At 41.8% G+C, this 60,948-nt stretch overlaps 1 protein-coding gene across 1 annotated transcript; it reads left to right on the top strand.

The window, feature by feature from the left end:
• Positions 1 to 5,786: 5,786 nt before the first annotated feature.
• Bambi (BMP and activin membrane bound inhibitor) lies at positions 5,787 to 12,468 on the top strand. Its single transcript, XM_090319099.1, has 3 exons — positions 5,787 to 5,870; positions 8,857 to 9,144; positions 10,084 to 12,468. Exons 1-3 carry the CDS (start codon positions 5,795 to 5,797, stop codon positions 10,500 to 10,502), a joined length of 783 nt encoding a protein of 260 aa, XP_090175225.1. The 5' UTR covers positions 5,787 to 5,794; the 3' UTR covers positions 10,503 to 12,468.
• The last annotated feature ends 48,480 nt before the right edge of the window (positions 12,469 to 60,948 follow it).

The following is a 60,948-nucleotide window of genomic DNA, read 5'->3' as shown; positions in this document are numbered from 1 at the left end:
GAGCTGATGGTCCTGCTGAAAGGCAGTGGAACCTTCTTGTTCCAGATTCCAGCTAGAAATCGATACCAATTTGTCTTGGCTGATTCTTAGATTATCACTAATCCTGGGAACAAACCTTTGCTGGCAAGCCTCAAGGCTGCCTTTTGAGCGATACCATCCATTGTCAATGTGCCTGGACTAGAGACTGGATTGGGGAGGTGGTGATGTTTGCACTTCAAATCTTCAGCTCCAGGGAGGAGAAAATTCTGAAGATCACCTGGCAAGGCTTAAAGCCATTATAGATGTATTCAGATAATTAAATGGAAGTTTGAATAAACTAAAGAAAACTCACTTACGGCTGGATATCTATTGCTCACATTGATAATCTCTGCTACTGAGGAGGCTGAGATCTGACAATTACAGTTCAAAGCCAGCCAGGAAATTCTATGAGACTTATCTCCAATTAACCACTAAAAATCTTGAAGTGGAACCATGGGTCAAGTGGTAGAGCACTAATCTTGAGCAGAAAAAGCTGAGGGACAGCGCCCAGGTGCTGAGTTCAAGTCCCAGAGTCAGTGTACCATGCATGCATGCATGCATGCATGCATACGTGTGGACGGGCATGCAGAAAACTCACATCTTTATAGAATTTCACAGTTAACTCCATCCTAAATTCAAGCGTCAATATTGGAAAAATAAATAAATAAATGAAGGAAAAAAATTAAAGTAGTAAACAGAGCATGCATACAAACTGAATTTACATGCATGCTCTATCACTGAATGTGTTTTTACAAGCAAAATAATTGGTCTCCCTGTGCCTCAGTTTCCTGTCCTGTGTGTATGAAGGCGTTGTTTGTGGATGCATAGGGGTGTCAGTCAGTAGTGGAACTTGAATTCAAGGCATGTTCTGGGTGCTGTGATTTGCTTGTTTGCCACAGCTCTAAGTTTCATGTTTTTTTTTTTTTCCTTGTTAATTGGACATAAGAGTCTCAGATTTTTCTCTCTGAGGTGGCTTGAGCCTTTATCCTCAGATCTTAGCTTCCTGAGTAGCTAGGATTACACATGTGAGCCCCTAGTGCCCAGCTAGCTTTAATTCTTTATCTATGGAATTGTATCATTTCCATTCAAAAGACACTTGTTGACATTAATCCATTCAGAGTAGATTGATCCAGGACTAGGACCACAATGTAAACAGCATCAGAAGGAATAGAATCATAGTTGCCCCCCGCCCCCACTCTCCTCCCCTTTCTTTTTGCTTGTCTTGGGGTTTGAATTCTGGGTTTTGGTGCTATCCCTGAGCTTTTGTGCTCAAGGCTAGCGCTCTACCACTTGAACTAGGGTTGCACTTCTGATATTTTATTGGACATAAAAGTCCCACAGACTTTCCTGCCCAGACTGGCTTCCAACCACAATTTCAACTTCCTAAAGAGCTAGGATTACAGGTGTGAGCCAGAAGCACTGGGCTCCTCTTTCTTTTTGTATTTCTTTTTCTATAGACAATACTTTGTGAATGGAAACTGACCAGTGAATGAAACAAAAGGTGGAACGAGAACAGGAGCAGCCTGTCCCGTGACACTATAGATGTCCTCTTGCTTTAAGGAGTTTATCATCTCTGCTGAGTCCATAAAAAAGGGAAAGTTAAAAAATGTTCACCCAGTGCTGCTGCTTCAGGAAACTTTGATTTTCCTGTGATTTCAGAAGGAACAGTGTGGGTGGGGCTGAGAAGACAGACCTGTTTTGGCCTTTTAGCTGTAAAGTTGATGTCACTTACACTAATGACACTCTGACAAGCAATGCTATTTGTTCATAACCATCCCATAAATGTAAATTATACTTGTGGAAAAAGCTTGGGGCTTATTCACCTCCAAATGCTACAACTCCTCTCTCTCTCATCAACTAAAAAGAACACACAAGACCCTAATCTGTTCAAGGTAACGCACAAGGTCAAAATGGCCTTGGAGACTGGACAGTCTTTATTCTGGAAGATGCCTTTTGTCTTTAATTGGCTATATCAAGTTTATTTTAGATGATAACAAATACTCAAGTGATAAAAACTCTTGTATGCCAATTTGGAGAAACAATTTTAATTGCACTCAGTCATCTTTTCCTTCATGAGGAAGCTCGCTTTGTGTAGAGATGAGCTGCCCATATCTCCTTACCTGAACTGTTTGACTCACAACCTTGTGGGCAGTAGCTATGTTTCATATCAGTCAGGACCCTATCCCAGTTGAACAGAACATAAAAGCTACTCAGGAGGCTGAGATCCAAGGATCACAGGTGGAAGCCAGACTGGACAAGTCAAGAGAGACTCATCTCTAATTAAGCACCAAAATCCAGAAATGGCATTGTGGTCCAAGTGGAAGAGTGCTAGCTTTGAGCACAAAAACTCAGGAACAAAATATAGGCTCTAACACCAAAAAAAGAAAAGAAAAAATTCCTTTCATGAGAAAATAAAGAATAAATTGCCCACTTAGTGATTGATTTTATTACCTGATTTAAAATATAGAAGGAAATTACATTTGACTATACTCTCTCTTCCCTCTAATTTTCAACCAACACATAGAAAAGTAGTCATTGAATTATGCCCAGAACACAAGCAGTTTTCTTTGAGTCTTAAAACATAATTAAAATTGTCCCTTATTCTCCTGACTATCGATATGGCTTTCTTATGGACACATTATCCTGAAACCAATTTTGATTTTCCACATTGATACAAATCCCCACTCACTTAGTTCAAAAGTCCATGTCTACTCTGAAACCATTAAAGTACAGACTTGTTTCACTGAAACCTAATTTCCAGTCCTTTAAAAAGCTGTCCATACATAACAGTAATAATACTTTTTAAAAAACAAAAGGAGTTAAAAAAATCAATGCCTGAAGAATGGATGTTGTTTTTAAGCCAACGTATATGGAATGACGAAAGTAAATATAAGTTCAGTGAAACACAAGTGTCTCCGTTTGGACACTTTGGCTTACAGGTTAAAGAACCCTAGTGAAAGAGGAATGGACTGAGATTGCACTGAGTTAACCTTAAGGTCAAGAATTGGAGACAAGTGACTACAGATCCATTTGCATTTCAACCTTTGCTCTCTGCACATCCTCATTTTCTTTCTTTGGGGACAGATGAACTGTGGCTGTCCCAGGTTCTCTCCATTTGAGTTTCTGTCTGGGAAATGGTTTCTGGAGATTGGAGAGCCTTTCTGTCCAAACAGAATCTAAGTGGCTCCCTGAAGTCATATGAGGAGCTAGGTCAAAGGGCAGAGTCTCCTAGTCTGGCTGGTAATGCTCCCTTCAGGTAGGGAATTTTAACTGGATTTGTTATTTCTCAACTTTCATCCCCTAGACTCTTGAACAGTAACCAAGTATTTATCTGTATCAAATGTAAATATGATTATTTCCTGGAACCTCTTAAGTCTATTCTTACTCCCTATTTTATGCTCCAACCTCAAAGAATTATTCACCTGTAAACTATCCCCTATTTACCATCCTTAATTTCATGCCTATTTCTTCCTTTTTATTCTTTAGACCCGAGCCTCTATCATTGCTTCTGGTGGACTCGTCTGGATTTCTTTACTATCCTTAGCCTGCACTATGAAGTCAAGCACATATTTTCTGGATGCATCATGACTTCATGTGCATAGTTTTGTGAGGCCTTCTTACTCGAGTTTCTGAATTATAGCTTAGGTTCTGCCATCATTCCAGGCAAACTGGTGAGAACTCCAAAGTAGTTATGATCTTTCACTAGGGAAGACTTTCTTTCTTTCTTTTTTTCCTGTATTCTAAATTTAGTAGCTTTCAATTTTCTGGCTAGCTAATAATTGACTATTTAAAGTTAAAACAGTGTGTCATTACCTTACATTGTCTAGTCTGCAGTGGTTTAGGATTGTTCACTTGCTTGAAAGTTCTGATCCATTTTCTTCCTCAGGACTGTTTTAAGTCTCTTATAGGAGAAATGGGGGGGGGCTGTTTAGTTTGGGGTCCTCTTAAAACCCCTGTGGCCCTGGGCCCCTGTCTTCCTTCACGTTCAATTTAGATGCAGCAAAGTCAGTGAGTGGTCAGAGTCCCCATTATAAAACTCTTTCCGTTTCAGCCTTTACACATTATTTTTCAAAGACAATTCCATTAACTTTCTTGCAGCTCTCCAGGGTGCAGGAGGATTGAGAGGCATATTTTCTTTTTTCTCTTTTCAGGTCTTCTCTCCCCACCCCACCTCACCCCACCAAGCTGGGTGGAATCCCCAGGCCACTGCATTCACTGTGCAAGCTGGGGTCCTGCCAAGCCAGCCACCTGTCCTCCCCCTCCCCCCCCCGCCCCATCCCGGTCCTTATTCTTAGTTAAATTAAACTTCCGAAGTCCAGCCCCGAAGGAGATGACTTGATTTCTCTCACCTCGACTTAAGTCTGCGAAACAAATGCTGGCTAACCCTAGAAGGGGATTTTGCAAATGGATGACTTGGAGTTAATTTCCTCTTTGAGGAGAGGATGGCACGGCCTCTGATCTTGAGAGGTCTGAAGCTTCATTTCCTCTCTCAATAAACAAACCGAACCCCCCTCGCCCCCGCCCTCCCCCCCCCCCCGGCCCCGCCGCATCCCTGACTCCGTCCCGGCGCTGCGCGAGCGCCGCGGGCCGGCATCGATCTGGGCCCCGGCCGGCGCGTGCGCCCGGGCGGCTCGGGGTTGGTTGACTGCGCGCCGGCCTCGGCCGGGGTCGTCTCCCTGGCGCCGGGCGCCTTCGGGTTCGCTCGTTTTCTTGAAGTGTCTCCAGCCGGCTCCGGGTCCCCGGTCAGCCCGGGAAAACCTCGCGGCTCCGAATCAACAGTCTGTCTGGGCTTTATTGATCTAGGGCGGCCGGCTGGAGGCTGATGGGCCCGGGTGTGTGTGGGGGGGAGCTAGCAGATCCCCGCCCCAGATCAGGCGCCCCCCCTCCCCGGGCTCCCCACCCAGCCTCCGCCACGCGCGGCTGGGCAGACCTGTGCACACCGCTCTGGGACGTCGCCACTTGTCCCAATGGGGGGGGGGTGTCGAGGCCACGTGCCGGGGTGGGGGGATGCCAGGGAGGGCACGTGCGTCCCTGGCACGTTTGGGGTGGAACAAAAGCAAAGCCACGTGCTGGGGGTGGGGAAGGAGGCTGGCGCCCCTGGCTGAGCTGGCAGGGTCTGGACCGGTGGCTGAACCAGAAGCTGGACTCCCGAAGGTCAAGCACGCCAGAGGGCGCGCGGGAGACGGCTGCGGCCCGGCCCGCCGTCCCGGACTCCGGCGCCGCTCAAAGCCGCTGGGCAGTTCCCGTCCCACCCACCCCCGCCCTGGAGCCAGCGTCTGGGCACGCCCCCAAGTGGTGCGGTGATTGACAAGGGCCACTGGGCCAATCAGACAGAGCGCCTACGCTGAAGGGGCGTGGCCCTGGGAGGGACGGCGCCCGGCAGGCTCCCCGCGCCCGGCGCTATTTACAGCGCGGAGCCGGGGTGGCCGCGTTGGGCGCGGGTTGCTGGTGCTCGCAGCGCGCTAGCTCTGGGTGCTCTCCGCGCACTCCTGTCTGCTCCGCCGAGCGGCGGGACCTGGGACGGGCCCGCGGGGGAAGCCCGCTCGGGACTGCAGCAGCACCGGGGAGCCAGCGTGCATCCGTGGCCGCCGGGGACAGATCCAGAAGCTCTCCGGGGCGCGATCGCCGCCGTGTTCCATGCTCTGACCCTCGTCCCGCCCCTGACGGCGTCCGCCAGCCGGGCAGGACCCATGCGCGGCGCGCTCCGGGGGTCGTAGGCTGCAGCGGCGCCGCGGCTCCGGGGGCCGGCGGGGGCGCCGCGGCCGAGGAGAGGTCAATGGATCGCCACTCCAGCTACATCTTCATCTGGCTGCAGCTCGAACTCTGCGCCATGGCGGTGCTGCTTACCAAAGGTAGGTGCAGGGCGCGCGTGGGGCTCGGGGCTGCTGCCCGCGGAGCTCCTAGAGCCGGCTGCCGAGGCTTTGTTAGCGGCGGGGCCAAGTTCCCTCCGACGCCCGAGTCGCGGCGGGGACCTCGGGGCTGTCCCCCGGAGCGCCGCGGGGCCTGGAGACGATCAGTCGGCGCGTCGGGTCGCGGCTCCTGGAAGTTGGCCGACCCCGCAGCGGGGCGGGGGGGGCGGGGGCTGGCCCGGCGCCGCCGAGCTCCCTGGCCCGCGGCGAGATGTCAAGCCGGAGACAAGGACGGCCCCGCGCCCGGGAGTCCGCTCCTGAGTGTGGCGGGTGCCCGTGGGTGTTTCCGACTGTGTCTAAGGTGGGCTGGAGTCCGTGCTTCTGAACGTCTGTCTGTCTGTCTCTGCTTGTCTGCAAACGGCCTGAGTGTTTCTGATCGCGCGCTACCTTGGCTGGTTTCTGAGTGCGAGGTGGCCCGAGTGCGCGCGTGTTTTCCAGGAGTGTGCACTGTTGCTCTGCAGTGGATCAGAGAAGTAGGTGCTGTCTGTGCCCCCTTTTCCACCCTTATTTTTTTACAAACTACACTAAAGAAAAAGAAAGCCCACGAGGGTCAGTTTCTTTACCAAGATTCATCTTACAAATGTCTTTTGTCTTCCAGACCCCAAGTTTCCCTCCCACTTCTGTATTTTATTTTATTTTTTTTTAGGTAGGAAGCATTATTTAGCCTTTGCACCCCATACTTTTCTCTGATTGCCATGTAGCAGGCATGAGGTTAAAGGATAAGCTAACCCAGCAAGGATGAGGTGCTACAGTATTTATTTATTTTGGAAGGAAGGGTGTAATTAACCCTAAATAACAGCCCTTGCAGCCTGGAAAGGGGAGCCTCCTGGCTCTATCAAAGGCGGGCAGATCTGGGAGGGACGGGCTGACATCAAGTCACAGATACCGAAACTATGTGCCTGATAATGGTATAATTAAGGATCAGGGATTTCTGCCCGCTGCAGACTTCAAAAGCTCAAGAAGCCAGCAGTCTTTTCTGTAGCCACCTTGACTGAAGCAGACATTTTTGTTTAATCACTATGTACAGTAACTAGAAAGAGAGCACACAGAAGAGCATTGTTCCTTGTTTCAAAATACCAGTCCCCTCCTGGCCTTTTGCATGCCACAAGAAGAAACTTTATGAAACGACAGAAATATAGTTTTTAATACAGTAATAACAAAAGTCCATTCTCCTTGCTGAAAAAAACCGGCTCTAGTTTTCTTTTAAGGCTTAGAACTTTCAGTTACTGTCAGCATCTTATTAAACTGTTCTAGGTTGTTGAAAGAATGTTGTATTTTAAATAGGCTCTCATAAACATTGAATCAGGATTTTTCTTGTGTTCCGGTTTCCTATTCTATACCATGTAAGAGGCGAAGGGACTAAAATGGGACTTTTAACCTGTTGTATTTCTACTTTAAATCTGTATATGAAATGGGTCAGGTTAGGGATATTTAGTCATCATCTCAGATTAGTGCAGTTTTTACTTGGCAGAGAATAAATTGAGCTTGGAAAGAGGCAGAGAAAACAGGATCACCCTCGGGGTAAGGTTCTGGAAAACCAGGACACTGGAGAAGAGACTGTGTTCCAGGACAGATGCCACCTTTGGACTGTTGGGTGGCTGTCTGAGATCTTTGTGAAGTTGGCTGGATTTTCTTTGAGCTGAAGCCTTGGCAGCCTGGGTGAAAACTGAACCCACTGTGTGGTAGCCTGGAATTTGGATAGATAATTAAATGAGACACCTTACTCGGGCATTCACCAAGGAAGGGGAAGAGTGAACCTGGGGTTGGAGATCCTGAGATCTACATTCATTCCCGTTGGAGTTTAATTTCACAGTGAAAGGTGTCCTGGCAGATCTTCAGGTGGGGCGGGGGAGGGACCTGGGAATAGATGTGCAGTGCAGTAGCTGGAGATTGGAGCTGGGAGCTCAGGCACTGTGACCCGAGGTCCCATCCTCTGCTTTGAGTGTCACAGTAAAGGATCAGCCATTGCTTTCAAACCCAGAATTATTTACTCAACATTCAAGCCTGAAATCTCGAATTGTGCTGATGTTAACAGTCTTTGTAACTCACCAAATCAGTTTTATAAAGGAAACTTTCTTTTTAATTGCTTCCTGTAGAAAAATTTGAGGTTTCCTTTAGGATTTTTCATTCAACCAGCAGAGGATTTTCAGTTTCAGTGGTTCCCCCTTTTAGATCACATGTTAAATTACATGTAAAACTGAGGAGGAGGAGTTAGTCTGGCAGTTTTACATTCTCCACCTTCCCCCCCTCCTTTTTATGACTTTCCATTTGGGCTGAAAGAAATTGACTTTGGCAAGCCAACCACTAATTGTAAACTGCCTAGTTCCTGTTTTACAATATACTGACTAAAAGCTCCTCGGCATGAAAAGATCTTTATAGGCAAAGTTTGCCTTTTCTTGAGAGGTTGCAAATAGCTGCCCGGTTTCATAGTTTTAAAACCCCTGACCTGAGCAATTTCTAGATTGTTGTGTTTCTAGTTAATAACTTTATAAGGTGTTAGTTCAAGCTCTTAAATCTTGGCTCAGTCCTTCGGGATAGTAAACAATTCAGTAGTTCCGATCAAATATTTATACTGACAAAACCCAAAAGCCCAGCAGTTTTATATTGTATGGTTATCATAGGATTAAATGATTAAACTGAATAAATACACGATTTACCTTCTGGTAGGAGAAATGACAGTGATGGCTCTTCCTTCCCAAATCCAAAGTATTTTGAATTATTCTTTACTCATCAGCAGTGTGCTGTTGAGATTCATACATTCCTGGAATTGTATGTAAAATCATTGAAATTTAAGCAATGATTGTTTTCAGGAGGTTTGCCAGTTTTCTATGGGTAGCTACTATAAGCCTTGAACTTACCCAAGATTAAGTGTCTTCGAATTAGGGGACTTTGTGATTTCTTTATCTCATGTGTTCCTTTTCTTTTTCAGGAGAAATTCGATGCTACTGCGATGCTGCACACTGCGTGGCTACTGGCTACATGTGTAAATCGGAGCTCAGTGCCTGCTTCTCTAGACTGCTTGATCCACAGAACACAAACTCCCCACTCACCCATGGCTGTCTGGACTCCCTTGCAAGCACCACAGACATCTGCCAAGCCAAACTGGCCCACAACCACTCAGGCAACACCATACCCACGTTGGAATGCTGTCACGAAGACATGTGCAATTACAGAGGCCTACACGACGTTCTTTCTCCTCCCAAGGGTGAAGCCTCAGGTAGGTGGAAACCTAAACACCCCTGCCCTCCCAGGCCTGCCTAATAGACCTGTGACTTTGTGTGTCTGCTATTGATTTTGTTGTTAATGTAATTAGAGACAGCAGAGAGAGACATGGCTAGCTTGCAAAGATGCATCTCTATTGAGTGGCTTTTATGTCTGCCTGAGCATTAGATGTCTGTCTGCATAATAGGTTTTGCCTGTTTTTTCAACATTTTGAATACATTAAGATAACCATTAAGTCTTAGTAATGACAGCTTCTAAATAAGCATGTGTGTGAGCTTCTTTGGATCATTTTACAGCTATCTTTATATTTTCCCAATATTATTGATTGACTTACAAGGAGCTTTAAAAAAATGGATTTTATTTTTTCTTTTTCTTATTTTGTGCTGGTATTGGGGCTTGAATTCAGAACCTGTGCTGTTGCTTAGCTTTTTCCATTCAGGGCTAGCAAGCACTTTTCTCACTTGACCTATAGTTCAAGCAGAAAAGTCCCTGGGAGACTGTTATTTCCAATTAACCGCTCAAAAACTGGAACTGGCACTGTGGCTAAAGGGGTAGAACACTAGCCTTAAGCACAAAGAGGCTAAGGGACAGCGCCCAGACCCGAATTCAAGTCCCACAACCACCACCGCCACCAATAAAAAATATTTAAAAATTGAGCTAGGTGCTACTGGCTCAGGAAACTGAGATCTGAGGATTGTGTTTCAAAGCCATCCTGGGCAGGAAAATCCAATAAACGATTCAGAAGGGCCAGAAGTGGCTCAAGTGGTAGAGCACTTGCCTTGAGCAAAAGAAGCTCAGGGATGGTGCCCAGGCCCAGAGTTTAAACTCGAGAACCAACAAAAAAAATCGGAACAAATAGATGGTTGATTAGGACTGTCTCTAGCAAGGTGAAAGCCACCTAAGAGTTTTGATCATTTTCTTTGTGTTTCTTTAGGCCAAGGAAACAGATACCAGCATGATCGCAGCAGAAACCTGATCACCAAAGTTCAGGAACTGACTTCCTCTAAAGAACTGTGGTTCAGGGCGGCCGTCATAGCAGTTCCTATCGCTGGTGGGCTGATTTTAGTGCTGCTTATCATGCTGGCCCTGAGAATGCTCCGAAGCGAAAATAAGAGGCTACAGGACCAGCGGCAACAGATGCTCTCTCGTTTGCACTACAGCCTCCACGGACACCATTCCAAAAAGGGACAGGTGGCGAAGTTAGACTTGGAGTGCATGGTGCCTGTCAGCGGACAGGAGAATTGCTGTCTGACCTGTGATAAAATGAGACAAACAGAGCTCAGTCAGGATAAGATCCTTTCCTTGGTTCACTGGGGCATGTACAGTGGTCACGGCAAGCTGGAATTCGTATGACGGGAGTCTTAACCTCTACTGAACTTCTTTCTTGAAGGTCTTTTGAGTTCTGCTGGACAGGAGCACTTTATCTGGAGTCCAGTAAACTCATGGAATGAATCGCCTTGGGTGAGGCAAAATGACCTCCGCAAACAGCATCTTGGATATTTTCTTCTGAAGGATTATTTGCACAGACTTGAATACAGTCAGATGTATTATTTGCTTTAACATTATTAAAAGGGGGGGGCAAAGAGAAGACTATGTACACACTTTGCCAGGGTTATTTACATCTAAAGGAGCTGGAATCGAGTATTCTAAATAAACTCAGTGTGCTCTATGGAAGCTCCTACTTCTTGATTTATTATTGTAAAGATTTTAAAATATATTATTTTTTTTCCTTGCCTGAAATTTTAGTGGTGTCTTTCATAAATTAAAAACGAAAAACCACATCGGTGTGAGGAGGGGTGCACAGTTCAGGGTTAGAGCATTTGCCTCCCCTGAGAGAGAGGCTCTTAAGTGGGACCATAGAAAAGGAATGAAGTCAAAACAAGAAAGTAAGGGAAAATGTACAAGAGCACACATTAATGTAAAGGAAATTTCAGGGTCAGTGGTTGCTCACACTTTCAGCTATAGGATTTAGACTTGATTGGTATTTGGTTGCTTAGTTGTTTATTTGAGAGGAGGTACTGGGATTTGAACTCAGGGTTTCCTACCTTTAGATTAGGCAGACACTCTTACCTCTTTAAGCCTGCCCGTGCAGTTATTATTCAAATAGAGTCTCAGCTTCCTACAGAGCTGGGATGGCAAGTGTTTGCCACGCCCAGCTTTTCACTGGTTGATACCGTATTTCATGGACTATTTTTATTTTTTCAATTTAACCTAGGCTGGCCTCATCTCAGGTCCTCCCAACTTCAGCTTCTGTGGTAGGCGTGAGGATAGGTTCAAACCACACTGCCCAGATTGGTTTTAAGGTTTATGAAAGTGAGAGTAAGATCTTGTTTATTTTCTCACAATGTGTAGCTTTTTGTTTTTTGTTTTTGGTGTTAGTTTTGGAGCCTGAATTTGGAGCTTAGGCACTGTCTCTGAGCTGCTTTTTGCTCAAGGCTAGGGCTCTACCATTTAAGCCACAGTACCACTTCCCAGCCTTTTCTGAATAGTGTCTTTACAGATAAGAGCCTTGTGGATTTTCCTGCCATATCTGGCTTTGAACTATGATCCTCAGATCTCAACCTCCTAAGTAGTTACAATTAAGTTATGAGCCACCAGCACCCCACACATGTATACCGTTCTTACAACATTGCTTAAGTATGGGCAAACATTTTGCAATACCATTTTGAGGGATAATTCTGATTTTTAGCTTTCATCTAAGAACTTTTTCTTATGCCAGTTCTGGGGCATGAACTTGGCCTTGGCCAAGTTCTTGGGCTTTTGTGCACAAGGCTAGTGTTCTACCACTTTGAGCCATAACACCATTTCTGGCTTTTTGGGTAGTTAACTGGAGATACGAATCTCGTGGACTTTCTTACCCAGGCTAGCTTTGAACCGATCCGCAGATCATAGCCTCCTGAATAGCTAGGATTAAAGTTGGGAGCTAGCTTAACTCAGTTGCTCTCTACTGTCCTTTAAACAAGTCAGTGCTTATTGTTAGCCTGTGTTTTTTTTTTGTTTTAAATCAACTGAAATACTTTTGTCTCTCAAGTCAGCCAAACACTTATAATTGCTGCTAGTTTTCAAATTTACAACAAATTTTTGCACATTTTTCTCCATCCTTAAAAGATTTTCAATAGTGAACATCGTGTATCAACAGTACACTTTTTGAATAACTGGTGCTACTAGATTCCTTTCCTAAAATGGTCCTATTTATTTGTACTGGGAATTGAGCTGAAGGCCAGTTTTCTATCTCTTGAGCCATTGATTTTTTTTTTTCTAATTTTCAAGATAGGCTCTATGCTTGGGCATCGGGTTACGATCCTTATGCTTGTACTTTCCCGTGTTGCTGAGGATATCAGACTCACCTATACCCAGCCATTTGTGGAAATTTTCTACACCTGCTACCACTGAACTGTGTTCTTCCATCTCCACTTGCTAAGTAGCTAGGATTACAGGCTTGAGTCATCATCCCCAGGTAAAATAACCCTTTATTAATATAATCAAAGGAGTGTAGACTTTAGCTGTGCAAGTAACATTCTTGTCTATCTATATGACTCAGTTTGATATGGCAAAGTTTAAAACTACCATAGTTGTGAACTTTACCCTAAAAGAATCATGATTTTAAATGTGATAATAAATTAGTTTTAAATGTACAAATAATATACCGTGGACTATTAATTTTTTTGTGGAACTGAGAAACAAACTTAGGGCTTCGCCTTTGCCTTTCACTGAGCTAATTCTCTAACCCCTGGATAGCTTCCCCCCCCCACCCCCCAGTTTTCTTGCATATTTGAAAATATTGCTTGAAAACAGCCTGCATATTTGTATTAGTATTAGAAAACAGGTTTTGGAATTCTTTTACTAGAATATTTTTATGGTAAGTATAACTGAATAAGACTTGTAAATTGAGTATTTAGATTTTCTTTTTTTCACAGTCCTGTGGATTGAATCGAGGGCATTAAGCAAATGTTCTGCCACTTGAACCTTTGCAACCAGCTCCATTCCTAGACGGTTGAAAGTTAATAGACAGAAAACACAATTAAATGACAGTGGATGTGTGGCACTTTTGTGATTGGCAGCTTTCCTCATTTTTATCAAAGGGTACTAAATTTTATATACATCAACTAAACTTGCCCTTCACCAGACCAGAGTACCAGAGTAAGCACAGCTACATCCTCAGCCTTCAAATGTTAATTTTGGGGGTGGAGGGTCAAAAGTTTGAACTTGATCATTGAAACATGGCTAGAGAAATTACTAATCAAAATTGGCAGGTGGTAGCCATGTACCGGTGGCTTACAACTGTAATCCTAGCTACTCAGGGAGTTGATATTTGATAATGATGCTTCAGAATCAACCTAGGCAGGAAAGTCTGTAAGACTCCAATTAAGCAACCCCAAAAGCTGCAAGTGATAGAGCTCTAGCAGGGACAGCACCCAGGCCCTGACACAAAAAATAAAGGAAATTAAAAAATTGGAGGTGACATCTGACCACTCACTGCATCTTGATCAGACAGTAGTCATTTTATTGTATTCAATAACAGTACAGGATTGTAACAGTATTTTGCAATGCCAGTGGCTTTGTGCAGTGTAGAGAGAAAGAAGATGGTTGAAACAAAACTCTAGCTGTGTACTCCAGGCTAGTTTTTAAGGTGGTCCTAACTCCCCTTCTGGAATGCTGGAACTATAGGCTTGCACTACCACCCTCCACTAAAGCCAATCACTCTTCAGTAGACATCCTTCCTGTGACCTGTGTGTTGTCACTTATTTTCTTCCTCTGTTCACCTCATTTCTTACAAGTACTAGTTAACTAGGAAATTGGCAATTCCTTAGGACATAAAACAATAAAGGATTTAAAGCAATATCCTCATTTAAAACACTTTGTAATCACAAACCCCATCCTGGGGGGAAGCCTTGGGTCCAGGCTGGGGTAAAAGTGAATGGGGAGTGTCCTTGTGGTACTCTGCTTTGGTGTGGCTCTTGTTCTTTCCACGTGCTATCTCAGGCTTCTTGCCTTTACTTATATGGGGCCTACTTAATTAGATTGAATTTGAACTACCCTTCTAGACCAGGCATTCTCTCTTCCTGTGGATATGTGTCATTTTTTTTTTTTTAATAATCACATTTGTCTTCACCCCCAGCCAGATTCATATTCAACTTGGTGTGTGTTTGTGTATGAGGGGGTGGGTGGGTGCCGGTACTAGAGCTTGAACTCAGGGCCTGATACTGTCCCTGAGCTTTTGTGTTCAAGGTTAGGCCTCTACTACTGAATCATAGCCCTACTTCTGGCATTTTGTGGTTCATTACAGAGTCTTACACCCTTCGTTCCTAGGCTGGCTTTGAACGTGGTCCTTAGGTCTCAGGCTGCTGTGTAGCTAAGATTACAGGCATGAGCCACTGGAGCCAGCCAACTTGGCCTTTTGATGAAAATATTACAGGTTCCCAATGCTGAATTTTCTATTCAGAACTGCTTTTGACTAAAACTTGACGAGCCTAGCCAGGAGAGCATAGAAGTGGTATAGCAGAAGTCAGAATGACCTGCCTGATGGAGCGATGACTATTCATTTGTTTTGTTTTTGTTTTGAGGTGTCTATTCAAGGCCTAGCTAACCAGATGCAGCCCTAGTTTGATACTAACATAGAACTTCCCTCAAAAAACAGTAATTATTTTCTATGTAGAAATTTGCTCAAACCAGAGATACAGGATTACAGTTTCCAAGCTGTATCTCTTATCAGTTCACTCCTTTGGGGGGAAAAAAATGTTTTGATCCTTGCCTGCTTTGGTCTTTTATGTTATTCTGCATGTAGCCCTTCCATTATTTTGAATGGCTCAGAGGCTTCCTAAAAATTGACTGGTAAGTCTCTTAATTTCTGTTGAACTGATTTTATTAAAAACACTACACCATAGGGGGGTTTGCCCTTCTAAAATGCCAAACATGTCTGCTTTAGAAAATCACAAAGCTTTCCTCAAGCACTGGTAAATCTGGTTTCAATATAGGCTGATCATAGGCTAAAAGCTTGAAAGCAGTGGCATCGAGTATCAAGACTTACTGGCCTTTAGGGGAAGGACAGCTTTTATTCCTTATAAGCTCTTCTCTACCTCTTAACTTAAATGACTTTAAACCTCAGGCAAGCTTATCGAAGTACTTTGAAAGCTCAGTTTGGTTGCCTGTAAAATGGGATCAATAACAAAACTTTATAGAATGGTTGTAGAAAGAGAGCAAAAGATTCTGGGATTGTTTCTCACTCTAGGAAAATAGACAAAAAAAAAAGATGTAACTATTCCTGTTATTAAAAAAAAGAAGCTCAGAGCAGGCAGTTTGACTTAGTGGTAGAGTGCTTGCTTAGCATACATGAAGACCTGGGTTCGATTCCTCAGTACTACATACATAGAAAAAACCAGAAGTGGTGCTGAGGCTCAAGAGGTAGAGCTTTAGTCTTGAGACAAGTCCAAGGACAGTGCTCAGGCCCTGAGTTCAAGCCCTAAGACTGGAAAAAATAGAAGAAAAAGAAGTTCAGATTAGGGGATGTAGCTCTGGTAGAGAATTTGTCGGGAAAGTGCAACACTGGATTTCATCCCAGCAAAATACATATACACACACACACACGATGTTTCTTTATAAAAGCAAAGTGGGTAAAAAGAAATCAATGTTAATAAATTCTTTAATAATAATAATTAAAAAAAAGCAAAGTGGGGTGGAGGGACGCAGAAGCGTAGCCTAATGGTAAAGTGCTCACCTAGCATGCACAAAGTCCTGGGTTCGATTCCTAAGTACCACATATGCAGAAAAAGTGAGAAGCAGCCCTGTGGCTCAAGTGGCAGAACATTAGTCTTGAGCAAAAAGTGTCTAAGGACAGTGCCCAGGCTCTGAGTTCAAGCCCCAGGGCTCACTCCAGTAATCCTAGCTAATTAAGAGGCTGAGTTATTGGAATTGGAAGCCGGCCAGGACAGAAACGACTTGAAAAACTTTGATCTCTTAACTAACCAGCAGAAATTCAGAAGAGAAGGTATGGCTCAAATATACAGCACCAGCCTCGAATAAAAAAAACCCCTAAAGGATAGCACCTTACCGTGAACTCAAGCCCAAGTACTAATGCAACGAAACAACTGTCTTGAATGAATTAGATAGTCCTGAATAGTGTTCTTAACTTTTGTCCATTATTTATAATTCAAGTTGTTTTTATATGAACTTTTAAACACTTCAAGTCTGAATATTTGAGATTTTTCAGGCCCTGGGTCACCCAAGGACTGGATTTGGCATTTTTCTTTTTTTTTTTTTGCCAGTCCTGGGCTTGAGCTCAGGGCCTGAGCACTGTTCTTGGACTTTCTCAAGGCTAGAACTCTACCACTTGAGCCTCAGCACCACTTCCGGCTTTTTTTTGTATGTATGTGGTACCAAGGAATCGAACCCGGGTCTTCGTGCATGCTAGGCAAGCACTTTAACCACTAGGCCAAACTCCCGGCCCAGGATTTGGCATTTTTCTAATACCTGTTTTCCTTTTACTGTATCTGTACATGCTTTTATTATTTATTTTTTGCTCTCTGTGTGTGTGTGTGTGTGTGTGTGTGTGTGTGTGTGTGTGCGTTTTCACCTGGGGCTTGAACTCAGGGCCTGGATACTGTCCCTGAGCTGTTTTTGCTCAAGGCTAGCATTCTACCACTTGAGCCGCAGAGCCATTTTCAGATTTTTTTTGTGGGGCGGTGCAGTTAATTGGAGATAAAGAGTCTCGTGGACTTTCCTGCCCAGGCTAGCTTTGAACCTTAGATCTTAGTCTCCTGAGTAGCCAGGATTACAGGCATGAGTCACTGGTGTCTCACATGCTTTTCTAATGTCTGCTCAATATGTTGTTTGGTGTTTTTTGTCTTTTGGAATAATCTGGATGGACGGTGGGTGCTAAGAATATTTCCATCTTCTGCAACTTCAGTTAGGGGACAACATTAGTTGTAGATGGCTGTGTCTCCTGGGTATGTTCTGTAACAAATGCTGCCATTAGCGAAGTGCTTCGCTGGGTTCTCCCAACAAAAGACAGACTTTCTACAACTAGCTTTTGGAACTTGGTGAAATACTTGTTTTTTCTTTGGTACGAGAACGGGTAAATGAAGACTCATTTCCTTTTTCTGGGTGCAGTTAATGTAGACTGTTCCTTCTAGAGGTCACATCTCTCTGTGTGTCAGGAAACCCTCCTCTTGATACCAACTCACGTGTTTCCTTCTATCCATTCATTCTCAAAGTTCCCTTTAGCCAGAGGCTGGTGGCTCCCTCTAATAATAATGATGATAAGGAGGCTGAGATCTGAGGGTTGTGGTTCAAAGCCTCAGAGCAGAAAAGTCCTTGAGACTCTTATTTCTAGTTATCAAAAAAAGCTGCAAGAGAAGATGTGGTAAGGCTTGTGTGAAAAACCTAAGCTAAGCACTAAGCAAGAGCATAAAGCCAGGAGTTCAAATCCTGATATAGGCATACATGAGGCACACGTGTGTGCAGGCACACACACACACACAATCTCACGACCTGTGCCTCTCATGGGAGATCATTGATGTGAAAATTTGAGATTAAATCTCTTTGCAATTTGTCCATCTCCTTATTTGGGGTCCACTTTACACTCTCCCCATATCTCCTCTGATCTGCTATCACTGCCCACACTAGCATGGTGGAGAAACTCGCTCTTGTCACTCTCTGTAGACTTGTTCATTTTATAAAAGTGATAAGTATAACCAACTTCACTAAGCGGTCTCAGGTTACTTTGGTAATTGAGCTGCAAGACTTTCCGGGAAGATTCCTGCTACTTAGTTGCCTGGCTAGGAGTCCTCTAGAGCTTGTTCAAATGGTGTCTTGAAGATTAAAGTTACACTCTACTTAAGTAAAGCCCACGGAGAACTAGATATTGTAAACTTGGTGTGAGTCATGTTCATCTCACAAGTTTTGCCATCCCAGAATAGAATAATTTTATACTAACTAGTTTCCTTCTTTCCCTCCCTCCTTTCTTTTGTGCTGGTCCTGGGTCTTGAACTCAGGACCAGAGCACTGCCGGTTAGGTTTTTCTGCTCCAGGCCACTAGTCTACAGCTTCATTTCTGGCTCTTCTTTTTGCTGGTTAATTAGAGATAAAAGTCTTGGGACTTCTCTTTCTGGGTTGGCTTTGAATCTGTGCTGCTCAGATCTCAGCCTCCCGAGCTGCTAGGATTATAGCTATGGGCCTGGCTCATGTAAGTTTTTAATATAGTGCAGATGCGGCTGTTGTAAAGCATTTGATTTAGACCTCTGAAGGTAAAGTGAGTTGTGATGAATTAATAGACTCAGAGGCTGTCGTGTAAAATCGACTCTGGAAAGATCTCTCCTTTCAAACCTTAATGGAACCCAAATTGCTTTAGCAGTTAAGTTGAGAGAACTACAAAAAGCTCTTTATCCGTGGTTGCTTCCTCTTGGAATTTCCCTAGGGAACTTAGAACAGTGGAAAACCTCACCTCTAAAAGTACTCTCTGACTTTTTTTTTAAGTGGTACATGTTCATTTGGAAGCGTGGTTTTTTTTTTTTTGGGGGGGGGGTGTTGGTACTTAAGTGAGTGGATGTGGTTTTCATAACCATAGGCTTTCATTCATAGTTGCTTTGATAAATCAGGTATTTCTTACCTGGATTTAAGGATTAGACTGAACTCTGAGCTGAGGGAGTGATGATTTCCAGTGTAACCTGTGGATCAGTAAATAAAATCTTTCCTTTTTGTTTCTCCTGCTTAACCTATTTTTTTTTTTTTTTTTTTTTTTACAAATTATAAGTTTTGTATGGCAAGTAGTTCTGTGGTAAATAGAAGTGTTCTTCTAGCATACTCAGGTCTGGGTTTGATCCTGAGCACTGCAAAACACAAGTACTTGTGTGGTAATCCTGAAGGAATCTGCTAGGGAAGGAAGTCAAGCTAGAGGAAAAATTCGAATCAGTTTGGGGTAGTTAAATGAGTTCATATAAGGATATGTATCCTCATCTAGAAATGTCTAAATAACGTCTATTAAATGAAGAATTACATTTTCCATTGAGTTTCGGTATTTTGAGTTGTTATGTGTATGTGTGTGTGCGTGTGCGCCTGCTCTGGGACTTGAACTTAGGGCCTGAGTGCTTTTTGCCTGAGCTTCTTTTGCTCAAAACTAGCATTCTACCACTCAAACCATAGCTTCCCTTCAGCTTATTTTGTTTTTTTATTGAAGATAAGAGTCTCAGGGACTTTTTGAACATTGTTTTTTTGTTGTTGTTGTTTTATTTTTTAAATGTTTTGTCAGTGGTGGGTCTTGAACTCTGGGCCTGGACGCTGCCCCTGAACTCTTCAGTTCAAGACTGGTGCTCTACCACTTAGAGCCGCAGTGACCCTTCTGTCTCAGGGACTTTTTGACCCTGTCTGGCTTTGGACAGAGTTCCTCAAACCTCAGCCTCCTGGGTAGTTATGATTATAGGTGTCAGCCACTAGTATTTTTATTCATTTATTTTTATTATTTTTTGCTTGTCCTGGGTCTTGAACTCAGGGGCACAGAGCTGTCTCTAAGCTTTCTTTGCTCAAGGATAGTGTTCTACCACAGCCTGTTCCCCTCCCTGCCCCCAGTATTTTTTTTTTTTTTTTAGCCATTTAAGTTTTTAACAAAGCGTTTTTTCTAAGGAGATAAGAAAACAGGCAAGGAAAGTTTTTTGGTCAAATGGTAAGACTCTAGAGCAGACAACCTGATTTTCTACTTCACCCCCCTGAGCTTAAGGCCTTCAGGCTCCATTGAGTCAACATTAACACATTCTCTGTTCCTCTCCTGGAGATAAATCTGTGCCCCAGGGCTATGGTAAAATCTAGGACTCTAGGGAAAGTTATTTTCCTTTTAGTACTCCCAAAAGGAGAGGCCAGAAGATGAGTGAGAAACCTGCTATGCAGAGAGACCTTGCCTCAAAAATAATACCCAAACAAACGAAGAAATAACATAATATCAGAGTCTCCACTAAAAGATTATCTTCAGAATTCAAATAGTTTCGCAATTCAGTCTTCTGAATGTGTCTTCACATTATCATGTCATTAAAGTAGCTTTTTTTTTTTTTTTTTTTTGCCACTTCTGGTGCTTGAACTCTGGCCTGGGCACTGTCCCTGAGCTTTCTTTTGTTCAAAGCTAGCACTCTTCCACTTGAGTCACAGCTCCACTCTGGCCTTTTCTGTTAATGTGGTACTGAAGAATGCAACACATGGCTTCATGCATGCTATGCAAATACTCTACCACTAAGCCACATTCCCAGACGAAAGTTCTTTTTCAATAGATAACTTTACTCAAAGGGTAATCAATTTTTCTTTCTTTCTCCCTTCTCCTCCCTCTCTCTCTCTGTCTCTCTGTCTGTCTCTTTCTCTCTCTCTCTGTCTCTCTCTCTGTCTGTCTGTCTCTCTCTCTCTCTCTCTCTCTCTCTCTCTCTCTCTCTCTCTCTCTCTCTCTCTCTCTCCCTCCCCCCCCCCCTCTTTCTTTTCTTTGTCAGGTTGCAGGCTGTTATCATCTAGCCCAAGGTGGCCCTGAACTCCCAATCTACTAACTTCAACCTGTGAAAGCTGAAGCTTTGGATGTGCTCTTATCATGCCTGACTCAGTCAAAGGTAAATTTTCCAGAAAAAAATATACATAAGTGGTGTGGGAGGGGGGAGATAAGGGGTAGGGAGTGAACATTCATGGCTCTCATGCTTTTACATTGTTTCTAGCTTGTCACATTACTCTATACATTTAAAATGCTATAAACACTTATTTCCATGTTTTCTATGTGCCTTGACTCAAACCAATGCCAACCTGCTTCCATTAGTATTAATATGAATAAATAGCCAGATACTAGTGGCTCACAGCTGTAATCCTCACTATTCAGAAGGCTGAGATCTGAAGATCACTGTTCAAAGCCAGCCTGGGCAGGAAAATCTATAAAACTCTTCTCTCTAATTAATCAACAAAATGCAGGGAGGGCAGCTGTCACTCAAATGGTGGAGCATTAGCCTGGAGCAAAAATCTCACAGATAGAATGCCCAGGCTCTGAGTTTATAGCCAGGATTAATACCAAAGGAAAGAAAGAAGGAAGAAAGAAAGAGTAAGAGAAAAAGAGAAAGAAAGCAAGGGAAGGTAGAAAAGAAAAGAAAAAGAAATACATAAATAAAGTAAATAGAATGTGCATATCTTGGCTGGATGTAGGCATACGGTTCTCCAGGTTAAAGCCTTAATCTCCCCTGGGATGGGGTTAACCACTTTCATGGGGGTGGGGGTGGGGTGCAGGAGGCTCTCTCCTGAAGACTGTCCACTGCCTGGCTCATTTCCCAATCCTGACACTTGGCTGTGAAGTAGGTTGCAAGGGGGGTAAATCTCTCCCTTCTCCAGACTGGAAAGTGACAAACACAAGGGTTGAGTCATAAAACCCAACATCCTACTCCTGATTGACTTACAAAAGGGGATTTTTTTGTTGGTATTTGTATGTAAAGTGGGGTGAGTTCACTTCTGGGTTGCTTTGAAACCCTCAATGAGTTGTTGATCCCAGCCAGAGCAAACCAGACCTCTTTTTCCCAGGCAGGAGATTTATGGAGCTGTTATTCTCGGCTCTCTGCAAGGAGAGGGTCAGCCATGACCACTGGACTCACTCTGCCGAGCTTGCTGATCTGTTGGCCTACCTATGGGATCTGTAACTCCTCTAAGAGCTTCCGGCCTGGAGTAGAGCCCCACTGCAGTAAACAGCTGAAGACAGAAAAAAACAAAAACCCCCACGAAAGTCCTCTCTTCACCTGTCACATTAAAACTCCAGTGTGGATTTAAAGACGAATGGGTCATTTTGTTTATCCCTATTCTGGGAAAAGGCATCTCCCTCCTAGGCTCGATTAAGTAAGACCTGCCAGGAATACTACTTTAGGAGTGTGTGCTTGCTTTAGTCAAAAGCATTTTGTTTGTTTGTTTTTCTGGTAAGAGGTTTTGAACTCATGCTCTCATCCTTGCTTGACTAACTTGCATGGCTGGTGTCTTCCCACTTGGCTTTTTGTTGGTTATTTTGGAGGTGGAGGGTCTGTTGTTGTTGTAGGACTTGAACTCAGCTCAAGCACTGTCCTTGAGCTCTTTTGCTCTTTACCACTTTGAGCCACAGTGCCACCTCTGGTTTTTGAGTTGGAGATGGTCCCACAGGGACTTTTCTGCCAGGGTAGGCTTCGAACTGAGATCCTCATATCTGAGCTAGTTTTATAAGCATGAGCCACTGGTCCATAATCAAAAGTATTTTTTTTAAGTGCCCCTTTGAAGGGTTAATATTGTCCCAAAAGAAATATACTCATTACCTGGCTCATATAACTATAAACCCTTTGTACTATTACCTTTATAATAACGAAACTAAAATTATATCCCTTCTATATTTGTGTATTTTGAACAATACTAACACATATGATTTTTTTGTCTGAGGGACTTGATTTTAAAATTAGGGGTGACTTTGTTATTACTGGGAGCCATAGTTTGGGCTATTTAATGTCTCTGTGTTCTATCCCAGTACAACCAGGAAAAGAAGGAGAAGAAGAGGAAGAAGAAGAAGAAGAGGAGGAGGAGGAGGAGGAGGAGGAGGGGGAGGAGGAGGAAGAGGAGGAGGAGGAGGAGGAAGAAGAAGAGGCGTTTCTAACAGACCCCATCCTCACCTCATAGCACTGCTATGTACGACTCCCTTATAAACTTTCCCCATCCTTAGGAAAAACACCCAAGTGGTAGGGAACAAGTCATTACCTCGAGTTACAGATAGAAAAGCTAGACTTCAGAGTCAAATAGCTGGTCACCAGTGGCTCATATTCTAGCTACTCAGGTTGCTAGGATCTGAAAATCTTGATTTAAAATAAGCCTGCAAGACTCTTAGCCAATTAACTCCAATTAACCAGAAAAAACCAGAACTGAAGATGTGGCTCAAGTGGTAGAGCACCTTTATGAGAAGAAAAGCCAAATGAGAGTATAAGATTATGCATTCAGAGGCTGGGAGCCCCTAGTGGTAGACTGCTTGCCCAGCATGCAGAAAGACCAGGGTTTGATTCCTTGGTACCACATACATAGAAAAAGCCAGAAGTGGTGCTGTGACTTAAGTTGAGAAAGTCCAAGGACAGTGCTCAGGCCCCGAGTTCAAGCCCCAGGACTGGCAAAAAAAAAAAAAAAAAAAAAAGACTATGCATTCAAGTCCAGGTATCAGCACATACACAGAAGAAAAGATCAAATGGTACTTAAACTTTTTTTTAAGTGTGACTGTCTTTAATTTACTAAATCTAAATGTTCATGTTTATATTTTACTCAAAAGAGCTGAAGAGGGCTGGGAGTTTGGCCTAGTGGTAGAGTGCTTACGTTGCATGCACGAAGACCCGGGTTCAATTCCTTGGTACTACATACATAGAAAGAAGCTGGAAGTGGTGCTGAGGCTCAAGTGGTAGAGCTCTAGCCTTGAGAAAGCCCAAGCCAGTGTTCAGGCCGTGAGCTGAAACCCAGGACTGGCAAAAAAAAAAAAAAAAAAGAAAGAAAAAAAAAATAAAATAAAAAAAGAGCTGAAGAATACTTCCTTTTAATGTAAAAATGTGGAAATCAGCCAGGTACCAGTGGCTTATGCCCATAACCCTAGCTACTCAGGAGATTGAGGTCTGAGGATAGTTCAAACCCAGTCGAGACAGGAAAGTTCATGATGCTCTTATATCCAATAAACTACTCACAAAAAGCCAAAAATAGAACTGTGGCTCAAGTGGTAGAGTGCTAGCCTTGAGAAAGCTCAAAAACAGTGCTCAGGCCCTGAGTTCAAGCCTCAGGACTGGAAAAAAAATCTGTCCTTAAGGTGGCCTGGGCATTGTGGCTGAAATGGTTGCCTGGGGTAGGTAGCTGGAGCTCAGGAAGGCTGGGGGCTGGAATTGGCCATCTGAGGAGCTGAGCACTTTATCCCTGGCCCCAGTTCCACAGGCTGGGAAAAGGCTTTCTGAACTCTCTCATCCTATTCTAGGGTAAAGCATAACCAATCTCAGTCTAAGTTAAGGTTGGGGCAGCAGTTTGTGTAATAATGACATGATTCAAACCTTAAGGGGAAAAGAAGAAAGAAGAAATAAGGTCACATAGTACATTGAGAACAACAGTCATAAAGATAAACCTTTTTTTTTTTTTTTTGCCAGTCCTGGGCTTGAGCTCAGGGCTTAAGCACTGTCCTTGGACTTTCTCAAGGCTAGAGCTCTACCACGTGAGACTCAGCACCACTTCTGGCTTTTTTCTATGTATGTGGTACCCAGGAATCGAACCCGGGTCTTCGTGCATGCTAGGCAAGCACTCTACCACTAGGCCAAATTCACAGCCCCGATAAACCTCTTTTTTAAAAATTATTTTCTGGTACTGTCAGGCATTTATCCCTCCTTCCCCCAGGATGGCTTCAACAGTGATCTTCCTTCCACTGTGTAGCTAGGATAATTGGTATATTCACCTGCGCTGAACTTGTTGCTTAAGATGAAATCTCGCTAACTTTTTGCCTGGGTTGGGCTGTAGCCTCACTCTTCCTAATCGTTCTTGTGCTGAGATTGCAGATATGAGATACTGTACCCAGCCTGAGGGCCAAGACCTGGAAGGAAATTTGAGACACTGGTTACTTCTTCTTCCTTCCAAAGAGAATTATTTCCTGGGTGCCACAGAATGAGCAAGTTGCTTTACCAGCACTACCTCCCCTCTCCTCTCCCCCCACCATCCACCTCCTCTGCTTCTTCTCCACAGGCCTAAAGCCATAGATTCCTTCCTGGACTAAAAACAGAAGTGAAAAGAATCTTTCTCTCTCTCTCTTTTTTAAAGTCTAGTATTTCAGGCATGCGTTACAGTCACAGAGAATGATGGGGCTACATGGTTTTCTCCCAGCACAAGTTTGCGTTGTAAGGATTTAACATTGCCAGGCAGTCCTTTGAGTCCCTTGAGAAAGGAGTTGTTATTAAATGTCTACTTTACTATAAAGATAAGCATTTCCTCCTGTGTTCCCACATTTTTATGTCTTCTATACTTTTAGTTCTCACTGGTGTTTTCATATAGGTTTTGAATCACGTCTTCTTTCTCTAATAAGTATAATTAAACCAAGAAAGCCAGCTTGAGGAAGATGGAAAATGGTGAACACACAGTTAGACCTTGAGGCCATCTTTGCTTTCATCCAGCAGAGCACTAACCACTGGAATAGGACTGGTAATTGAATTTACATTTACAATAAACCTCAGACTCAGTATTTGGACTCCAGTGTGGAGAGGGAGAAGACAAGAAAGGCCAAACCCTATAATTAACAAAAGTGGTGGCAGCATTATTGAGGGCAAAGCTGATTTTTCTTAGTCTCTGTTGAATAAAAATGGAAGAAAACAAAACATAAAGACAAAAAAAACCCCTAAAGTAAATAAAAAATAAAGCTTAGAACAATTCAGCTTAAAATGGCTTTAGCTTTTCTTTCATACTTTATTACTGAAAATAAACAGTATATAATAATAAAGTTTTCTTGTTTTTGAACACTTTTTTACAATTAGCTGAAATATTAAGTTTTGTAGTTTAGGGATTAGAGAAATGGCTCAATTGGTAGAGGACCAGTGGAACAAGAAGGAGACTTTGGGTTTGAACCCTAGTACTGGAAAAACAATCAAACAAACAAACCAATAAATACTGGATCTTGTACCAGTTAGGAAAAGTGTTTTAAAAGTTTATGTTACCTAATGGCTTATGTCTAAATGCAAATTTGTTTGTTTGAAGATTAAACCCAGGGTTTAAAATTTTTTTATTAAAAAAGTTTTTAATAAAAAATTTATGGTAATGTATAAAGCGGTTACATTTACATTCTCCAGATAGTAGGTGCCTTATGTCTCACACATTGATACTCTTTCTCATGTTTTTTCCCCTTATTCCTCCCCTAACCCCCTCCCAATCATCTTGTTTTCCCTCTTCCTTTTCCTATTTCAAATAATCAAACCTATATACAATATACCGGGTAACAAAGTCAAGTATAGTAACAATATGAGATTAACCAAAGGGCAATAAAAGAGAAAAGAAATAATATAGTACATTAAGAGCAACAATCACACAAGATAATGCTTTTTTTCCATATCCTAGAGATAGTCTCATCCCATATGAACATATGAATCTAGGTTTTGGGTTATTATAATCCTCTGCTAGAAGAGTCCTAGATGTGTACTAATTATTACAAATGAGGGAAATCATTGAGCCTATGTTCCTTTGAGTTTGGTTTTCTTCACTTAATATGATTTTTTTCCAAGTCTTCCCATTTCCTTACAAATGGGGAGATGTCATTCTTTCTGATGGTAGCATAGAATTCCATTGTGTATAAGTACCACATCTTCTTGATCCAATCATCTACTGAGAAAACTCATGGTCTTTTACATAACATATTCTCTACCATTAGCTACGTCTATCCTCCACTAAATATTTACTTTTTAATTGGTAATGAAGTATCACAAATCTGGGTGTTCTGCCTATGACATAGTTGAAAACCAAGAGTGACCTGGGCATGACTGCATAGCTGGGCTGCCTTCTCCTCCAACGGACCCTGAGAATCGGTGAGAAGAGAACCCATTGAGTCTATTTCTGAATGGAAACTTACTTTCTTTTTCTCTTTTCTTTCTTTCTTTCTTTCTTTCTTTCTTTCTTTCTTTCTTTCTTTCTTTCTTTCTCTCTTCTTTTCTTTCTTTTTTTTTTTTTTTTGCCAGTTTCTGGGGCTTGAACTCAGGGCCTGAATTCTATCCCTGAACCTCTAACACTCTTCCACTTGAGCCACAGTACCACTCCCAGCTTTTTCTATGTTGTGGTACCAAGGAATCGAATCCAGGGCTTGATGCATGCTAGGCAAGCACTCTACCATTAGACCACTGGACCGGGAGTTTCCTTCCAGTGGAAAAAAAGCAGTAATCAGTTGATTCTGTGACCCTTGTGGCTTATATATTAGTGAGCTTTCCTGATTTTTTTTTTCCTTTGGTGACAATCCTTGGGCTTAAACCCAGGGGCTGAGTGCTGTTCCTGAGCGTTGTTTTGCTAGAGACTAGTACTCTACCACTTGAGCTATAGCTCTGCTTTCATCTTTTTTAGTACTTAATTGGAGATAAGAGTCTCATAGACATTTCTGACTAAGCTGGCTTTGAGCTGTGATTCTCATATTGCCTCTTGAGTAGCTAGGATTGTAGGCATGAGCCACTGGTACCTGGCTTCTGATACCTTTCTTTCTTTCTTTCTTTCTTTCTTTCTTTCTTTCTTTCTTTCTTTCTTTCTTTCCTTCCTTCCTTCCTTCCTTCCTTCCTTCCTTCCTTCCTTCCTTCCTTCCTTCTTTCTTTCTTTCTTTCTTTCTTTCTTTCTTTCTTTCTTTCTTTCTCGTTCTCATTCTTCCTTCCTTCCTTCCTTCCTTCCTTCCTTCCTTCCTTCCTTCCTTCCTTCCTTCCTTCCTTGTATAAATTTTTCTTTGGGAGCATCTAGAATTAGCTGTAGGGAAAAATAATATCCATTGAATTGACTCTTTCAGTAACTTGGTATATCACCACTAGCACTCATGTACATGCCACGTGCACGGGTGCTTTTGCATGAGCACACACACACACACACACACACACACACACACAGAGCACACTTGGAGGGTAGAGGATTCAACTCAAGGCTTTACATTTCCCTGCTAGGCAAGCACTGTACCACTGAACACTCTTAGCCCAGATAATCTTGATATTTAATTCTTAGCCAAATACAAGAGATCCAGGTACAACTGCAGTGCCTCATATCGGGACATAGTTCACAAAGCTATAAAATATTAACTTTCATGTAAATTTTATTTCCAAATTTTCAGTAGCTCTCAGAAAGTATAATTGTATTACACCAGTGTCTATAAAAAATACAGAAAGACTCATAGACTTTTTTTTTCAGTTATGCTTTGACAACTCATTCACATTATTCATAACTCTATCCCAAAGGAATTTCTTTTCAGAAAACAGTGAGCGAAACGTGGGGGAATTTTCTACATGCTGGAAGAGTGGCCTTCTATTCTAGTTCTAGAGTAATCAGTTAGCCTAGAGTCGCTCAGCTTTTCACCGAACAGTGAATACTGGACATTGCGAAAGGCAAGGAGGAAATTCAGTGGGAATTCTCAGTCTCGGAATGCTGGAATCAGAAAAGCAGGTGATGGAATGCTTTGCTTCAGGCTAGCATAGAAAGGCCACTGGAAAGGCCACTCCATATAAAGGGTCAATGTTTAACCTGTCTAAGTTTTGCTTAAATGAATGTGTGACAGAGTGAAGGACAGATTGGGGGGGGGGGGAAGGGAGCAAGAAAAGGGAAACTGAGAGGAAAGTAAGACTAGGAAGGAAGAAGAGAAACAACAGAATGCAGGGTATGGAAGAAATCATAAAGGAATATTAGAAGAGTTTTTCTCAGTGGTAGAAAAAGGAAGCAAATGGAACAAGTTAACATTTAATGGCATCAGTCCCCAGGGTCACTGACAGCAGTTAACTATGCTCCTTGAGCACGGAGAGCTCAGGTCACAGTTCAAGGCAGGATCCCCAGCCAGGGCTCACTTCTTGGAGTTTGAACTGATACCAGGAGGAATGTCTGGGTCCTACCTATTGGCTCTTCCTCATTTTAATAGCTCTGCCCACTTTCCTTGGTCCCACCAGCCACACTCAAGAAGGAGTGACTTAAAAGATGCAAGCCAGTATCAGCCCTTGATGACATAGCACAAACATTGAGAAAGCAGTCATTAAAACAGCTTTGCAATGTCCAGAAATAGTATTCTACGTGATCAGAGGCATGTGCCTTTGTGTTCCTCTAAAACACTTTCATGTCCAGTTGCTGGGGCAAATACGTTGACTATTGACTCTGTAGCAAAAACCAAAATGGAGACTGAAATGCAGCTCACTAAGCACCAAAGCACCTAAAACAGTTTTGTGAATAACCAAACTAATAAGGAAACAAATGGGGCGTTGTTTTGGGTATCTTTGCTTCAAATTTATTTCTGCTAGTAATTTATTTTCATTCTACATATTTTCTATATTATATATTTATATATAATATATTATAATACATAATGTATTATATATACTTATACACATTACACATATGCATACACATACACACCATACACACATACAAATACACACACACACCACCACCCCCATATATATATATATGACAGACCCAAGCCCTGAGTTCAAGCCCCAGGACTGGCAAAAAAATAAAATGTCCCACAAACTTTCCTGCCTGGGCTGGCTTTGAACCATGATCCTCAGATCTCAGCCTCATGAATAGCTAGGATTACAGATATGAGCCACTAACATCTGGCTAGTAATTTATTTGTTTTTTAATTTTTTATTAAAGAATTTATTAACATTGATTTTTACCTCATATTAGTAATTTATTTTTATTGTAAGTTATCAGCTTCTGATAAATAAGGAAGAGTAATTGATCTCTTGTGAACAATTTGAGAAACATTTGTGTTCTAGAGGGAAATATTGTGGGGGACAAAGTTCCCCGAAGTTTCCCCTTGTTGGAAAGATATTGTTGGGAGATAAGTTTCCCCTTGTTGGAAAGATATTGTTGGGAGATATTGGTGTAAATAGTCCAGGCTAACCAAGGTAAAAACAAAACAAAACTAAACAAAAAAAAGCTAAAGTGAAAAGGGACTCAAGTAATACAGCGCCTGCTTACAAAGCATGAGATTCTGAGATCAAAGTTCCAGTACCATTAAAATGAACAAATAAATATTATATTTTTTGTTTACTTAAGTAATTTCTCCTGATTTTCAATTCTTTATAGATCCAAGTTTCTGTTTGGGATTATAACCTGGGGGGAAAAACTTTTGTGTGTGTGTGTGTGTGTGTGTGTGTGTGTGTGTGTGTGTGTGTGTGTGTGTGAGACAAATTCTCACTATGTAGCTAGCATAGGGATTCATAATTCTTTGTGAGACTTCTGCTTCAGGTTCTCAATCTCTGGGATCAGAAGTGTGGAAAAAAAATCCTTTAATATCTGTTACTTTTTATAAACCAGAAATTCTGGCACTTGAGTCCTTTGAGCTTCTCTTTTATTAAACTAGTCTTTATTCTGCTGTTCATTTTAAGAGAGATTTTGTTTGTTTGGGTTGGCATGTTTTTCCTTCCTTTTTTTTTTGGTCTTTATAAATACTGCTCATTTTCCTTTTTGCTTACCTACTTTCTAAATCAGCCCATTGTTTTTATAGTTGTTTCTCTTTATATCATCTATCCTAATCTCTGACTCTATTCAAGTTGTTTTTGGTTTTCAGAAGTTCTGTATGATTTATCTGCATGAAATACTTTTTGAGTGTATCCTATTTCTTTTCTGAGTTTCTTGAATAATTGGTTTATCATTGATGTTTTCGAAAATCCTGGCTATCATATTTTTTTTTACTTACTCTTGAGCTTCTTTCTTTCTTTCTTTCTTCCTTCCTTCCTTTCTTTCTTTCTTTTCCCTCCCTCCCTGCCTCCCTGCCTGCCTTCTGTAATTTGGATTATACAGAAATTAAACCAGTTCTTTCTATCCTATAACTCTTGGATATTTACCCTGCCCCTTTCCCATCACTTCTCTGTGTTTTAATTTCTACGTGTTCTACTGTCTTCTCTTTAAGTTTTTTCTTCTTAGTTTTGTTGATTATATTGATGTACCCATCAGTGTGTATTCTTTCTTTCTGTTGATATGTTTATCATTTCTAGAAATACCATTGGTTAATTCCTTCTGCTGAAATGATATGTCCTGCTCTGCCTGCTGTCTCTATCCACCCACCCCCTTAAACCTTTAGAATATTAATTTTAGCTGTATAAATTTACTTCCTGAAAGTTTCATCATCTATGTCATATTCATGAATCCACAATGTTTTAATTTTTGTTTGTTTCTCCAGGGGAAGGTAAGAGGACTTCTTTGTATGCCTTGAAGTTGTTTGCTTTTGCAAATCTTGTTTAAAAGATTAGAGGTTGAGCTTGATGAATTTTGTGTCTGAAAATGAGCACTTCCAGGGCTTTTTCTGTAGCGGGTGTATGGCTGACACTAGGTTAGATTTCCTTGTTGCCGTGATTCCTCTGGTTACACCAGGAGTTTTAAATTCCCAAATGTAATTTCATTGTGTTGAGGGACTTGTTTTACCAAAGGCTTTTCTCATGTCCATTCTATCTTCAAGGTTTGCCTTTGTGCTTAGATTATAGGTCTTTTCCATTTCTTAGTCCTCTACCATCAGACTCACATTAAACAGCTACTATCTTGGTAGTGGACTTGAGGGTATTTTGCTCTGATTCACTGATAGGTGATAGGCACACCAAGTCTTCATGATCTTTACCATTGGATCCTTCCCTGCAATTTCTCCCCATAACCACACTCAAAATGGTGGAAGCTCTCCAATGATCTAGATCCAACTTATCATTTCTACCAAGGCTAGGGGGATGTTTTGTTTGTTCTTGCTTTATTCTTCCTATTACGATTGAGACTGTCTCTATACCTCAGCTCCACACAGCTCACATTTCAAGCTACCACAATCAACATTGTGGTCCATGTAACTTTTTTATGAAGCTATTCTTGTGAAGAAATGTCCATCTTTCACCGATTTTTTTACTCCTCTCCTCTTCAGGATGCAAACTCTGATAGAAACTGAGGTAGAGGACCTAGGCTCATGCTTGCAATCCTAGCTACTCAAGAGGCTGAGATCTGAGGATCATGGTTCAAAGCCAATCCAGTCAGAAAAGTCCCTGTGAGAGTCTTATCTCCAATTAAGTAAAAAGTTCAAGTCCCACAGCCACTACCAACACTAACAACAAATTTGAAGGAGTGAGTAACTTTGAGTTCATTTAACACAAGAAACATTTTCTTATTTTTAATTTTCGTTATCTTTAGGTTGCTGTAGGAAGGGTTTCAGTTTGACGTGTCATTTGTGAGTAAAATACATCTTTATCAATGTTACCTCTTCCATCTTTCTCCTTTTCCGTTCCCATCACTTCAATTACTTGGTTCCATTTTCATCCAAGTACTTTGAATATTATGCCTTCATCTATCCTCCCTCTCTCTTAGTCTTCCCCTCTTCCCACAAGTTCCAAGTTCCTGGTATTCACTTTGTTAAACTATAAGTTAGTTTTTCATTTCTTTTTATTTCTTTTTAGTCTGAGACTGGCATTTGAACTCTGCTTTTTTTTTTTTTGCCAGTGTCGGTAGTGGCTGTGGCATTTGAACTATTTGATCTGATGCTTTCACTCACTGAGTGACACTCTACCACTTGAGCCACACCTCCACCCCTGAGTTGTTCAACAGAGGGACACCATTGGAATCCTCTTGCATCTATCGTACTTTACTTAATATTTCCTAGCAGGAGGAAAATCCTGACAATGAGTTTGAATCATATTCTGTAGGAATTGTCATGGGAGAGATATACTCCCCTCATAAAAGGCCAAAAGTGTATCCCCTTAAGAAACAACAACAACAGAAAAACCCATTACCTTTCCAACCAGTCTGGTTACTTGGGACATTAATCAGCCCATAAAAATAGAATTAAGTCAACTCTCAATTGAAATCCACAGTTCACCTTTAAAATGCAGCTGCTCTTTGTGTTTTATTAGTGGGCGATCACATTTTTGATATAATGAAATAGTAGGGTTATTTTCCCACAAGTCTGCCCCGAGATTCATGGCTATAGAGTGAATTCTGTATAAGGAAGAATTATTGAAGAAGTAAGTCCTGCTGAAAAACTAGGTAAAGTGGGTTTCCTCGGAGCTGTATAAATAAGAAGTCAGGGCAGCTTCCAAACATGGAATGATGTGTTTCACCCTTTGTTGTTTCGTGAATATGTTTTATTATCTTGAGACTATGAGCTTCAAACTTTATCCTTGCTCTGAGCAGCCCCCTAAGGCAAACAGATGGATATTCAAATCCTTCCCCTTTAAGTCTTACTGGCTTGCAAAACTTTTGTTAATGGGCTGCCCGCAATTTTCCTGTGTTCTAAAGCTTCTCGACTTTCAAAGGAGCAGCCCTGCTTGGCTCTGCTCTAGACATTGTCTTCCTCCCCCACATCGCTCCCTGTCTCTAACACATGGTACTGGGAGGACCTCAGAATGCAGAGCACTCCCCATGAAGGAGCTGAAGTGAGTTTTCCCAAGAATAAATTTCCTGTCTTCCTTTCCCTCCCTCCCTCCCTCCCTCTCTCCCTCCTTCTTTCCTTCCTGTCCTAGAGTTTGAACTCAGTTTATGCTTTGCTCAGCTGATGCTTTACTCCATGAGTCATGACTCCACCTCCAACCTAGATTTTTTTTTTCTGGTTATTTTGTAGATGGAATCTTACAAATTTTCTGCCTTGTGTGGCTTTGAACCTGTAGAATCTGAATTCAAGCTTCATGAGTAGCTCAGATGACAGGCATGAGACATTGGTGCAGTTCATTTATTTGTTTTAAGTGAACTGCCTTCATGCTGAGATTTTATCTCCCCCTGCTTTTTTTTTTTTGCCAGTCCTGTGGCTTGAACTCAGGGCTTTCTCAAGACTAGAGCTCTACCACTTGAGCCACAGCACCAATTCTGGCTTTTCTATGTATGTGGCAGTGAGGACTTGAACCCGGATCTTCGTGCGCTCTACCAGGTAGATAAAACTCCAAGCCCTTCTTTCCCTTTTCTTCAGTGGAAAACCCCTCCTCCTCTCTTTTATACCATTGCTGGGGTTAGATCTTGGAGCCTGAGCACTGTCTCTGAGCTTTTGTGCTCAAAGTTCACACTCTACCACTTGCGCTGCAACGCCATTTCCATTTTTTTGCTAGTTAACTGGAGATCAGAGTCTCACAGACTTTCTTGCCTAGGCGGGCTTTGATCAACAGTCATCAAATTTCATGCTCCTGAGTAGCTAGGGTTACAGGTGGGAGGTTGATAGAGCACTCAGATGGAGCACTCAGCTCTATCTTCTCTTGATAATTTTTGTTGTGGTGGTGGTAATTGTCATATTGCACTTAAGTCTATTTGATTTTATTTTTTTCTTTTTAGATGATAATTTCATAGGGCTATATACTAACCATGACTTCTATCACAGAAGAAAGAAGGAAGAAAGGAAGGAAGGAAGGAAGGAGAAATGGGAAGAGAAGAGAAGAGAATCTAAAAATGTAAGAACATTACAATCTCAGAATCTGGAAATACAGTTTTAGTGTAAATCCTCTATCCTACAAAGAACAAGCCTAAAAGTCTTGCAGCCTGCAGTTCCTGAAGGAGACTGAGAAACTGGAAGCAGAGAAGCTTCTGCCTTGGTGCTCTGATACCCTGTCATCTCTCCCCACTCAGGCTATTTCTTATCAGTTGAACAGAGAAGGTCTTGCTAAATGCACAAGGCAAGTGATGTAGCAGCTACTGGGGGTGGGGGGTGAGGTGGGGGACGTGGGGAGGTAGGTCATTTGAATCTGCAGTAGGCCTAGCTTTGCAGCCTGATTTTAACAGCAGTCCTACCCAATGCACAGAAAGCCAGGAGGTTGTGCTGAAGCAAGGGTTCTGGAAATGTAAAAGCATGCAAATGTTTTTTTGCCAGTCTACAGTGCCCAGGTCACAAGCTCAACTGCTCCTCTCTTTTGTTCCCTCCATTTTCATTCAGCATGGTGCATCTTTTTTCTGGGATGACTGGAAACAGGGTCTACTCTGCAAGGCAGGTTGAATAGGTTTCAGAGAAGCATGCTTCCTTTTAGAAGACAGTGCTGAGTAGTGCTGGATCATGACTGTCACCCTGACTACTCAAGAAACCCAGGGTCATGGTTTGAAGACATCTTGGGCACAAAAGTCCATGAGACTCCTATCTCCAATTAACTACCACCACCACCACCACCACCAACAACAACAAAAAGGTGGAAGTGGTGCTGTGGCTCAAGTGGTAAAGTGATATCCTTAAGTGTAAACCCTCACAACAGCACCCAGACTCTGATTTCAAGTCCTAGGAGGGGCACTAAAATATTTTTTTTTAAGTGAGCTAAAGACTTCAAGAGAAACTTCTCTGAAGAGGAGAATGGCCAATAGACATGCTTGAAGAAGTGCTTGACATCTCTGGTCATAAAAGAAATGCAAACCAAAACAACATTCAGATTTCACCTCACCTCAGTTAGACTGGCCCTTATCAATAAATCTAATAACAACAGATGATGAGGATGTGACGAAAAGGGAATGATACTACATTGTTGGTGGGAGTTCAAACTTATTCAACCATTCTGAAAACAGTATGGTCATTCCTGAAAAGGCTAAATTTAGAGCACTCTAGGACCCAGCAATTCCATTTTTGGGCATTTACCCAAATGTCCACGAACAAGGTCATGCTAAAGCTACCAGCACAACCATGTTCATTGCAGCATTATTTATCATAGCTAAGATATGGAAACAACCCAGTTGTCCCTCAGTAGTTGAATGGATCAAGACGTGATGGAATTCTATGCTTCCAGAAAGAATGACAATGCCTCATTCATAAGGAAATGGAAAGACTTGGAAAAAAAATTATATTAAGTGAAGTAAGCCAGACCCAAAGAAACATAGATTCCATGGTTTCCCTCTTATGTAAAAATTAGTATATATCTATGATATCCTAGAAAAGAATCATAATAGCTCAATAGCTATGTATGTATAACCATATAAGATGATGATAAATGAAATGAATTCCAAAATATAGAAACAAGAGGTTTTCTTAGTTGTTTTTATTTTTAATGTACTACATGAAGTTATTTCTTATTTCTTTCTATTTTTCCCCCTTTGGCTTATCCCCTGTTGTCATTCTTTTTGATTTTGGTACCCTGTGTTTTGTATATACATTTATCTGAATTGGGAAAGGGAAGGAAACAACAAAATGGTGAGATCAAGAACAAAGAGCAAACCAATACAACAGTGATATTCACAAGACAATATGTTGCAAATAAACTTTACAACTTGGGGAGAGGGACTGGGGAAGGGAAAGAGTGAGAAAAATGAGGGAGGGGTAAAAATGTCCAACAAGAAATGTACCCAGGGGCTGGGAGTTTGGCATAGTGGTAAAGTGCTTGCCTAGCAGGCACGAAAACCTGGGTTCAATTCCTTGATACCATATATACAGAAAAAAGCTGAAGTGGTGCTGTGGCTCCAGTGGTAGAGCTCTAGCCCTGAGAAAGCCCAAAGACTGCTCAAGCTCTGAGTTCAAGGTCCAGCACTGGACAAAAAAAAAAAAGAAAGAAAGAAAGAAAAGAAAAAGAAATGTATGCAAAGCAAGCTAGCGCAAGAAAATCCAGGAGACTCTTATCTCCAATTAACCACCAGGAAACCGGAAATGGCCCTGTGGCTCAAAGGATACCATATATATAGAAAAAAGCTGAAGTGGTGCTGAAGCTCAAGTGGTAGAGTTCTCTCTAGTCTTGAGAAAAATCCAAGGACAGTGCTCAGGCCCTGACCTTAAGCCCAAGACTGGCAAAAAAAAGAAAAGAAAAGAAGACAGGCATTGCAGAAACCCCACAGAGCAGGGAGACCCCCTCAGACAGTCATACTCTGCAGGGAGAAAGGGATATCTGCCCTTTATGTCAACCAAGCGAATCTCTAGAAGAATGGCAAAAGCATTTGACCATTGAATCTAGACAAGCCCAGTGTAACTTTGCAATCAGTATATTCTTAAAACAGGAAGAAGGGTTGGAGGTGTGGCTCAATTGGTAGAGCACCAACCAGTGAGTGAACACATTATGTAGTTCATGTCCTTGTCTCAGACGCCCCCAAAACAGAACAACACAGGACCTACCCTTCTGTGTGTGTGCATGTGTGCGTGTGTGTGCCAATACTGAAGCTTGAACTCAGGGCTGCTTGTTCTTATTTGGCTTTTAGGCTAAGGCTGTTGCTCTACCTCTTGAACTTGCAGTTCCAGAGATAAGAGCTTCATAGATTTTTCTGCCAAGACCAGCTTCAAACTGTGATCCTCATATCTCAGCCTCTTCAGTAGCTAGGATTATTAGAATAAGCCACCAGTATGTGATTCCCCCCTCCACCCCCCAGTTTTGAGAACAGGACTCAAACTTGACACTTGATGCTTTTACTCATTGGCTGGCACTATACCAACTAAGCCACACAGTCAATTCTTGGTACATTCTTTTTTTTTTGTCTGTTGTGGGGCTTGAACTCTGGGCCTGGCCTCTGTTCCTGAACTCTTCAGTTCAAGACTAGCACTCTACCACTTGAGCTGCAGTGACACCTTCGGTTTTCTGGTGGTTAATTGACGATAAGAGTCTCATGAACTTTTGTGCCCAGGCTGGCTTTGAACCACGATCCTCAGATCTCAGCCTCCGGAGTAGGTAGGATTACAGGTGTGAGCCACCGTGCATGGCCTGAGTACATGATTATTATTTTTTTGTTAGTCCTGGGCCTTGAACTCTGGGCCTGAACTCTGTCCCTGTTTTCCAGTGGTTAATTGAAGATAAGAGTCTCACTGACTTTAGTGCTCGGGCTGGCTTTGAACCATGATCCTCAGATCTCAGCCTCCTGAGTAGCTAGGATTACAGGCATGAGCTTTGGTGCCAGGTGAGTACATGATATTTTGATGCAAAATTCTTTTTTTTTAAATTTTTTATTGTAATTAATAAAAGGGTTACATGATATTTGCCAGATAGAAGGTGCATTAATTCACATACATTGATACCCTTTCACATGTCTTGGTACCCATTACCCTCTCCCCTACCCCCATGCAAAATTCTTATATACCTGGAGAAAGACCTTCAATGCTAGAAGCCAGTAGAGGGACAGCAGTGACACAGTGCTTGTCATTCTTGAGGCTGCATCTGCCCTGTATTTCTCTTAAGTAATTATTGTTTATAATCTTCCCCTTCTAGAGAAGTAATTTCTCACTGTTTTATTCTAAACTAGGTTTTCTGTTTGTTTGCTTGTTTGTTTTAGGGGAATGCTACTTGGAACATAAAATAATTATTAGAACTTTTGTTTATTTATTGGTTTTGAAGATCCAAATTTTCCTGTTAGCAGATATAGGAATCGAAGAGGGATTACAATTCTGTGTAGGCTGTACTCAAAGGATGGAGATTGGCTAATGGGCAAAGCAGGGAAAAAGTAGTTTCTGTAAGTGGAAAGGGGCCTGTGGGAGCAAAATTTAATCCCTCATAATTCCCCAAACATTTTTTTTTTGCCAGTGCTGGGGCTTGAGCTCAAGGCCTGGGCACTGTCCTTGGACTTTATTTTGCTCAAGGGTAGCACTCTGCCACTTGAGCCACAGCACTACTTCCAGCTTTTTCTGTGTATGGGGTTCCGGGGAACCAAACTCAGGGTTTCATGCATACTAGGTGAGCATGCTATCACCAGACCATGCTTCTGGCCTCCCAAACTTTTTTTTTTTTGCCAGTTCTGGTGTTGAGCTCAGGGCCTGAGCACTGTCCTTGGATTTTTCTCAAAGCTAGAGCTCTACCACTTGAGCCTCAGCACCACTTCCAGCTTTTTCTAAGTATGTGGTACCAAGGAATTGAACCTGGGTCTTCGTGCATGCTAGGCAAGCACTCTACCACTAGGCCAAACTCCCGCCCCCCCCTTTTATATATGTATATATGTATATGTATATGTATATATATATATATGTATATATATATATATATATATATATATATATATATATATATATATAAAGCTGAACTCCTTCAGAAATGCTCCAAGATCCAAATAGTGTTCTTAATTGTGTTTTTCTTTGGAAACTATTCAGCAGCAGATACAGATGTCCAAACTCTCATCCAGTCCTGTCCTAAGGAGCTATATACTTTGTTAAATGTGAATACACACTGCTTCCTTGATTTACTCCATTATTATTATTATTATTATTATTATTATTATTAGTCAGAATAATATATAGAAGGGTTAGTTACATTTGTCAGGTATTAGGTGCATTGCTTCTCACACATTGATATTCCCTTACTCTTACATTATTGAAACTGAAAACTTGTTCTATGCATAAACTGGACCTTAGAAACCACCAAGTTTGGGCCAGGAGTTTGGCCTACTGGTATACTGCTTACCTAGCATGCACAAAGACCTAGAATCTATTCCTTGGTACACTACCTATTGAGGAAAAAAGCTAGAAGTGGTGCTGTGGCTCAAGTGGCAGAGCACTAGCCTTGAGAAAACCCAAGGACAGTGCTCAAGCCCTGAGTTCAAACCCCAGGACTGTCAAAAAAAAATAAAAAAGCCAAGTTCAACGATTCCCATTCGGATCTTATTCTGCGAGTGTGGAATGTCGACTGAATTCGGGGCTTTTTGTATAGCAAGCATGCCTTCTGCCATGTAGTCTTTTATTTGGTGTCTTTTGAACAAAGCACTTCTCTTTCATCACTTAATATCTTTCCAATGAAGGCAAAGACTCCAGCATGGTGTCTCAGAGCACAGACTTCAAGCAATAGTGTGTCTGTCCTCCACAGCCAAGAGAGTACCCCATGAGGAGCTTGCTTATCTGAGCAGGGTACGTCTAATTGAAGCAGTTAGGTTTGGGTATGGGCTTGTACTTAACAACCTCCAAATGGTTGTTCTTTCTAGTTTTATTAAAGGAGCCGGATCTTTCTCATAAGTTTTCCATTAATGGGATTATAAATTGATATAATTTTAAATCCAAGAATGCAGCCCTGGTATGTGGTAAACATAAACATGTGTTCAGTGTTAGATGTAAACTAGTGTAGCCAAAATGGGCAAATGCAGTAAAGTTCAAACATGAAACAGATGGAAGGTAATTGGAGGCATGCAGTGATGACAGCCTGGCTGCATTGCGGCAGTCAATGAATTGTTAGTTTAGGCAGGAATCGTTGTGGTCCTGGTGCATCCCTCACATTTCGAGCTGCTGTGTGAACTTGGTGGTACCTTTCTCTTTGAGAACACAAGCATTGCCTGTGTGGGGTGTGTGTGTGTGTGTGTGTGTGTGTGTGTGTGTGTGTGTGCTGAGACTGGAGCTTGAACTTAGGGCTTTGTACTTTTTTTTGGTATGTGGGGCAGGGAGAGGGTCAGTCATGAGACTTGAACTCAGGAACTGGGCAATGACCCTGAGCTTCTGCAAGCAAGGCTAGTGCTCTACCACTTTGAGCCACAGCAGCACTTCTGGATTTCTGGTGGTTGATTGGAGATAAGAGTTTCAAGGACTTTTCTGTCTGGGCTGGCTTTGAACCAGGATCCTCTGATCTCAGCTTCCTGAGTAGCTAGGATTACCGATGTGAGCCACGGGCACCTAGCTTATGGCCTTGTACTCTTGTGTAGCTTTTTGGCTTAAAGTTGAGTCACAGCTTTGAACTACAGCTCCACTTTCTGCTTTTTGGGTGGTTAATTGGAAAAAAAAAGTGTTAGATTTGTCTGTCGGGCTGGGTTTGCATCATGATCCTCAGATCTGAGTCTCCTAAGTTGCTAAGATTACAGGGACAGGAACCATTAGTGCCCAATGCAATTTTTTGTTTTGTTTTTGTTGTTATTGTTGTGTTTTAAATTCAAAAGAAAAAATTAGATACGTAGACACTAAGAAACTCAGTTTCCAAACTGCAAAAGCTAGGCAGTAATGCCTTTGTGAAATGGATTGACTAACTGGTGAGCAGTTGAACTTTTCTTTTTGCCAGTCCTGGGGCTTGAACTCAAGTCTTGAGTACCTTCCTTGGGCTTTCTCAAGGCTAACTTTCTACCACTTGAGCCATAGCACCAGTTCTGGCTTTTTTTCTATGTATGTGATACCAAGGACTCAAAACTGGGTCTTTGTGCATGCTAGGCAAGCATTCTACCACTAGGTCAAACTCCTAGCCCTGATTTATTTTTAAATTCCCTGTTAGTCTTAGGAGCACACATTCAGATCACTTCTAGAGGAGTAGAGTTGAGTGGTAGATAAGGACCCCACCCATACTTCCTCCTGGTCATTTGGAAAGGTTTATTTCTTCTGTGGGCAGGTGACAGAATTGTATTTAAGGAATACTTGATGACATGTAGCAATTTTATAATTGAATCAAAAACCCTTGTTACAATTTTCTGATGACCAGAAAATCAAGTTAACAGCCAGGAGTTTGGCCTAGTGGTAGAGTGCTCGCCTCGCATGTATTAAGCCCTGGGTTCAATTCCTGGTACCAAATACATAGAAAAAACTAGGGCTGAGAGTTTGGCCTAGTGGTAGAGTGCTTGCCTACCTTGCACAAGGACCTGGGTTTGATTCCTTGGTACCACATACAGAGAAAAAAGCCGGAACTGGTACTGTGGCACAAGTGGTAGAGCTCTAGCCTTGAGAAAGTCCAAAAACAGTGCTCAGGCCCTGAGCTCAAGCACAGGACTGGCAAAAACCAAAACAACAGCAACAAAAAAGAAACCCAGAAGTATTGCTGTGGCTCAAGAAGCAGAGTGCTAAGCTTGAGCAAAATGAAGTCCAAGGACAGTGTTCAGGCTCTAAGTTCAAGCCCCAGGACTGGCAAAAAAAAAAAAAAAAAAAAAAGAAAAAAGAAAAAGAAAGAAAATCAAGTTTACAACAATCGTATCTTGAGGTTTGGGAGGGAAAGTATTATTCTCTCCCCCTGAGGGGCTGAGGGAGAAGAAAAACAATTTATGATCAGTTGTTTGTAAGTGGAAATCCTTATTGAACTCTGGGAACCCTAAAGATTGTTTTAACATGTCAGTATCCATTTAGTGTGATCCAAATCAAACCAATTCTGATACCCTTAATGTGTGCCAAGGTCAAATTAAAAAAAATCATACACCATTACCACTGATAGAGAGGCTAATTCATTTTTGCGTTGGTTGATATAAAAACCATGCCCTTTGGCTTCAGGTTAGGTGTTGGAAAGCACTAGAGAAACATGGCTATTTAAGATAGAAGTGGTGAAGATCCAGCAGCACAGAGAAGCAAGAAAGTGATGTGTAATTTCAGCTTGTTAGTGACAAAGGAGCCCACACCAAGAAAGGCATCGAAAGGCTTTGAATCAGTCCCCAAAGTTGACATGTTGGAAATGTGATACCTATGCCAGGATAGAGGGCAAGGCCAACACTGGGAGCTGCTAGGGGTGTGTGTGTGTGTGTGTGTGTGTGTGTGTGTGTGTGTGTGTGTGGTGTATGTGTTCTGAGCCTTGAACTCAGGACCTGGGCACTCTTTCTCAGTTATTTCACTCAACATCGGCACCCGTCCACCTAAGCCACAGCTCCACTTCTGGATTTGTAGTGGTTAATTAGAGATAGAATCTCTCACATGCTTTTCTGTCCAGGCTGGCTGTGAACATTGATCCTCAGATCTCAGTCTCCTGGGTAGGGAGGATGACTAGCACGTGGCTTAAAGAAGTCTTAATCTAATACTGTTATTTCAGGAGCCAGTGTCTAATAGAAGGACAGATGGGTCTCTTCTCTTGTATTGTCTTGACATTCTGTCTTCCAATACACAATGTATCAGAAAGGCCTCACCAAACACCAAAACCCTGTCTTGGACTTCTCAGCCTCTAGAACCATGAGAAAATAAAGTTCTGCTTATAATAAATTCCCAAATCTCAAACATTTAAGTAGAGCAGCACAGAGCAGTCACAGAGTCAAAATATTCTATTTTTGGCTGGGTGCTGGTGACTTATGCTCTAACCCTAGCTCTCAAGAGTCTTCGATCTTGAGGATCACAGTTCAATGCCAGCTTAGGAAGGCATGTGAGTGTGTGTGTGTGTGTGTGTGTGTGTGTGTGTGTGTGTGTGTGTTAAGAATCAAACCTTGGTATTTGCTTATACAAGAACCATTTGCTCTACCTACGAAGTACATTTTCAGCCATTAACTTTTAAATAAAAATTTTATCTTCTTTTTACAACTACTTAAAGATAATTAATTGAAAATTAATTGAAAATTAATGAAATTGCATGTCAAGTGGTATTCAGGTATCTTCTTATTATGATTGTCTTACTCAGTCCCCCTTGCAATCCTTGAATAAGTGCAATTCTTACTTCACCAATGAGCTAACATATCTGTTGCGTTTTATAGTGCTAGACAAATGGATAAGTACTTAATAATGAACAAATTATACACTTGAACCTAGCACTGGTAGCTCATGCCTGAAATCCTAGAGGTTGACATCTAAACATCATGGTTTAAAGTCAGTTCAGGCAGAAAAGTCCATGAGACACATCTCTGATTAACCACCCAAAAGCAGAAAGTGGAGAGGTGTAGCTCAAGGTGTAGAGCACCAGTCTTGAGTGAAAAATCTAAGGCACAGTGCCCAGGCTCTGAGTTCAAGTCAGTATTGGCACATAGTAATGATGACCTGAGTGATAATAATAATCGTATCCAGTTGCACACTGATGAAGTGGTTACAGGAAAGTGAGTTCTGTCTCATTTCATTCAGTCATTGAAGTACAGGCATTGGTGAATACAGTCTCAGTGCTTGCTTGTCTTGGGTACTGTTTGCTGTCTCTTTGGGACCCTTCTTTGGCTGGCACAGTGGAGCAGAGCATGGGAGGAGTGGAGGAACAGCTGAAAGCAGGCTCTGGGTCTGGAGAAAGAGCTGCTATTGTTGTTTAATGACAGTGTTCAGTTCAGAGTCAGGGTTGTGCTTGCAGGCTGGGAGTGGGCTCTCCCTTGTAATTAACCATTTGGCTGCTGAGTTTAGGTGGCTTTGAAGGGCACCCAGGTGACAGTGGGGTGGCTGTGGTTGGACCATGGAATTACACAGAGCCAAGAGCTAAATAGACTCTCCCATCTATTCATTTTCTTGGAAATTACATATGATTAGGAATATAATTACCATGCTTTTCTCTTCTCCCCCAAACACTATTTTTCTCTGTTCCAGTCTCATTTTGATAGAGAAAAAAACAAAAACAAAAACTAAAAACAAGCTTGCTGGGAAAGGTAGGGGAGGTGGGCAAGAGAGTGTTCAAGGTTGAGAAAGTAGGGGTGGCAGAAACCCACCCTACTGGCTCCTTGAACATGAAAGCTCAAAACCTCAGTTCCAGGCACCAGGGTGATAATTAACATATGTATGCAAAAACACTTTAATTATTGAAATCATACCTGTCCCGGGGTTCTGAGAAAGCCTGAAATGATATTTGGATGCTTACTTTGGAATTATAAAGCTCAACTGTTGCTCTTTTTATATTTCTGGAATGACCATCCCTCTAATTACTTTCTAGTCCAAATGATTTTAAAAAACAAAGAAAGAAAAATTAAAAAAAAAAAAAAGAGCAGAAAGTAACAGATAAGCTCAAATTGCTGCATGGAGAGAAAGCAGAATTGTCTGTTTGCATGGGACTCTCTCTATAATAAGAGCCAGTACTGGGAATTGTTTAGACAAACTCTCCTGGGCCTGGAGCCGTCCTGGCTTGAAAGTACAAGGTTGGTTGTGCTGGGGCAGCGTGTGTCAGGGGAGGAGGAAGCTCCAGGCTGTGTGTTGAATTAATGGCTTCTGCTTCATTCTGAGCGCACAGAGAAGCCAGCCCTCCTTGATGAGTGTCAGTACAGCCTCTGAGCAGATAGTCTCAGACATAGCAATGTCACAGGGTCTAAACGGTACACGCTTTGTTTTGTGTTCACAGCCCATGGAGAAAAGTGGGCAGGGGGTCCCTCTGCCTTGACATTCACTCCTCTCATGTGACTTACCACAGCCAACATCATACCTACCTGCCGAGCTTCTGCCCACCCTCTCCTGCCATGTCTGTTCTATCATCAGGTATAACCGAACGTGGTGGCCTCAGGAATCATGGGGTATGGCATCTTTTAGCCTCATCCTTTTCTTCAAAGGGACCTCTCCCCGGATCTGGAAGGGGCTCATTGAAGAATGTGAGTTATTGATGATAGCTTAGTGCTAGCAAATTTGTTCACATGTCTTAGGAACTTTGACAATTTTCTTTTGCATTGTTTTTTTTTTTTTCTTTTTTGTAGTTACTGTTGCTTTTGGTGGTGGTACTGGGGCTTGAACTCAGGGCCTAGGTATTGTCCTTTAGATTTTACGTTCAAGGCTAGTGCTCTACCACTTGAGCCATACCTCTGCTTATATATTTGTTACACATTTATGTATGTATGTTTGTTGTTGTTGTTGTTATTGTTAATTGGAGAGAAGAGTCTCAGGAATTCTTCTCCTCTGGCTGGCTTATAAACTCATACCTCAGATGTCTGCTTCCAAAGTAGCTGGATTACAGCTCTAAGCTTTGCATTGATGTCTTAATTGAAACAACAGTTCTTTTCTTTTGGCTCAGACCCAATGACCTTTGTATTTCTTGTCAAGATCCTAGAGGCCTTTTTGAAGCATTGAAATTGATTTTTCATAGACAGCTTGAATGAGATTACTCCCCTTCCTTAAGCCCCCCACACTTCAAGATGGCCGAAAGAGTAGATTTCTGTTTGCTCGATTTTGAATGTTTGCAACTTGTTCCAGAGGAGGAATAGCAAATGAAGTCGATACAATCTTACTATTCAAATCATTTCCCAAGTTGATGAACATGGCCATATTTCTGTAATTATAAGGTCTCCTTTGATGCTTCAGAAATTAATATTTTCCGCATGTAAAGCGTCACCATATGTTATTTTTGTTGTTGTTATTAAAGGAAAGGTTGTACTTGTGTAAGTGTGTGTTGATGGGGATCAAATCCCAGGCTTGTGTAGATTAGGCTCATGCTCTACTAATGAATTACATCACCAGCTCCAAAGAGAACTATCTGGCTTAGTAAATATGAGTGTAAAATTTCATGTGTAAGATACAAGTAGTATCCGTATGTATTAGAATTAATCCACATTCTCTCTTTTCCAGGCAAAGTACTGTTTCTAGTATTTGTTATGGGTAAAAGTTACAGATGAGCCACAAATGAATTTTGTGTTTAGAGTCAGGTCTCATCTTCAACACATCTTATTATATGTATGCAAATATTCCTGAATCCAAGAGAATCAGAAATCTGTTCTCTAGTTCGAAGTATTTTGAATAAGGGATGCACAGTCTGTTTGTTTCACTTCAAGATGGATAGAATATAACTTTTATTCTCTTTCCTCTGATCTTTTTCTCCCCCCAAAACCAAAGCAACAGTAATGACAACTATGGCTTTAAAAAAATGATAATAAGAAGATGGTTTCCCTCATTCGTCATAATCAGTAGAAACCTTGGTCTCTCCTAGCAGAGATTTGCAATAGAGCAAAACCTAGATACATAAGGCCATATAGTATGACGCTAAGTGAAAGGACCTCTAGGATATAGAAACAAAAGCCATATAATGAGTGATTGTTGTCCTTAAGGTACTATGTTATCTCTCATCTCTTTTGCTATCCCTTGACTATCTCATATTGTTACAGTATCTTACTTTGTTATCTGATATATTGGATATATTTGTATTTGGTTATTTGAAATTGGATAGGGAAGGGGGGAAAACAAGATGAGGAGTGGAGGTGGGGGGGAGGGAAATGGGGACCAAGACATGAGAAAGGGTATCAATGCACGTGAATTAATGTACATTCTATCTGGCAAATATAATGTAACCCTTCTATTAATTACAATAAAAATATATGAAAAAAAGAAGATAAATAAAAACATTTTACTAAGAACTTCAGACTCTGGACAGCTCAGTGATCTGGGCTTCACTTCAGTGAAGGGGTTTTTGTTGGAGGAATGTGGTTTTATGAACCCTACCCAGACTCTTCTATTTCCCTAGACACACTAAGATTGTTCTAAACACAGCAATCAGTCTTCCCTCAAGAATCTGAAATAAAGGACACAGAGGATGGAGTGATAAAAGCACACTCTTTTCAGATGAACTCCCAATCAAAGCAGTTTGGAGGTGTCTATGAAACTGCAACTGTGCAGGATTTTGGAAAAAAAAAAAGGAAAACTGTCAATGGTGTGCAGGGTAGGCCTTCAAAACAAATATCAAGGCTTGGTGTGATGGTGCATGCCTGCAGTCCTGGCTACTTAGTGGAAGTAGGAAGGTAGAGGTCCAAGGCACAAGCTTAAGATATACTCTGTAAAAAAACCAAAACCTCAAAAAGCAAAAAAGGACTGGGGTCATGGCTCAAGTGATAGAGCACTTGCCTAACAAACATAAAGTCCTAAATTCAATCCCAACAATAGATCAAAAACAACAACAAAAGGCATCAATGAGCAATGTCAAGGGCTCATGCTGAAGGAAATGGTTTTTCTTGTGTCCCCATATTATGTCTGGAGAGCCAAGTTCACCCCCAGGGGTGGCACACTAATATAAAGATATTTGGAAAACCTTCCTTGCAGAGCATGGTTTCAGAAAGAATGAAATAATAAGCAAGAATCTGGTCTCAATAATCTGTGGGTTTTATATTTTATGCCATTAAAAGATGTAAGGATTAGTAATTTTATGTATCCTACAAAGTAGAACATGCCTTAGGACACACGGTGAATGAGTCATGTGGAATTCCAGGGCCTGACACTGAACTCTCAGGCCCACGGTTGGACTCCTTGTTGGCTCTGCTATGGTAATGCCTGCTTAATTCAAATCTCACAAAGGCAGATTTGGAGATTAATCAGGTTGCATGGACTTGGGGCTGCATACTTGACAGTCTTGGCTAAGGAAGCATAGAATTGCCCGTAGTTGAGGGAAAGAATGATCAAAGGCACAGGTCTCCAGGAGCACCAGATCAAAATTGTGGAAAGGCTGAATGTAATTTCTGTAAGCGTGCCATCGGGATAGAGTTTCCACAAGCCTCAACATGGCACCACTTTATGAACTTGCAGAATATTGTAGGAAGAACATTCAAACTGCTTTCCTTGTAAAATATCTTCCCGGAGCATTCATTCATCTTTTATAAAGGTCATTATTGGAATGGAATCATGGGAAGAGCCACTGGAGGGTGTGGGGTAGTGTGGACCAGAGCATGCTCAGAAGGTATGAGACTCTGGATTTCAATCCCAAAACCAAGCAAAAAGAATGAAGTATTATGCTAATTTAGGTGACTGAGAAAAGTTGCTGCACTTGTCTTAGATGAGAAGGAGGAGCCGTTTTCCTTTCCCTGGGCAGGAGAATCATCTTTGTTTTCTCCAGATGACAACAGTTCCTTCTTTTGCAAGTAGAATGCCACAGCCCCAATCTCCATTCAAATCAGACCCTTGCAAAGGCCTCTGTGATTGAAGAACTAAAATACTGAAGGTTCCTGGAGCCGTCCTTTGACAGATTTATCCATGGATCAACCTGAACATTTATTCAATCAGTACTCTGGAAGTAGAAGGGGAAGAAAGGAGGACAGGAGCTCTGATACGTTGGGGCACTAACTGGTGGCCTAATATGTCTTATTTGGCTTGATGTTCAGAGGCAATTCCTCCCTGTGTTGTTATTATTGTTGTTTGCTTGAGAAAAACAAGTAGGAGGCTACTACAGAAATGTACACAATGTATGTGAATTAATGCACCTTCTGTCTGGCAAATATCATGTAACCCTTCTATTAATTACAATAAAAATAGATGAAAAAAAAGAAAGCACACACACAAAAAAGAAATGTACACAAGACTGTCCCCTACATCCCAGGCTGGATGAAGCATGGAGAGAAAATGCCGCATGGAACTGAAGTGTGTTTATCAAGCAGAGAGAAGTCAAACATGGCTTCCAATCAAAATTGCAAACAAATGCCTCTCTTTTCCCACTGCATGCATGGCACTCTACAATGCTTCTCCATTAATGAGTGTCACCTTTGCAGTCTTTCATGAGGAAGAGACCTGTGCTGTTTGTTATATAGCTGTGCAGATCTTTCCCGTAAATTGTGGTCAAATTCTTCTTCTGCTGGAGATACAAAACATTCACCATCTCTACTAATTTAATCTTACACTAACAGGACAGCAACACCAGCCAAATAGAAAGCTTCTGATAATCTCAGATTAACAGACATTATTTATTTATTTATTTATCACCAGCAGGATTGTCAGAAGGTCCAATGAGAACAGGACCAGAAGGTCCAGTGAGAACACTGTAATAATATTCTGTGTTTACCATTGGGAAAGGAGGAACGTATATACTTTCAATAAGAGCAGAACTCAGAATGCAAACGCTTAACACCTTGACTTTGTAGAGTGTCTTGTAGCTTATGACGTAACTTTATATTTAAGCTTGAATGAGCTTTTCCTTCGGGATGAGTGGGAATGTTGGCATGAGATGGTGGGCTTGATAATGATTACTATAATTTGGCTCTATAGATTCAACCTGGAGCCTTGAGGATATCTAACATGTACTTACCACTGAGAGTGCATGCGTGCGTGTATGTTCTTGAACTCAGGGTTCTGTGCTCTCTTTTCAAGTTTGTGTCCAAGGTTGGTGATTTATCATTTGAATCACACCTCCATTTCTGGCATTTTTGCTGGAGTTAAGACTCTCTCAGATTTGTCAATTGGGGCTTGCTTCAAACCTCAGTTCATAGATCTTAGCCTCCTAAATAGCTAAGATTGGAGTCATGAGCCTCTTCTGTGCCTAGCTACAGTGAATATCTTGAATCCCCTTTTCTAGAGAAGAAAAGAAGTAAAGTTAAATGACAGCTAAACTGTCACTGTGAGAAACATTACTTTTAGTTCATTTCCAACCAGAGGGAATTTCTAGATTGGGTTGATACTGCTTTGTGAGCTCCTGATTAAGATTTTCAAAATAAAATTGATATAAAATGAAATACAGTATTAGTCCATGGAGTATTTCTTTCATAACCCAAGGCAAGATGCGGTAGCAGAACGAAAATAGCTGGGTTCTAGTGGTGCACCTCTGTAATCCTAGCTACTCAGGAGGCTGAGATCTGAGATCTGAGATCTTAGTTCAAAGCTACCTCAGACAGGAACATTCATACATTCTTATCTCTACCTGAAAAGTGGCAGTAGATCTGTGGTTCAAAGTGGTACAGAGTTAGCCTTGAATGAAAAAGCTCAGAGGCGCTGAGTTCAACTGACCCAAATAAACAAGCAGACAACCAAAAACATGAGAGGAGGTGGGGGTGGCGAGGGAGAAGTGCCTTTGGAGTCTTCCTCTTCAACTCTGAAATTACCAATTGTAGATTTGCCTCCACCAGCCTGGAGGGAGGGTCTGGGGAGTGTCAGGGTGTGGGAGTTCTCAGAAGGCAGTTTTTGAGTCAAAATAGAAACTTTCTTTATATTCTGACTCACAGGAGATTAGACAGTAGTGGATGGATTAGAAGAAAATGCTTTCAGTTAAGAATTTAATCCTATTAAGCAACAGCATGTCACTTTTCGCAAAGGCTCTCTTGACAAAGACAGAAAGAAAAAGATGTATCTACTGTTTGAAAAATATAATCGTTTCTGGCGAGTTGCTTGCTTAAGGCTTCTTAAATGTTGTAGGTTTTTTTTATTTCCCTCTTCACCCAGTTGATAGGAGTTGGTCTTCTAAAGAGAACAATGAATTTTTTTTTTTCAAGTTGAGTCACGAGCTCAGCCTTTAGTCCACTTTGCTGTGACCTCCTGGGATAAAGCTGGAAAAGATGGAAGGGAATGGAAAAGATGGATTTACTTCCATCCCTATTGTCAGAGTTCAGTTACGTTGAGGGACAAGACAGAAAGTGGAACCAAAACGTCTGATGTTGACTTTCAATGTTGTTGAAAATGTTTCCAAGTCCTTTCTTGTTTCTGTTGTTGTAAGATTCTCCTTAAAGAACAAGGATTTTAAGACGTTTTGTTCTGCCCTTTAAAACATTGCTAATAAAGGAGTTGATAAACTACTGGCATGAAAGGGGCAGAGAAAAAAGTTCTGCAAGTGGGTTTTGACAGGCAGAAACAGTGAGACATTTGCACAGTCTAGAACAGTCATCCTGGCTCTTCAGGAGGCTGATATTTGAGGATGGAGGTTTGAAGCAAGCCTGGGCAGACAAATCTATGAGACTCTCATCCTCAATTAACCAATCATTGCTTACTCTATGACAGGCTGGGGCTTCAAACAGTATTAACTATTACATCTATCTCCTGCTTAGCCTTATCTATCTAACAATGTAATCTTTGAACACATAATCCATTCACACCCTACAAGTGTAGAAATATTTTTTAATGCCTAACTCTTTGATATGTTTAGTAGCTTACTATTTTATTCCTGTCAGATTAATTTCTCTTTTGTCTTTACTGTTTGATGTCTGCTTACACCTGATTCAGATGCTGTATTTATTTCAGTCCCGTTAGGAATTTAGGGCTGTGTATTTTCCTCTGAGCTCTGATTTGGATGTACTTTGTGAATATCACAAGACTGCATTGGTTCTTTTTTGGTTCTTTTTTTTTTTTTTTTTTTGTCCTGGGACTTGAATTCAGAGACTGGGCACTGAACTTCATTTTGCTTAAGGTTAGAGCTCTATCACTTTGAGCACAGGACCAGCTTTTTCCAGCTTTTTCTGAGTAGTTTATTGGAGATATGAGTGGCATGGATTTTCTTGCCCAGGTGGGCTTTGAATCATGATCCTCAGATCTCAACCTCCTGTAGCTTGGATTACATGCACCAGCCACCAGTGCTTAGCGCATGAGCTCTTTTGATTGAATTACAAGGCCTCATCTCTAGGCATAAGCCTTGTCACTAAGGTGGCTGGAGGATGGATTTAAGGGTTAAATCAGAGTGATCAGGCATTTCTGCTCCTCTGTCCTTCACAAGAGAGCAATTCACCTATGTGCACACATCTCTCTCTCTCTCTCTCTCTCTCTCTCTCTCTCTCTCTCTCTCTCTCTCTCTCTCTCTCTCTCTTTTCTTTTTTTTTTTTTTTTTTTGCTAGTTGTGGGCTTGAACTCAGGGCCTGAACACTGTCCTTGGGCTTTTCTCAAGGCTAGCACTCTGCCACTTGAGCCACAGCACCACTTCTAGCTTTTTCTATGTATGTGGTACCGGGGAATCGAACCCGGATCTTTGCACATGCTAGGCAAGCAATCTTACCATTAGGCCAAACTCCCAGCCTCATGCTCATCTCTCTTTTAAACTTAGAATTATCTCTCAAACCAATCTAACTTATTTTTCATTTTATATTTAATTTTACTATTTTATTCATATTTATCTTTTTTTTTTTTTTTGTGTTGCTAGGGCTGGAACCCATAGCCTCTCCTTTAACAGGCACGTAATCCACCACTGAGATACATTCTAGCCTTCTTAGGAGATAGTGTAATGATTTTGAATAGCAAAAAGAAAAGTTCCCTACCCTGCCCAAGGACTGTTTCTGGCTCGAGTAGGTAGATAGGTAAAAGAGTTCCTGTCTGATTTCAGTGGCATCCTTGTTGATATTTTTTTGTCAGTTGTGGGGCTTGAACTCTGGGCCTGCACTCTGTCCCTGAGCTCTTCAGCTCAAGGCTACCACCCTAGCCCTTAAGCCACAGCACCCCGTCCCATTTTCTAGGGGTCAATTGGAGAAAAGAGTCTCATGGTCTTTAGTGTCTGGGCTGACTTTGAACCATGATCCTCAGATCTCAGCCTTCTGAGTAGCCAGAATTACAGGTGTGAGCCACTGTACCTGGTGATATCAAAGTTTTTAGTGAAGCTCTCCATCTCAGCCACAGAGCTGGCATCTACCTTATTTCACTTAAGTTTCATAAAATTCATTTATTTATTTTTGTTATTGTTTGTGTAAATACTGGGGTTTGAACTCAGGGCTTTCTATTCCAGAGATTTTTTTTTTTTGCTCAAGGTAAATGCACTTTCAGTTCTTTTGCTGACTGATTATAGAGATAAGAGTCACACAGAATTTATTTACTAGATTAGCTTCAAACTGGGATCTTTAGATCTCAATCTCCTGAGTAGTTAGGATAGCTAGCTGATAGCTAGTAAGCTATCAGCATTTGGTTCAGGTCATAATTCTTAATTTCCATGCACATTAAATAACAGAAATGAGACTGGAGTTCCGATCTTCCTTTGAAATAGATCACTTCTACTCTATCAGATTTTTTTCCCCCAAAGTTTCAATATCCTTAATTCACTTACACTGTTGTGCCAGGATGCAATGCATCATATATAAATAATTAAGGTTTTGTTTTTATAGTACCAACATCTTGAAAATCACTTTAGACATTAATGCTTTAGGAATGTGCAATCTAATTTTTGTTTTTCTTTTGTTTTTCCCTTGTCCTGAGGCTTGAACTCAGGACCTTTGGTATTGCCCCTGAGCTTTTGTACTTATCACTCGTATTCTACCACTTGAGCCACAGCTCCATTTTTAGTTTTTTGGTAGTTAATGGCAGATCAGTGTCTCACATATTTCCTGCCTGGGTTGGCTTTGAACCTCAATCCTCATATATCAGACTCTTGAGTAGCTAGTAGAACAGGCATAAGGCACTGGCCCCCAGCTCTTTTTCTGTTTTCTTAACCATAGCATATTGAACAGACTTAAGTTTTGCTACATGAGTCACATCATCTTTATGAGCATCAGTTATTACGCAATGCCGACATAATATAGGGAATTTAAGTGGCTTGCCCAAGGCTACCCAGCTGTGAAGTGGGAAGCCATTCAAACATAGGCTGTCTGGCTCCAGAGTCCACTTGTCTAACAACTGTGCTATGATGCCCCACGAAGGGCATTAGAGAGTCAGAATTATCACTGTGGACTGGACGCAACTTGTTCCAGTCTTCTTTGTTCCTATGGTAATGTTCCTGAAGGAACTGGATTCTAGAAATTGCACAACCAGAAGAATGTAGGCAAGGCTTTATTGGATTATTTGCTTGAGCTAAGTGGGATCTATAGCTCTGGCCTACAAGACAGGTTGGGGCTCTCAGAACAGGGATTGTTAATATGGAAACATTCCCACCAAAAAAATCCCATCTGGATCCTTCCCGCAATAACTGGGATTCAAGCTTGAAGTCCTAACTGGCCAATGTCTGAGCTCAGGAGCAAACAACTCATCTGTCCTAAGAGGCAGGTTTTCAGCAGGCTGGCTCTGCTTTTATCCTTGTGGGTAGTGTGTGTGTGTGTGTGTGTGTGTGTGTGGTGTGTGTGTGTGATAGGGCTTGAACTCTGAGCCTGGGCACTGTCCCTGAGCTCTTCAGCTCAAGGCTATCACTCTACCCCTGAGCCACACAGTACAACTTCCGATTTTCTCGTGATTAATTGGAGATAAGAGTCTCATGGACTTTTTAGTGCCCAGGCTGGCTTTGAACCGCAATCCTGGGATCTCAGCTTCCTGAGTAGCTAGGATTATAGGCATGAGCTATCATTTCATTCCCCATTTAGATTGTTTCATTGTCTCAGTATGGAGCAAGGAAGCTAGGTCTGAAGGAATAAAATAGATATGGCAGAAGTAGATACGAGGATTTGCATGTAATTTTCTACTGGAGAAATGCTAGGTCACAGTTAAATCCAAGCATCTATCCATGTATAAGGAAAAGGTCCCCCCCCCACCCTTTTTCCTTCTCCCTCTTCCTTTTCTTTTCCCTCTTCTGCCCTCCCCCACACAGAGGAATATTAGTCAATTTTGAAAGAGAAATAAGTCTTCAATTTGCAGTCACATGAAGAAACATTAAACAAACCTGAAGGAAAGTAAGTGATTTAATCCATACACAGAAACAAAAATACCACGTGACTTCAGTTATCTGTGGAATCTACAAAAAAGTCAAAATTATAGCAAAAGAGAAGAGTGGTTGGTTCGCAAGGCCTGAGGGTGGAAGGAATGGGGAGTACTGATCAAGGGTACAATCAGTGTAAGAGGATCGAGTCCTAGAGACCCAAAGAACACAGGTAGATTAGAGTTAACAGTAATGTGTTGTGTACTTGCTATTTACTGAGAGAGTAGCTCTTAATTCTGTTCATATACACACAAAAGAAAATGTAAGTATGAGCAGTCTATTCATTAGCTTGGTTGTGATACTTACATAATTTAAATATTAGATGTGTGGTGTATATACATATAATTTCTTTTTGTCAGTTGCATTACAATAAAGCTGGAGGAAAAGAAAAAGTCTAAGCTGGGCACTGGTGGCTCACATCTGTAATCATAGTACTTTAGGAGGCCGAGATCCGAAGATCATGGTTCAAAGCCAGCCCAGGTAGGAAAGTTCATGAGACTCCTATCTCTAATTAACCACCAAAAAGCCAGAAACTGAGGAGGATAAGCACTCGGCTTGGTGACACAGGCCTTGTGTGACTTTGTTTGCTTGGCTCCTCTTTGCGTAACTAAGATCAGCTGGTAGGGGGAGTTGAAAGGGGTTGGGAGAAAATGGCAGGGGGATTTCATTGCCAGGAATAGAGGGCAATGGCTGCAGCAGTGATGGTGAGTCATCCAAACACTGGAGGACCTGGGAGAGAGAATCAGCAGACATGGAGGGTGGTGGGCAGGGAGGGGCCTCTGAGAGTTTCCTATGAGGCCATGGTTGTTTGCACAAAGTATTGTGCTTATTGTAGCTCCATCTCAGGAGTATCTGGGATACTGGAGGAGAAAACTGCTAGTTGAAGGCGTTGGGACACTCTTCCCTTCCTTCACCACAGGAGATGTGAATATCTGTTCATGAGATTCTCAGCAGCGGGCATAAGCATGAGTCAGATAACAGCCAGGATGGGGCGGGAGGGGGGGCGGAGAGCAGCGCCATACTGGCAGGGAGGGTAAAGGTACAGAAGAAACAGGTCATGAACTTGTACTGGGGCTATATGAGCTGGTCAGGCCCTGACAAATCCTCCAGCTCAGCTCTCCCATCTGTCAAATACTGGCGTCATTTGTAATTCCCTGGAAAGTAACCAGCAGGTGAATGAAGGCAGGAAGAAAAGAACAAAACACAGCAGTAACCAGAGACTATCAGTCTGGCATGGGGTGCAGTCTCTAGGAGGTAAACTCCCTCTAACGTCACTTTATTTCAGTTATACCCCACCCCCTGTCTGTCTGTCTTTCTCTGTCTCTGTCTCTCTCTCTGTCTCTCTGTCTTTGTCTCTCTGTCTCTGTCTCTCTCTCTCTCTCATGTCTCCCCCCCCCCATCTGCACTTAAAGATTTTATCCAATTCACTTCTAAAGGGAACACCATTCACGAAGGCATGGTGCCCTCATGCCGTGGTGCCCTCATGCCGTGTGTGCTGCCAGTCCCTCCTGTGCTTTGGAGGCAAGCAGAACCCTCTGTGTCCTCAGTCTGTCTTTTGTTTTTTTCCCTTGTGGGAAGTCAGATTCAGGGCATGGGTACTGTCTCTTGGCTTTTTTCCCTTAAAGCTGGCACTCAACCACTTTAGTCACAACTCTACTTCTGGCTTTTGCTGGTTAATTGGAGGTAAGAGTTTCACAGACTTTAGACAGACTTTGAACTGAGATCCTCAGATGCCAGCCTCCTGAGTAGCTAGGCTTACAGATATGAATCATTGATTCGCAGCTTTTTCTTCCCCTCCCTCCCTCCCTCCTTTCTTCCCTCCCTCCCTTCTTTCCTTCCTTATTTTCTTTTTTTGGTCCTGGGGCTGGGGATTGAACTCAGGGCCTGGATGCTGTTCTTGAATTTCTCTTTGCTCAAGGCTAGTGCTCTATCACTCGAGTCGCAGCTCCACCTCTGACTTTTGGGTAGTTAATTAGAGATAAGACTCTCATGGACTTTCATGCCCTGGCTGACGTCTAACAGAAGTCCTCAGATCCCAGCCTTCTGAGCAGCTACAATTATAGGTAGGAGCCACTGGTGCCACTCCCAAACATTTTATTAAAAACAATCAAAAACTTCCTCCTCCCCGCCCTCCTCCTCCTCCTCCTCCTCCTCCTCCTCCTCCTCCTCCTCCTCCTTGTGGCTTTTTGCTGATTAACTGGAAATAAGACTCTTTCATGGGCCGGGAGTTTGGCCTAGTGGTTAAAGTGTTTGCCTAGCACGCATGAAGACCCGGGTTCGATTCCTCGGTACCCCACATACATAGCAAAAAGCCAGAAGTGGTGCTGAGGCTCAAGTGGTAGAGCTCTAGCCTTGAGAAAGTCCAAGGACAGTGCTCAAGCCCTGAGCTCAAGCCCAGGACTGGCAAACAAACAAACAAACAAACAAACAAAAAGACTCTTTCAGATTTGTCTGCATGAGTTGACTTTGAACCTCAATCCTCATATCTCAGCTTCCTGAGTAGCTAGGATTACAGGCGTGAGCCACTGGCATTCGGCAACCTCAGTCTGTCTGAGTACCTACTATGTTCTATATTCTCGCAATGGTTGACCCAAAAGGGCCAAGATCCTTGCTAGTAGCAATTCTCCACGTCTCCAGGGGTCAAGGACCTGACATTTCCAAATAGGAAGGTGGGAAAGCAAAATACGCTATTCCCAAATATGCCTTTTTTTTTTTTTGGCCTAAAGTTTGTTTGGAGCTGTTTATCTTGAGTCCCTGTAAACATAGGCACTCTGGAGAGGTAGCACTTGACGAGAGCAACTCACGTGGGGAAAGGAGATCGCCATGGAAAAGTCTTCACTGCAGCAAGGAAACTGAAGCTAAACTCACTGCAAACTGGATGACGGAGAAGCCAGCCACTTAAGTTTACATACAAAACCATGCTTTTGTTTTATCACATTTTCTTGGTCTCATCTTTCCATCCCCATGTTCTCTGTCTCTGTAATTTCTTTTCTTTTCTTTCTTTCTTTCTTTCTTTCTTTCTTTCTTTCTTTCTTTCTTTCTTTCTTTCTTCCTTCCTTCCTTCCTTCCTTCCTTCCTTCCTTCCTTCCTTCCTTCCTCTTTTTCTTTCTTTCTTTCTTTCTTTCTTTTCCTCCTTTGTTTCAGTGCTGAGATTGAACCCACAGATTCTACTCCTATCTTGATGTGTCTCTGCTGAAGTGGGGTAGCTAAGATTGTGACTAGACATATCCGGTAGTTGGTACAGTGAGTTAGAGGGTCTGAACACTCTGTATGAAGCGACAACTGAGGCACTTGGATCCAGTCAGTGAAAGAGGGACAAGACAGAAAGCTTCAGTGAAACTCTTAAGAGACTCTAATAAAGGTTAATAAAAGCAGACATAGGATGGAAAAGGCAGAGGCTCTGAAATAATGACAGAGAAAGAAAGAGAGAGAGGGGGGTGGGGGAGGGAGTTGAATTCTGTGGTTCAGGCAAATGATGTGATAAAATTGGTAATTAATTGAGGACATTAATCAAATTTATATTTCTATCCTTTTAATAGGTGAACTTTGAGAAATCTACCGAATTGGCAATCACCTAGAATTTAATTGAATGCATATGCTTTTGTTTTTCTTAAGCAAAACCTGAGATGCTTTGTGCTCACCAAGAGGATAGAGAAATTCCATACTCAAACAGAGCAAAGACATAAAGGATAAAGAAGACACAGGACATAATGTTCTAGAGAAGACCAGCAATCAGGCAAACCAGGCTTCTTGCGTAAGAAATACCAGAAACAGAAGAAGTAGTTCTGCTCTGTCCTAAGTGATTTCCTCCCCTCCCCTCCCCTCCCTTCCCCTTGTTTTCCTCCCTTCTTTTCCCTCATTCCCTAATTCTTTATTTTTATTTTTTCTCTCATTAACAAAACAAGGGCTGTAAATTTGCATACTCCTGGACACCTGGACCATCAGGGCTCAGTACTGGAACAGCCCTTGGTATCTGCAGGTATATGGTTCCAAGGAGATTGCTGTTGAGCAAAACCTGTGCATGCTCTGCATGCAGCCTTCAGTGCTGTCCTGAAGACACTTGATTCCTTTTTCTCCTTTTAAAATAAATTTTATTGTTATTATGAAGGCGTTGTACACAAGGGTTTACCATCTCATAAATCAAGAAATTAGTGCATTTCATTTTTGGGGACACTGTCATCCCTTCCTTCACTTTCCTCCTCACATCTCAGCCCACAAGTTATATAGGTTATTTTCCATGTAGGGTATAATGAATAGTATGATGGCATTTGCTCCCTTTTCCTCCCTCCCTTCACATTCTCCGCATCAGCAGTTGGTTCATTTTTTTTCCCACAATGCCTCTCAACTTCCACTACCATACATTGCCTTTCATTCAAACACAGATTTTCACTTCATTATCGCTGCAATTAAGAATACTCACATATACCTTGCTTTGGGGGCACCATTTGCCTTTTGGGAGGTAGACTTTCACACAATCACAGGACAGGAAACATTCAGCAGATCACACAATGATGCTGAGAGCGTTCCCCTATCCACAGAGCTGTATGATATGTGCAAAGGCACTGCTGATAGCCTGGTAAGACATCCAGACAGTAGCTATGGTGACATAGTGAAGGCTTAAGCACATATGTTCATTCTGGAGACTGGTCCAGAGGCTGACAGATCCTGAGTAACTCTCAGGATGATTTTTTGACCATGAATTTCTACATTAAGGAGTCTGACTTTTTTTTCTGTTTTTTTGGTTTTTTTTGTTGTTGTTTTTTTTACTATGGGAGCAGACATCTTATAAATACATATGGTTTTTGTTGAAACAAACATACAGTTGACAAGTGCTTGGCTAGAATTTATGATGATAAATTTAATAGCCTTGCTGCAGCCTAAACGGTCTTCTTTATTTGAGTTATGCTTACTAAATGTCAACTGGAATTCTGAACTATAAGCACCTGTGGCTTGCTTCCAAAATCAGCCAGGTTTGTTGACAGGTAGAGATGGCTTTGCTTGTCTAGAGAGGTTCATGGACTGTAAAATAATTAAAGAGTTTTTTATTGCAAAAATTCACTCCCAAGTTTGATAATGATGTTCTATCTGGTTATTTCTGGCGCTGACAATATGGAATGACCCCAGAGTGTTCCATAGTTATGGAAATGCATATTTTGCTTGAAATAGAAAGTTGTGTGTCCAGAATAATAACATGAAGCAATGTGAATGATGGCAGCTTAATGAATTACTTAAAATAATCCTGCAAATATGTACCCAAGAAAACTAAGTATATTCAAAATGGTATAAAAAGGCTTCAAGAAATGCTCTGGTGATTTTTTATGTTAAGAAGTGATTATTTTTAAAGCAGATTATATTTATGCTGATGATATTTTGGGGGCAGTACTGGAATTTGAACTTGATGTTGCTGGTCAGACACTATCACTTGAGCTACATCCTCGACCCTTTCTGCTTGCTTGCTTGCTTGCTTGCTTGCTTGCTTTCTTTCTTTCTTTCTTTCTTTCTTTCTTTCTTTCTTTCTTTCTGTTTTCAGACAAGGTCTCTTGTTTTTTCTCAGTGTGGCTTCAGTTGTCATCTTATTAACTCTACTTACTGAGTAGCTGGGATTACAGGTATGCTCTATTACACTCTCCTACTTCTGTCCTTTCCCCTGTTTATCCTAAATTATCACTTGAATGATTTTTTTTTAATTTGCCAGTCCTAGGGACTGAACTCAGGGCCTGAGCACTGTCCTTGAGCTTTGTCAAGGCTAGAGCTCTACCACTTGAGCCACAGCACCACTTCTGCCCTTTTCTATGTATGTGGTACTGAGGAATTGAACCGGGTCTTTGTGTATGCGAGGCAAGTATTCTACCACTAGATCAAACTCCCTGCCCTGAAAATTTTTTTTTTAATTTTATTTTTTATTGTCAGGGTAATGTATAAAGGGATTGCAGTTACATTTGTCAGGTAGTAGGTACATTACTTCTCTCATATTGATACCCCTTCTCATGTTTTGGTTTCCATTTCCCTCCTGAATTTTTTTTTTTTTTTTGCCAGTCCTGGGGCTTGAACTCAGGGCCTGAGCACTGTCCTTGGGCTTTTTTCTCAAGGCTAGTGCTCTACCACTTGAGCCACAGCACCACTTCCACCTTTTTTTCTATGTATGTGGTACCGAGGAATCAAACCTAGGTCCTTGTGCATGCTAGGCAAGCACTCTACCACTAGGCCAAACTACTGACCATGAAATTTTTTTTTAATGAAATTTTTGATTAAAGAAAATCTCAAGCATGAATAAAGTGTACTTTGATGGCTAATCCCTGTAATCCTAGCTAACCAGGAAGTTCATATCTGAAGATCAAGGTTCAAAGTCAGCCTGGGTAATAAAGTCTGAGTGTCTCTTACTGTCTATTGACTTGCAAAAAGCTGAAAAGTGGAGCTATGGTTCAAATGGTAGAGCATCATCCTTGAGCAAA

Source organism: Megascapheus bottae, chromosome 26 (assembly GCF_031878675.1).
Source record: "Megascapheus bottae isolate mThoBot1 chromosome 26, mThoBot2.hap1, whole genome shotgun sequence".
NCBI classification, from domain to species: Eukaryota; Metazoa; Chordata; class Mammalia; order Rodentia; family Geomyidae; genus Megascapheus; species Megascapheus bottae.
This window is presented reverse-complemented; position numbering and strand designations above follow the sequence as displayed.

Excerpts from the sequence above, each read along its gene's own strand:
- Bambi (XM_090319099.1), top strand. The coding sequence starts at position 5,795 with ATGGATCGCCACTCCAGCTACATCTTCATCTGGCTGCAGCTCGAACTC. Across the intron at positions 5,871-8,856 it reads GGCGGTGCTGCTTACCAAAG|GAGAAATTCGATGCTACTGC; the intron begins GTAGGTGCAGGG and ends TTTCTTTTTCAG. Across the intron at positions 9,145-10,083 it reads TCCCAAGGGTGAAGCCTCAG|GCCAAGGAAACAGATACCAG; the intron begins GTAGGTGGAAAC and ends GTGTTTCTTTAG.